The 68,587-nt window shown below is 34.4% G+C and overlaps 11 protein-coding genes across 17 annotated transcripts in view; 7 read left to right on the top strand and 4 right to left on the bottom strand.

The window, feature by feature from the left end:
• The window catches only part of LOC21396821 (E3 ubiquitin-protein ligase UPL5), a 7,093-nt gene extending 4,959 nt beyond the window's left edge, over positions 1–2,134 (top strand). For all 4 annotated transcript variants that reach the window (XM_024162065.1, XM_024162063.1, XM_024162064.1 and 1 more), the window contains one exon: positions 1,525–2,134. In XM_024162065.1, the coding sequence (XP_024017833.1) occupies positions 1,525–1,788 (264 nt within the window). In that variant the 3' untranslated portion in view covers positions 1,789–2,134. The remainder of the gene's footprint in view (positions 1–1,524) is intronic.
• An 890-nt stretch (positions 2,135–3,024) lies between these two features.
• LOC21396820 (major latex allergen Hev b 5) lies at positions 3,025–4,937 on the bottom strand. Its single transcript, XM_024162086.1, has 2 exons — positions 4,834–4,937; positions 3,025–3,981 (listed from the first exon to the last, which is right to left on the bottom strand). The coding sequence occupies exons 1-2, from the start codon at positions 4,846–4,848 to the stop codon at positions 3,502–3,504; spliced, it is 495 nt and encodes a 164-aa protein (XP_024017854.1). The 5' UTR covers positions 4,849–4,937; the 3' UTR covers positions 3,025–3,501.
• A 5,513-nt stretch (positions 4,938–10,450) lies between these two features.
• LOC21396819 (ER membrane protein complex subunit 3) lies at positions 10,451–13,898 on the bottom strand. Its single transcript, XM_010092688.2, has 8 exons — positions 13,638–13,898; positions 13,447–13,540; positions 12,754–12,876; positions 12,625–12,673; positions 12,142–12,241; positions 11,964–12,025; positions 11,764–11,822; positions 10,451–10,797 (listed from the first exon to the last, which is right to left on the bottom strand). Exons 1-8 carry the CDS (start codon positions 13,787–13,789, stop codon positions 10,693–10,695), a joined length of 744 nt encoding a protein of 247 aa, XP_010090990.1. The 5' UTR covers positions 13,790–13,898; the 3' UTR covers positions 10,451–10,692.
• Positions 13,899–28,815: 14,917 nt separating this feature from the next.
• Positions 28,816–33,902, bottom strand: LOC21396817 (chaperone protein ClpB4, mitochondrial). The gene is made up of 10 exons (XM_010092686.2): positions 33,514–33,902; positions 33,196–33,414; positions 32,889–33,126; positions 32,560–32,755; positions 32,388–32,442; positions 31,931–32,081; positions 31,082–31,390; positions 30,659–30,924; positions 29,633–30,562; positions 28,816–29,538 (listed from the first exon to the last, which is right to left on the bottom strand). The coding sequence occupies exons 1-10, from the start codon at positions 33,799–33,801 to the stop codon at positions 29,233–29,235; spliced, it is 2,958 nt and encodes a 985-aa protein (XP_010090988.1). The 5' UTR covers positions 33,802–33,902; the 3' UTR covers positions 28,816–29,232.
• A 1,348-nt stretch (positions 33,903–35,250) lies between these two features.
• On the top strand, positions 35,251–36,502 carry LOC112090538. The gene is made up of 5 exons (XM_024162077.1): positions 35,251–35,646; positions 35,752–35,863; positions 35,974–36,055; positions 36,212–36,263; positions 36,368–36,502. Exons 1-5 carry the CDS (start codon positions 35,251–35,253, stop codon positions 36,500–36,502), a joined length of 777 nt encoding a protein of 258 aa, XP_024017845.1.
• Positions 36,503–37,579: 1,077 nt separating this feature from the next.
• Positions 37,580–40,812, bottom strand: LOC21396816. Its single transcript, XM_024162072.1, has 6 exons — positions 40,183–40,812; positions 38,893–39,004; positions 38,608–38,779; positions 38,340–38,527; positions 38,040–38,196; positions 37,580–37,932 (listed from the first exon to the last, which is right to left on the bottom strand). The coding sequence occupies exons 1-5, from the start codon at positions 40,701–40,703 to the stop codon at positions 38,071–38,073; spliced, it is 1,119 nt and encodes a 372-aa protein (XP_024017840.1). The 5' UTR covers positions 40,704–40,812; the 3' UTR covers positions 37,580–37,932; positions 38,040–38,070.
• A 1,994-nt stretch (positions 40,813–42,806) lies between these two features.
• Positions 42,807–44,787, top strand: LOC21396815. The gene is made up of 3 exons (XM_024162088.1): positions 42,807–43,029; positions 44,036–44,257; positions 44,411–44,787. Exons 1-3 carry the CDS (start codon positions 42,847–42,849, stop codon positions 44,627–44,629), a joined length of 624 nt encoding a protein of 207 aa, XP_024017856.1. The 5' UTR covers positions 42,807–42,846; the 3' UTR covers positions 44,630–44,787.
• A 3,234-nt stretch (positions 44,788–48,021) lies between these two features.
• Positions 48,022–50,444, top strand: LOC21396814 (rho GDP-dissociation inhibitor 1). Of its 3 annotated transcripts, none has more exons than XM_024162083.1 (6): positions 48,022–48,177; positions 48,286–48,548; positions 48,705–48,771; positions 49,280–49,498; positions 49,575–49,699; positions 50,120–50,444. In XM_024162083.1, coding segments are annotated over exons 1-6 (753 nt in total). In that variant the 5' UTR covers positions 48,022–48,176; the 3' UTR covers positions 50,198–50,444. The 3 variants fall into 3 exon arrangements, with proteins under 3 accessions (XP_024017851.1, XP_024017850.1, XP_010090985.2); XM_024162082.1 differs by having other exon boundaries at positions 48,022–48,548; positions 50,120–50,204; positions 50,317–50,444; XM_010092683.2 differs by having other exon boundaries at positions 48,022–48,548.
• Positions 50,445–53,533: 3,089 nt separating this feature from the next.
• Positions 53,534–59,445, top strand: LOC21396813 (U4/U6.U5 tri-snRNP-associated protein 2). 2 transcript variants are annotated; one of them, XM_024162061.1, is made up of 11 exons: positions 53,534–53,658; positions 53,882–54,012; positions 55,784–56,168; positions 56,274–56,518; positions 56,944–57,025; positions 57,154–57,339; positions 57,460–57,627; positions 57,743–57,961; positions 58,527–58,698; positions 58,794–58,965; positions 59,047–59,445. In XM_024162061.1, the coding sequence occupies exons 3-11, from the start codon at positions 55,812–55,814 to the stop codon at positions 59,138–59,140; spliced, it is 1,695 nt and encodes a 564-aa protein (XP_024017829.1). In that variant the 5' UTR covers positions 53,534–53,658; positions 53,882–54,012; positions 55,784–55,811; the 3' UTR covers positions 59,141–59,445. The 2 variants fall into 2 exon arrangements, with proteins under 2 accessions (XP_024017829.1, XP_010090984.1); XM_010092682.2 differs by lacking the exon at positions 53,882–54,012.
• A 3,160-nt stretch (positions 59,446–62,605) lies between these two features.
• On the top strand, positions 62,606–65,285 carry LOC21396812 (acyl-CoA--sterol O-acyltransferase 1). Its single transcript, XM_010092681.2, has 2 exons — positions 62,606–63,961; positions 65,133–65,285. The coding sequence occupies exons 1-2, from the start codon at positions 62,874–62,876 to the stop codon at positions 65,155–65,157; spliced, it is 1,113 nt and encodes a 370-aa protein (XP_010090983.2). The 5' UTR covers positions 62,606–62,873; the 3' UTR covers positions 65,158–65,285.
• Positions 65,286–67,622: 2,337 nt separating this feature from the next.
• Positions 67,623–68,587, top strand: part of LOC21396811 (probable long-chain-alcohol O-fatty-acyltransferase 5) — a 1,202-nt gene continuing 237 nt past the window's right edge. Inside the window, exon 1 of the mRNA XM_010092680.2 lies at positions 67,623–68,587. This exon is cut by the window's right edge and continues 237 nt beyond it. Within this exon, the coding sequence (XP_010090982.1) occupies positions 67,689–68,587 (899 nt within the window). The 5' untranslated portion in view covers positions 67,623–67,688.

Here is a 68,587-nt window from a genome sequence, read left to right as displayed (position 1 = left end):
GTTGATCCTTTGTTTCATTATTATTATTATTACTATTTTTTGAGGAAATAGTTAACACTTTTTTAGTTTGTATCTCTATAACATTTTTTAATATTGATTTTAAATAATAACGAACTTTGTGATAAAAAAAAAAAAGATTAGATTGTTTTTTAATTGATTAGATAACCATTTTCAAGTTGAGCGTATTTTTGTCAAAGTACTTTGAATTTCATTAATTAACCAAATTTCATAATTCACGTTCAAGTACTAATTCTATAACCCTTCCCAATCAAATAAAAGAATCTCTTTTTTTTTCTTTTTTTTTTTTGAATTCCTATTCTATTTCATTCTTATTACCATTACCATTTCACCACTGCAACCAAACGCCCCCTTCGTGTGTAGTCTTATTGCCTGTCTTTATTCAGTGTCTATGTAGCGTCTTCATTTTCTATTGGAAAATTTTGAAAGGGAAAGCACTCGTTTTCTGTAAAGATGGTTATGAGGGTGTCCTTTTGTGCGAGTATATCCATCCTTGTAAAACACCATGATAGAGTCGTGAATCCTTTTTTTTTTTTTAATTCCTATTCCATTCTGGTCTTATTACCATTAGCATTTCACCACTGCAACCAAATGCACCCTTAGTGTGTAGTCTTAATGCCCGTCTTTATTCAGTGTCTATGTAGCTCCTTCATTTTCTATTTGCGAAATTTTGAAAGGGAAAGCACTCGTTCCCTGTAAAGATGGTTGTGAGGGTGTATTTTTGTGCGAGTATATTTATCCTTGTAAAACAGCATGATAGAGTCGTGATTCTTTGCTTAATGTTTGTTGGAGGATTGGCCATTGCTGATTGGAAAGTATGGGAATGAAATATTTTGACTCGGTTAATTATTTCTTATTCATTTATATATTGTCCAGCTTTATTGTATTAACAAAAAACTGTATACAAGTGAACACCATTTTGTGACTGTTTGGTGTTCTAATTATTCTCGAGGGTTTTTGGTTTTGTTTCTTTATGATTTGTGTTGGTTTTTGTCAATTTAAGTGGCATTTTTTCCCCAAGGATTTAGCATACATATTTGTCATTATAGAGATATAGTGTAGAAACTTTCTTTTAGGATTTTTAAAGCATCTTGTCAGTGGACGCTCTCGAATAGGAACCATGGAAATATAGTGGTCTCCAATTGGAACTTGGTTGAGGAAAAAAGAGTTGTGAAACAGGATTATGGTTATGGATAAAAGAGCTGAAACACATTATCTGTAGTATACCTTACATTGAAGGCTCCAATCTGAGTTTAATTGACGACGCTTGAATGATTTCAAAAAAAAAAAAAAAAAAAATCTGCTTTGTAGGTTTCCTATCAAACGAAATTTCTGTGTTTCTTGTATAATAGTAACACGTATGCTCACGAGTGCACACATAAATACATTGTTTGGTTCCTTGCAAAAGAGAATGATATCGAATATGGCGATTGTTCTTATTAATTTAACTAAACTCTGATACCAATATTTTTGTCATTAAACTATCCTGGAAAAAAATCTGCACAGATTGTTGAGGAAATGTCCACAGAGCAAAGAAAGATTCTTCTCTTCTTTTGGACCTCCGTGAAGTATCTTCCAGTTGAGGGTTTCCGTGGTTTGGCTTCTCGGCTTTATATCTACAGGTCCTCGGAGCCTCACGATCGCCTGCCTTCATCTCATACATGTTTTTACCGGTTGTGCTTCCCGCCGTATTCGTCTATGCGCATGCTGCAAGACCGCCTACGCATCATAACACAAGAACATTTTGGAAGTAGCTTTGGCACATGGTGACGATAGGTGCATCTGGATTATTTTCCTGCACATAAAAAAGATTGGAACTCAGCTTGTACAGATTATAGATAGTATCTTGTTTGTCCTTGTCAGTAGAGTATGTGAGAAGACACTCTAGTCCGCAAGTTGCTCTTTATTTAAGGCCGCATTGTCATTGCTCTTTTTTGTCTACTGTTTATACAGGTATAGTATAAATAAAGCAGGGAAGGAACAAAGAAACAAAATTTCTCTGCTTTCGTAGATATGCCCCTTCTTTAATTAGCTGTTGGTTTTCATGACTTGTAAGTAAAACACAGATCGTGCAATGACATGCAAGTCAATAGAACGATTTACCCGTTACTGTCTCTATATTACTCTTGATCTTTTGCTCGCCCAGATGTACGCACATATGAAAGGACTTTTGATTATTATTGATATTAGAAGCAAATGGGGGAAGAGGAATATTTCTTGGTCGGAGTCGTCACTACTTCTTCCTCTTCCCCCTTTTTTTTTTTTTTTTTTTTTTTTTTTTTGGGGATAAGTAGTCGGAGTCATGACTTGATAATGTGCATATTTTCCTCTTCTCAGCATATTGAAAACTCCTGATAGAATTCTTATTTCTCAACTTAGCCCGTCTTTCTCGAATATTGCTACCGTTCGTTCACCTCTCACTTGAGTAATCTCAATGGTAACTAAGGAATATCTTGAAACATGTCAATTTCTTTGATCCTATAAAGCTCAATTTCTAATTGCTTCTCTCTTAAGGTTTCGTCTCTATGTGCAATTTGTTAATAAGGGGATTTGTTTAGTGCTAAAGATTACGAGAGGGAGAAAGGTCAAGAGATTTCCCTCCTCAAAGAGATGGTTGAAGACTTGAAGCGCTTGAGAGTGAATGTCAAGATCATATTTTCCCAAACTTTTGCTTGTAGTTCCTAGCAAGAAAGTTGTGTACTTGTTTTTTTTACAAGAGATCATCTTTTCACTCCCAAATTTTGGAGCTGAGCAGGTTTATGCCTCCCATCTCCATTACCATCCAACAGATTTTTCATATAAAGGGAACTCCGAACCGTCTTTGCATGCGCCGGGACGATTTACTCATCGCCCCACTGATAAAATTGAAATCCACTGCTCACAACTCATAAGTCCCTGCTAAAAAGAAGTTGCTTCATGACAGAAATAATATGTTTCTATGTGGAAACCAGCAACAACATTATTTAGTAAGGCACTCATCAAAATATTATGAAGCTATAACGGCAATAAAGAAATAAAAATTTATTCAAACCAAACAAAAATCACATCTCATCACACCATATCAAACTCATTTCCAACTCTTCTGAATCCAAGAGCCATACCCACCCCCCACCGATCCACACACCTTCAAATCTTATAGTAATACATGCAATATCCCCCATCTAAAAATAGGGGTTTTCTAATTTTCCACCTCTTCGCCACTCAAAAAGATACATATATAAATATATATTCTCCACATGCATGGCGAGTATGCTGACTTGGACCCAAAGTGCTTATAATAACTGCAGCATCCAAATTCCAAACCTCATCCGATGCTTTGCTTTGCTTTAACTAAAACCATATAAACTAGTGAATGAAGTAAAAGAAAAAGGTGAAAAGAAGAAGAAAAGAAAAGGTGACAGACTTTGACATGCAACCTAGAAAAAAGATCGATAAGCCCCCCCCAACAAACTAATCCGTTTCATCATAAAACCATGATCGTATCTATTCCTCTATCTTCTCAACTGGAACATCTGTCTCAACTGGAACATCTGTGGAGGCCTCTTCTGCTGCTTCAACAGGAGCTGCGGGTTCTTTCTCTTCTTCTGCAGCAGTCGCCTCAGTTGCGGCTGTTTCTGAGGTCTCTTCTTTGCTCTCCTCAGCTGGGGCTGCAGCCTCTTCTTCTTTAACTTCTCGAGTCTCTTCGACTATTTTCTCAGCTGCAACTGGTTCTTCCTCAACCGCAGGCTCTTCCGCTTTCACCTCCTCGTCCTTGGTCTCCGCTGCTTCAGCCGGCGGGGCTTCTGCTACAGCAGCCGCGGGTTGCTCCGCGGCCTCTGCAGGCACTTCCTTGTCTTCTTCTGTACTGGTTGGGGCGGGTGCTTCCGGGGCGGCCTCTGGCTCCTCTGGTTTTGTCTCCTCAACCTTGATCGTCTCAGTAGTCTCGTTCTCTGGCACTGGTGTTGCTGCTGCTGCTGGTGAAACCTGCGCTTTTTTTTTTTTTTTTTAACACACTTTTCTTAGACAAAAAGAAGCAGATTTTGATTGACTAGATCGTTTTGAAGATAGAAAAAAAAAGTTTTGAGAAACTAATTTGATATAAGAATTAAAGAGTAATGATCATATACGGTCACAGAATCATTCATAGTTATAAAGCTGCAGTGAACAGAAAAAAAAAAAAAAAAAAAAAAAAAAAAAGATGATTTGTTTCCCTCTCTTTTCGGAAAGAAAATGTATGGCCAAGTTTGCCAATGAGAGAAATTTAGGTCTCTTGGAGCGCAGATTAGATTATAAGCATACATTTCGATCGGTTACTATTAACGTGTCTTAAAGCAGTTGATACAATACTATTCATTCACTATATTAAGTGATTGATCAAGAACGTTGGAGTTAATTCATCAGAGAAAACAGGCCATGACAAAAGGTCAAAGACGGATTGATCAACCAACACCATCATGATATGCAAATTGATGACAGTGATCTCACTTTGAAAGCAAAAACAAGTTCATAAATCAATCCAGTATGTCCATATGGGTGAACTCGGGATCGATGCTACTGTGTTAGTCATAAACAAGCAGATCGCATCTCCCACATATGAAGTACATCAGTATTGAAAAACTCATTTCTCCGTTCGGAGTTCGATAACAAGATGCAAAATATGAAAAAAAAAAAAAAAAAAAAAAATTGGGCAAAAAAAAAAAAAAAAAAAAAAAAAAAAAAAAAAAAAAAAAAAAAATTGAGAACGTCTGGATCAACCCTATATATCTTCTACCTGATGCAGCCAAAAAAAAAAAAAAAAAAAGAAAAAAAAGAAATGAATGAGTGTTTGAGTTATACCTCAGCGGTGGCCATATTTGAAGTAAAAAAAAAAAAAAAGGACAGAAAAGAATAATAAAGGTTGTTGGGAAAACAAAGAATGCTTGATTGCTAGCTAGTGTGGTGAAGAGATGATCCGAATGAGAGCTATATATAGAGGAGTGAAGTGCTAAAACTAAATAAAAAAGAATTGTTGAAGGGGAGTGGGGTATGAACACTTGAAGAATCTTTTTTGCCATTTGACACCTCACGTCACTGACAGAAAATTAAAGGACACTAGTTTGTCTAGTTGTAAATGTTTTTCCTTTGTAATTTTTTTTCATTTTTTTTTAAGAGTTAGAGCAATTATAATCATAGATAAGATTTTTATAATATTTATATATAGCTTTTATAGACAATGAATGAGAAGTGCCATGTGGTGGAGGCCATTTCTCTTACCAGCATCATATCCATTCTTTCCTTTTGAGTTGGTTTCCCATTGTTTTTTTGTAGCTGCGGAACATGTAGATGACTTACTATCATGTGCTCATGTTCCTAAAGTTTCTATTCATTGGGAGTTAAAAATGCGGATTTCATTTTCAAATTACATGTTAATTATCTAATTCCGTCGTGTTAAAATGGATTTACAGCTCTCTTTTCCTAAAAAATAAAAAATGAAAAATCATATATGATATATAACCCTTCAGTATTAATTTTCCTGCATTATGAATGGAGCTGTACTTTTGAATTTATTTGGAAAAATGCTAAAAAAAAGTAGGGAGAAAGAGGAAAATAGGTCAAGACTTGAGATGAATTAAAATTAATAGGCTAATAGTTTACATAAGTTAATAAATAGGTCAAATTACTGTTTTGTTCCATAACTTGTCTGGTTATGAACCATAACTTGACAAGTTATTGTCAATTTTTATCCATAACTTATATGGCTATGAACCATAACTTGACAAGTTTACCCATAATTTATCTGATTATGAACCATAACTTAACAAATTATGACCTATTAATTTTTATAACTAAAAATTGACCTATATACTTTCTTAAACTTTTCAAATTACTGTGCGTTTGGTAGAGGGATTTGTTCCCTGATTCGAATCATGATTCGTGGTTCGCTACAGTATTTTCTCTCACAAAAAATACACGTAAATCAAAAATGGTTCGAATCACATAATTTAAATCCTCCAACCAAACGAACCCTCAGTCTATTTTCTATTATTTTTGAAAAAAGCAATGCATGGGCCATGAGGCACGCAGGGAATCTGCAATTACTTGATTTTTTTTTGTCGTTTTCTTACTTGAAGCAATAATAAAATATGATAATAACATCTATTAAAAGAGGTAATATAAAAGTAACTTAAAAAATTTTATATAATAGCTAAAATCTAAAGACGAGTTTTGAACAAATAAAACAATTACATATGCCCCAAAAGAACAAACTAATTGTTCAAAAGTTATTAGTGACGTCCTTTTGCTGAGAAAAAAAAAACTTCAAAGAAAAAGAAGGGTACTCTTAACGGTGTGACTATTGTAGTCAAAATGCCTACTTTACCCAAAGTTTTAAGGTTGTATTTATTTCTTTTAGACTATTTTTCTTAATAAAAAAGATTATGGTCCCGTTCATTTCGCTGATTCGAATTTAGAATTCGAGTTATACTACGGTAAAAAGCTTTCACAAACAATTACATCTAACTTTTTTACTACAGTAAAAAACTCTCACATAAAATTACATCTCAACTCAAATCAGCGAACTAAACGGGATCATATATTTCGGGTTGATAACATGGACATAAACCTAACAAAAGCCAGCAACGGCTCTAGGCCGGTTCTAGAAAGGGGACCCACATCACTAACTGGGATCATTACCGTCCATTTCAGCCCCACAACGCAAGTTGGTCTCCTTCCCACGTACATTTTTATATTGCCGTGGACAACTTTTTCCCCACCCTTTGATTAAGCCCATTTCGTCTTAACTTTGGGAACCGCCCTTAATCCCCCCATGGGCCCACTTGTTGATGCTTTCTAGGTAGGATCCTCGTGGCATTGATCCCACTTGCCGCCGTCGGATGTGCCATGCTGGAGCACACTCATCGCTCAAATCATTCCTCAGAACAAATTTACCTTTTTGACGTGCCAAAAACACCCTTTACCTCGTATGCCAAAATGATGGCAAAATGAAAGGTGTAATGAGTCATTTTGGCATGCTTTAATTGTGGATCTAAGGGCGATTTTGGGGGTTTTTTTTTTATTTTTTATTTTTTTATAATTGACGATTTTGGAGGTTGGGTTTACAATTTGGTACGAATTTTGTCGTAGATCTCAACAATATTATTCCCTCACTAACCTAGGATTTTGGACGTAACCCAATCATGCCTCGAGTTGTGTGTCATCCATTCATCATTTGATGTGATTTCTCTTTTATTTTTTATAATGTGAGAATTTAAATATCCGGTGTTAAAAAAAAAACATTGTTGGTATTACTATCTTGAATAAGCGCAAAATCTATGCAAGTTAGTTTTATACATCTTTTTATTTTGATGTAATTTTGATCAATTTTAGCATTAAAAAACATGCAATAGTATACAAATACTTTATCTTAGGTCTTGTTCACTTTTTCACTGTAGCAGAAAAAATCAGATGTTACATTTTCTGAGAGTTTTTTACTGTAGAAACTTAAAACTGAAAACTCGAATCAGTAAAATGAACAATGTCCTAATTTTAAAAAAAAAAATTATTGTTATAATAATTCGCCATTGTTCTCACTGTCTTCATATTCTTACTTAATATGTGTACTAACAATTAAGAAGACAAATGTACAGTAAAATAGGAAGTACTAAGAAAATGTATAGTAAGATATGCTATGATTTAACCGGTTGGAGAAGAAATCAGTGAGACAAAACGGTACCCTTTAGCATGCTTAGTTAGGTTAATCTGAATTTGGTGCGAGTCATGATGTAATTGAAACTAGCTAGGAATTTTTTAACTCAACAGAAGTGGAGAGTAGGCACTACTAGGATGTGCATATGTAAAATAAAAATGATATTTATATTAATCTTATTACTCATAAAATAGTAGATTTTACCTATTAATTTAAGGAGACTTAAGCCTTGTTCATTTCACCGATTCGAGTTTTTAGTTTTAAATTTTTACAGTTAAAAGCTCTCAGAAAAATGTCACATCTAATTTTTTTTATTACAGTTAAAAACTCTTAAAAAATATTACATTTCAACTTAAATTAAAAATTTAAATTTATAAAGTGAACAAGAACTTATTTTTTGTGTGTAGGAGTGTTAAAATAAATAGGAGTGTTTTATGTAAAAGGGTTAACATCTTTACCGTATAGAGACATATATGTACTCTGTAAAGCGGAAAAAAAGAAAAAAAAAAAAAAAAACAAAGTTAGCTGAAAAGTTTGAGGGCGGTGGAGAGTGTCCCACCCTAGTAATTAAGGATTATTGCCATTTTGACTAAAGATTCGGTTAAATAAAAGCAAGGCATTTGTAAAGGCTGTGTACGGTTTTCAACATACTCATAGTGGCTTGTTGTATACTTGGCTACACATCAATGGTTGGCGGGGGTCGTTTGGCCTATTCCCTTGATTTGCAAAAGTTTTGGGACCCACCGAGCTTAATTATTCACGTTTGATTTACACATTCATAATTATTTTTAATTTATATATATTTTTTATAAAAAAAATATTATAAATTTAAATTATGGTACGAATCTTGATAAGTCAGATTAATGATGTAGAGAGCAGCCTATCCCAGGATTCATGGGAACTATGACAATGGTTAACCTTCCAATTTTGTGACTCTGCTAGTGACGTTGGCTGAATTAGTCTTCAGGTTAACAACATTGCTTTTAGCTCATGTCGTTTTCGCAGTTATAACCATACGTGAGAAAAAAAAAAAAAAAAAAATTTTTATTTATATATATTTTTTATAAAAAAAATATTATAAATTTAAATTATGGTACGAATCTTGATAAGTCAGATTAATGATGTAGAGAGCAGCCTATCCCAGGATTCATGGGAACTATGACAATGGTTAACCTTCCAATTTTGTGACTCTGCTAGTGACGTTGGCTGAATTAGTCTTCAGGTTAACAACATTGCTTTTAGCTCATGTCGTTTTCGCAGTTATAACCATACGTGAAAAAAAAAAAAAAAAAAAAAGAGTTTCACAATGTAACGCTGGAGTCTTGTTCGAGAATATTGAGAATTTCACAACAACATGTAGAATAAACTTGTCAAATTCTAATTAAATAATAATGCAACCACTGATCACTACCTATATTAATTTTGGATCACGTCATTTTGCATGTATAGCACATACATAAAGTACGCTAATTGTGATATGAATCTCTCTTCACATACAGTGGTGAAGTCAGTCTTTCACTTTAATGGGAGCGTATATTAAATTTTTTTAACAAATTGAGCATATAAGAGAATATATTTATTTTAGTGAAAACATATATTATTTTAATGTGAGTTTAAGTGTAAAATTTTAAAATTTTTAAAGATAATATTTTTTTTTTTAAAATTTGAGTGAGGCTGGCTGCCCCTGCTCATCTTAAGTGGCTCCACCACTGTCCACATACACACACATAGATATATATATATCGAAGTTAAGAAGTTTGATTTATTCTTGGTGGAATTGATCACTGCTTACCCTTAACTTAACCGTACTTTTAGCATGTTAGAATGTATAAAGTCCACAAAGCTTATTTATGATTACAGAGCATTGGAATTTAGAAGTTTAATGACTAATTTTGGAGACGGGTCACCAACAAGAAAATTTAATAATATTTTGAATATCACGACACCTTTCCATAACTAAAGTTCCGAAATTTCCCACTAATAAATAAAAAGTGACTCTCAAAAATCAGGTGGGTATTCTCTTCCAACATCATGGCCGACACAATTCACAAAGAAATTTCAAATAATAGGAAACATAATCGTCAAAGCCAAACACAAGATCGATTAGTATGTTTTCGTTGCTTTTACTATCTTTTGTATTTATGAATGGGGACCGATGGGAAGACGCCTTTACATCTCTTTACCGATCTTTTGCCTTCTTTAGCCAGACGTTGCTTTTTTTTCTCTTCAAATTCAGAACCAAATAGATTGAACAATGAGCAGCCATCTGTGCTTGTAAGAAAGAGCTGCTGTTTTTGAGTTATGAGGTGGGGCCTACGACAAGGAATATTGTCATTCCAAGGATCCAATATTGAGGAGTTTAGTTGAAAACTTGAATCCGTTATTAGCGTATTGAATCTTCCAAAGTCCCGACCACATTCCATGGTAATCATGTCTAGTTTGTTTTTGGCTGCCAACGAGGCACTTAATTATTTTCATACAAAAACAGTCATTGCTTTCGAATATCAGTCCCAAAGGTCAGAAGCTGTGAAGCTTCTAATACATGCATGAAATTTCAGGAGGTTTTTTTTTTTTTTTTTTTTTTTTCCACGACTTCCTCGCAAAATTTGATGCTGGTGCGTAGATTTTCATATCAGTGGGGAACACAACTATGCTATCAAATTTAAATCAGTAGTTCTTTAAGAGAAAAGAAAAAAGAAAGAAACAGGATAAGAATAATAGTCTAAACTCCAATCAAGTTATATCTCATTGCGGTCTGAAAGATGAGGGTTGTCACAAAAAATCTATATGACTTCCAAGATATCAGTTATTCAAAGAGTTGAGAAATTCAACCAATAGAAATTCTTTGGATCATTAGAACAAACTTTATGTGCTAAATGCTAGAGTATAATTGTTATTGGAGCATTTTAGAGTCCAGCTGACTTCCTAGATGACAGCAGAGATCCAAAGGGATGGAAAGGCGATTGAATCGAGCACTGGCCAATCCCATCATGCAGCCAAAAAACAATGGTTTAGTGGACGAGTTTTCTCAATACTGCTTCAGCTCGCTGTTCAAATTTTGGTAAGGCCCATTCATGCTGAATTATGTCAATGCTGTCCTTCTCAGCACTTAGATTCTGAAAAGAGAAAAAAGGCAAACACTCAGAGGAGCTGTAGTACTCTGGTTGCACATAATGGTTTAAATGATCTGATAGGATTATGTTAGTAATTAGTAATCAATATAATAGATGGTTAGTGATTTGTTATGTTTTTTAAGCTAGTTAGTAGTAGTATATAAGGAATAGAAAGAGACAAAAGGCGGGGGATGGATTAGAGTAAATTGGGAAAACCCTTGGGAGGGCTAGCAGACCTCTCGAACGTCTGCCAATCTATCTTGTAATCTCTTTCAATTACTTCATCAATATAATTTTGCTTTTTTGTTCAATTCCTCAATTCAAGTTCGGTTCTTATCATGATCGTGTTCCAGGACAAAGAGGGACATGAACATTCAAATTCACTTTCCATTTTCAAACCTATTCCTAGAAAGCACACTATGAACATAACAACCACCCGAGTTTGTCCAAAATAAACAAGATAACCCTACTAAAGCACAAGTTTATTCAAAAGAAAGAAAGACATCCTACGAGAAGTAGGTTGTTCCAATATGAGGTATATGCTGAGTAATGAAAAATTGAAAATAAAACTAAGAAAAAAGTAAATTGAAATCAATATCCTGTGCCCTTAGAGCCGGAGGATCTTATGGAAATTGCAAGGTACACGATCCAACTGAAAGAAATTCCCACAAGCACACTTCACTAGACAAGGGCATTAATATTATAATACAACCTGAACGCTAGCATAAATATAATGCAGCAAAAGCCTAGCAAAAACCTATTAGTATCACAATGCCAATCCAAGAAAAAGGACGTCCTTGATACTTGAACGTATATCAGAATTGTTTTGGTTCATGAAAACTGACAGAGTAGCCCCTAAGTAAACAATATATGAGAATGCTTCAAAGGAATCTGTAAGAAGTGAGCAATGATGCAAAGCAATAATTCTTTAACCTAAAGAGTACAATAGAAAACCACATATATTGGTACCTTTGTTGGATCAAAGCCAAATCCACCCATTTGCATCATACGTTGTGTGTCATCCACAGCTGTAATGAAAATTGACAGCGTAGGATGTTAGTCCATAAAATTCAGAGTTAATTGTTGTATCTGATTTCTGAAAAAAGAGATTCATCATGCAGATATAAGACAAAGAAACTTATCACTGATTTTGTAATTTGTACACTAACCATTTTCTTCTCCCAGAATGAGACTAAATAAACCTCTTAAACCGAATAGATTGAGGAAGTACCTGGTAGAAATGATTTTGAATGATTAGGACAGCTCAACATGGAATAAAACTCCAAAGGAGGAAAAAGTCGGAGAAAAGAATACTAAAAAAAATTATGCATAATAAAGATTAACTACCATGACCGACTACTGACATAGCTGACGTTAACAGTGCTCAAATCAATCCCATTCTGTAACATCGACCTGAACCTCTGAGTAAGTGGAAAGGGTATTTTGGCTGTGGAAAGCAATAGAACATTTAGCTAAACAGAAAGCAATAACAAGCATTTAAATACTTAACAAAAATGTGAAAAGGAACAAGTAAATGATGCTAGGGAAGATTTAAGTAAGATACCGTTGATAATAAATTATTAAATAAAATAAAGAAAGACCAGCATGGAAAGGGGAGGGGAAAGAAGGGAAAAAATTAAAAATCTCTAATGACAGGACAGCAATTGCTATTAATTATTATCATCATGTGAATGATTATAATGAATTGTCAAAGAATATAGAAAGCATGAAGTTGAATTTCTAGACAATCTAAAATTGAGATTCAAATATCTCTAAATAAAGAAGTTAATCAGTCAATGAAAAAACGCATTTTCAAGGTATAGTTCAAACCTGCCACAAATCCAGAGAAGAAAAAGTTGACCCAAGCAAAAGTAAGAGTCTGGGAAAGAATAAAAATGTATTAATATTATTAAGCATATATTGCAAGCAGAGTGAAATAAACCAAGAAATATGCAATACCTGGGGAATAATCATCGAAAGGTTTTTCTTCATCATATCCGTGGCCATGTTAGGATCAGAAAACATTTGCGCTGCTTGCGCATTCTGTGACTGACCTTTTGGAACATGTAGCAACCCATTCTCCTGCCATGTCGAAACATATTCCAGTCAATTACATTCACATTAAACATCCATATTACATAATACAAGATCCTTTCTCTTGAAAATTTCCAAGCAAACGCGAAACTACCTAATTTCAGAGTTTTAGTTTATACAAAACAGTAATACAGTAGAATCTTCTCACTGCCAAGAAAAGGCTTACATAAGCAGGGCCAAAATTTACTAATTTGTGATTTTTAATCAGCAGACAGCATATTGTCTGTTAACACGCCATTTGAAGGAGAATTTTTTCACAACCAATGCAAACAACTATTACTAATATCCGCATTACAGTTATTAATCAAAATTGATTACTTTTCCTATTTCTTCTTAAGTTAACGGGAAAAGTCTGAGCTCAAGCAAATTCAATCCAGAGAAAAAGTACAAAGACCTAATCTTTCAATGGTTGATAGCGTAATTTTCCTTCATCAAATGCATACAGTCATAGAATAATTAGATATTGAATTAGCAATCAAACCAAGAGCCACAAATCGCGAATCATAATACTGGAAAAACCAATAGATGATACCGAGAAACAACAGAAAACAGACGAACCTCATTGCTGAAGTAGAATCTACGAGAACGAAACGATTTAGGAGGTATGAAATTGGCGCCGGCACGCAAATTTCTAGCCCTAACGACGACTTGCCTGAAATTCGCCCAAAAAGAAAAATCAAATTCACAGAACAAGATCAGAATTATACATGAAACTATATACGTGTGTAGAGGTTAGGGTTTGTAGAGACCCTTCTTTGACGATTTTGGGATCGGGGACTTGGAAGGAGCGCATGAGCTTGGAGACGAAGTATCGTAGGACTCCGATGAGGACCATGACCACGGAGAGAGGGATCAATACCCAATCTCTGATGGGCGTGTCTAGCACCAGATCTTCCGCCATGGCCGGAAATTCACAAGTTTCAAGCTTTCTCAAGAGCTCACTGGTTTTGGATCTCCGTTATTGTTCTTTCTTTACTTTTTCGCTTTGACCCCTGTTTCTGTTTTGCCTAGAACTAGCGCGGTTACAATTTGGGTAATTACATTTGTGGCCTCTATTTTTGGGTTTTTATGATTTTGACGCCAACTTACTCTTCTTTTGTTTTTACACCAACTTCCTCTTCTAAGTTATTAAACAAAAATTTAAACAAAAAACATCGTACAGCATCATATTGTCGTTCACGTGAATAATTACATTGTCGTTTTCTCTAATTTCGAAAACTATAAATAGAAAGTGGATTTCCCACGGCCTCTCTAGTCATAATCTCCGCCTCTGTGCCTCCCTCAACCCTCTCAAGCCCTCAAATTCAAACCAGTTTACAAGCCAAAAAGCCCCGAGATATTTCTTATTGAATTGTTTTTGCCTGCTTTTTAGCTCACCAAACCAAAATCCTAATAATTATAATATCTGTTAATGTGTTAATCATTTTCTGTTTCTTTAATATTTACTGGTGTTTTGATAATTCCTTTTAATGAATCCACTCTTAAAAAAGTTGCAAGACTTGAGGAAATTGCGAATGATTTATGAATTTGTGTTTGTGTGCTCTGCTTTTGTATATTTGTATATTTTTCAGTTGTGAAAGGTTAAGAACAATGAAGCTTGACGTGAGCAATCTTGTACATTTAACCAAAGACGATTTTTAAGGTTCTTGCAGCTGTCGAGAGAGGAATGAACCAAAAAGGAATGACAAGGAAAAAGGTCAGTACTTTATGAAAACTTCAACAGCAGTTTTTTTATTTAGTTATGTCTATTTATACATATATATTATATAGTTTTTCTACGGTCTTTTGGAGAAACTGTCCCTCGAATATAACGTATAAAAATGTAAAACGTTATATAATGTGAGATATCAAGATATTTAATTATCTCTAATTATTACACCTTTTTAACATCCTTATTATAATAAATAACTAAATTAAAGTATAATAATAGTATAAGTTAGTCAAAATTCTTAGTGTTACGTCTTTCTAGTGTTCATGTTACGTTAAATAACTAAAATTTTACGTTTTCACTTTCATATGTTACATTGAGGAGAATGACCGTAGACAAAGCCTATATATATAGATAAATTTTTAGTTTTCCATTTGCTTGTCCTTTGGTTACTGATGAATCTCGCCTAATTCACATGGACTCCTTTCTTTCAGTTTGATTTTAGTACGTTCCAGCTGCTCTCAAGTATGCTTTCATTCTACCCTTCTTGTTGTTTCATATTGTTTTATACATTAATTTATTTGGTTTCTTCGTTTATCAAATCACAAATTTGAAAATTTATTATTTAAGTGGGGTTAGACATAATAAAATTAAAAATTTCAAAATAACCTGAAATGTGCTTCAAATTCCCCGTTTAAAATCTAAAATTTCGGGTGTGACAGGGTTGACATGAAGTCTTGAGGGATTTACTCAAACATAAGCTCGTGCACCGTGATTCTTCTCAATGTCAGCACTTGCTCTTTTCATTTAGTTCGTTGATTCGAGTTTTTAATTCGAGTTGAGATGTGACTTTATGTGAGAGCTTTTTACTGTAACAAAAAAGTTAGATGTGATTGTTCGTGAGAGCTTTTTACTGTAGAAAAAATTAAATTCTAAACTCGAATCAGCGAAATGAACGGGGCCCGTATTTGCCAAAGTCTTGCTTGTTTCTCGGTTTCACTTATTTTATTTTACTCGTTCATATCTATATTGGTCACATTTTTATCTTTATTTTCTCATCCGGTTCTCATACTTGCTATCCGTATTTTCAAGTTTAATTACTCTATTTTTCATTCTAGTACATTCCATTTTCAGGTACTTTGACCGTGATGTTGAATGCGTGTTAAGTTTTTCGGTCAGTGATTGTTTGTATTCTAGTATATGAACTTTATTACTTCTGTTAGTCATTTAGTATTGGAACTTTTTTGTTTTTTTGGCCTCCTATCTTTTATACTAACTAGAGTCGCTTCTTTTAACCTTCTTCGTCATTTAGTATTGGCAAATTCTTATTTCTCTTTCTCTCCCTCCATTTTTTTCCTTCTCAGGTTTGATTTGTCTTTTAAAGAACACTCGGTTGATCCTGATGGCGAAGAGGCTGATACAGATGAAAGTGGCAGAATTTGCTTTTCTTCAATAGTCAAAGATGCTGGTTTTCTAGACATGGAACTTGCTGCAACTATAACATGAACCTTTGGAGGGGTTGGGTTGTAGTTAAATAGTTTATTTGTTTTGATTCTCAACCCTGGTGGTTAATAAGCTAATCAGGAGGGCTTAGAAATTCTCACCAATTTGCGCGTTTCGGTCTATGGCTGCCCTTCTTCTTTTTTTTTTTTTTGGATGAAAAGTCTATAGGCTGGTCTGGCTTTGAACTAATTATGAAATAGATGGTTTTTTTATTAAGTTAGACATGAAACCATCTGGTGTTTTCTGAAGTACTAGCCTACTTGAAATATCTTTACTATAATATTCTTTCATAGCATCTCTTATACATTATTAGAGTTAATGGCCGTGTTTAGAATTGATCCCGTTTTTATTTTTCATGTTTTTCGAGAAAAAAAATGAAAATGTTTCCAAAACGGTATTTAGCGCAATAAATATAAAAAACGAAAATGAAAACGATTTTTTAGTTTAGTGTAAAATGAAAGAAATGAAAAACGACTTTTAGTCATTTTTTTTTTTTTCGTTTTCTCCTCTCTCGAGCAGAGAGAGAGAGAAAAAGAAAGACATTAATAGATTTTTTTTACACTGAAAACAATCTCTTAATAAAACTACCAAACGCATTTTTAAAAATGATTTCTGTCTGAGATTGAAAACGTTTTCATTTTGATTTTCATACAAAAAATAAAATCATTTTGGAACGAGTTCTAAACGCGCGCCCAATAGGTCTTCACCCAAGTGATGATCTGGTTGAGCAGAATTACAACAATGCGACTTCCTTGTGTTTGGTTCTCTATCTTCTCTTGAGGTTATGAGGCCGCAGTGCACTTCAGTCACATATTTTTACATCCGTGTTTTAGTTATTCATAACCTGAATGGGCAGATATTGTGTTCTATAAATAATTGTAAGAAAGAAAAAGGAATTAGCACGTGTGTTCTTCAATGTAATACTTAAATTTGCAGTTCATCGGAGAAGGTATAGAGAAGAATGCTAGCGGTAGTGATGAAGAGACTGAAGATGACTTATGCATATCTGGTCCAAATGAAGAAGACATCAAAGGTGTTGATTCTCTGCACTTGATAGATCAGGTAGAAATGTTATTCTTAGTCAAGAGGCTTATTTTATTCAAGAATATATCTGCATAAGAAAATGTTTCTAATTTGTATTAAATCGTTTTGCATGACAATATCTGATTGTCTTGGTTTGGAATTTAATTATTAAAAAATATATAACCCTGTTGTGTTTAGAGACAAATTTTTGCAACTAGGGAAACTCTACTGAGATATGTTGTTTGTCCTAACTCATGGCCGAGGTGATATATGTATGGTGGTATAGAATAAACCGATATATATATATACACCTGAAATGTTCGTGTTTTTGGGTAAACGTTTTTAAAAAAAAAAAAAAAAAATTACAGTGAAAATGAACTTTTGCCATGATTTAAGAGGCAGAAATTATATAGAGAACAAGCAAGCTATGTTACTTTTTTTTCCCCTTCTTTGTTTAACAGTTGAACTACAGAATTTCGCTTCAAGATACTCGTATTATATTCCCTTTAATGCCTTAGATATTGAATGTTACCATCTCTTACTTAATTTTTTTTTAATTTTTCTTTTAATATTTTATCAACAAGCTATTCTTTTCTGCTTGTTCTTTGCGGGAAAGTGTAGTCATGATCTTGTAGATGCTCCATTTGTAGTATAATTTATAGCCAAGTGGCACTGTAGAAACAACTTGATTTAGACTTTTCCTTTTGTTTGTGGCGAAATTGGTTTAAGTTGTGAAGCATTCTTTGGAAACTATTACTTGAACCCAAACATGATTTGAGCCGCCCATAGATGATTAGGGTGTTGAGGAGACACCACATGTAAAACTAGTTCAACTTGATCTAAAAGATTAATTTATTGGGTCTAAGGTCCTTCCATATATATAAATCACTTCACATCATCATCCATTTTCTATGTGGGACAGCATACCTATGTACTTTTCTCAACAATCTCCCCCTCATGTGTGTGTTCACTGAGCTCCCTCTCGGACCAAAGTTTTTAGTAACCGGTATACCCAAGCATCACACTCCAAACGGGAGCCAACTCAAGCATGGGAAAGAGAACCGAAACCATGCGAGTCCACCAAATGCTCCACCATTCGCATTTGCACCAGCACCAACTGCGGGAACAACAACTCTCCATAGGAGGCAACGTGAGAATTGCAACCAAGTGTGATCACTTGACTCATGCGAACCATCGGTTATGATTCCACTTATTGAGGAGACACCATATGTAAAATTTACCCAACACACTTCAAGAGTCCAACTTGACCCAAAAGGTTAACCAATTGGGTCTAAGGTCATTCCATGTATATAAATCACTTTACATCCTCATTCACGTTCCATGTGGGATAACACATATATGTACTTTTGTACATAAAGTTTTATAAAATTTGTGTTTTGCCCCTTCTATCCAAAAATTCTACATCTCTTTATTTGCCCCACCTCATAAGTTCACTCATGCCCTTGCCTCCCAACTAATTTTTCTAGATCGCCCCCTAATTCTGAAGGATCCAAATAAGCATTGATGGGGCATATGTGATATATCCAGCATCATTGAAAAAAGCGACACAAATAAATCTACATGAGAAACTGGAATGTAATATCATCGGCTTCATTTTTATTCTATAAAGGCAGTCACAGCATTTGATATCATATAAATGATATCCAAAGCCCTTAAAATGATCATTTTCTTTTTCAAGAGGATCAGTCTGTTAATTTACTAATCTATTCCAAAAGCTTAAGTTATTAGGAGATAGATAAATAGTACAATTATGGGGGTTTGAACTCAATACTTTCCGCTCTGATACTATATTAGTTCACCATTTTATCTTAAAAACTTAAGCTATTAAAATGTGGGTTAATAATAATTTTTATACTTTAACACAGCTACCGATGAAAATGATGAGAGGCAGGTTAAGAGCTTAAACAAGCAGAGGAAGTACGCGGTATCCGCAGCACGTCGAGGACAGAAGAGCATTGCCTCCAGAAATTCCTACAAAGACAAGGGACGTAGGTCGGACAATTCCAAAATCCAGAAACAATTGTGCGGCTTGTAGAAGAATCACACACTAGTTAGAGAGACGGAGATCATAATTCTATAATACGCCTCTAAATATAGGGCTTAGAGTTATGAGTTATCTTATTTCATGTTCTTTTATTATTTTAGTTGGGATTTATTTATGTTCATCTTATTATTAAGTTTTTATTCGGTTATAAATAGACGTGGTGATTTTTTTTTTCACCTTGGACCTTGATGACACTATCAATGGATGAACAGATTTTCAGTTGGGTTCCTCCTTTTTCCCTTCCAAAAACAAAAAGGAACCAAGGCCAACATGATAACTTACAACAATGAAACACAAAGGAGAGTTTTCATTATTAATGATACGCTTTTATCAGTCATTTTAAGAATCTACGTGCATTGTTTAGTACGCGCAATATATATATATATATATATATATATATATAAAATAAAAACGCTTGCTATGAAATTATGAATGCTTACCTTTTTTTTTTTTTCCCTGACTGCTTTGCTTCGTCAAAAGCAAACATAATAAGTTACAAAATGAACCAAGAAGAAAATTTTCATTGAAGAACGATACAAAGAAAAAAAAAATCTTGTAAGAATCAATGAGCATTTCCAGTGCAGAATACGACAGCATTATTTATCTAAAATTCACTTGGTATATTCAAAGCGAACCAAAAGCACGTATGAGCTAATTTAGCCGCTTTACTTTACCAAAAATCATCATGATAATTTACAGAGAAAAAAAAATATTTGTTAATTATAACATCCTTTTCTTTTTTTTTTTCTTTTTTTTTTTCAGGAATCTAATACGCCTCTGCAGAAAACGACAGCAATATTATAAAAAATTTTACGAAACAAACCAATAGCACCTATGAGCTATTTTAGTTTGGACATGATTGGGAAAAAAACATTATAAAAAAAAAGAAGGAAAAAAAGTGGGCATGATTTTTTGTAATATGCAAGAGACATGAATGACTATAATTTAGCAAAAAGTGTACCGTAAGTATTAATGTAAAGCAACCCTTTTGAATTATATTTAACAACGTAAAAGTACAGCTAACATAAACCGCTTTAATTTGTAATTTAAATACCTATTTAGTTCGTTAATTCGAGTTAAAATATATTTTTATGTGAAAATTTTTTATTATAGTAAAAAAAATTAAGAATAATTATTTTTTAAAATTTTTTACTATAATAAAATTTAAATTTTAAATTCAAATCGATAAAATAAACGGAATTTAAAGTATCATAAAAGGTTCAAATTTCTCTGTGTGTGTATATATATCATTGTTATACACTCACTTTTCAAAGTAAGACAGGTTTTGGAGAGCAGCCACAGCAAATAATGGCTATAATTATGAGTTGGGTTATGGTTATGATAAAGGTGTTGATGCTTTTTTTGGCACTTTTATCGGCGCAAGCAATAAGTCTGTTTCTCCTAATTCTCCCTCTCCTTCACTTCCTTTAACTTCATTTGGTAGTAAAGGACGAGTAATTTAGGGGTGTAATTCGGCCGAGTAGATTTGTATTGGCCCGAAAAATTGAGCTAAATTGTACACTACAGGTTAAAAAAATTTTAGGTCGCAACACTCTTTTAAATTTATAAACTCATAACTTTTTGAGTGATCTCAGATAGGTTCAGATTATTCGGGTTAGTCAATTTAGGTTGGACGTTGGGCCTCTGTCCAGAGATTGCTGAAGCAATTTTCTCAATTTTAGGCAAACATGTTACAATTCTACGGACCAAGATCAGAGTCTTAATCAAATTGAAAACAAAATTAGACTCGAAAAACAACAAAAACAAAGAAAAGGTTATTCTCATATTCTTACTAATGCCAGTTGTTCGACCTGATCTTCATTCTGGTTATGGTGAGGCACGAACAAGAATAGTTATGCAATGGAGAGCAGCCTAAGAAGCACCCAGATCCAATTCGGAAACTGCGTCCAAACCGGGCGCCGAAAATTGGCCCCCCGCCACCACATCTTTTTCGACGACTCTCTTCCCAGACGACGAGGCTAGCAGAGAGAGAGAGATCGAGAAGTGAGAGAGACTGAGAGAGAGTGAGAAGAAGAAAATGCGATGAAGGAAAGAAAAGAAGTGAGACTCAGAGACTTGAGAGTTGAGAGAGGTAGAGAGGCAGGGCGGCGCAGAGAGTTTTTCGAGTCTAATTTTGGAGCTGAGATAGGTGAGGTGTAGGGTTTTTTTTAACACTTAGTGTGTTTTTCGGCCGGGTAGAGTTACACGGAGTAAATGGAGTCTGGCCCGCGACCCTACCCGCCCATTGCGGGTTGGGCCAATTTTAAACTGAAAAAAAACCCCCTATATTTTCGGATAGGATAGGGTCGGGTAGGCCGAGTTAGTTGGATTCGTGGTGATTCCTTACACTCCTAGAGTAACCATGATTTCTAGCCGTTTCACTGTCACTAAGAGCAATTTTGGCCGCAAAACGAGTAACTTGCCTTACATTAGTCCTCCCCTAAGAAAAAGAGAGAATCGTAAAAGGGACAAAAACTAAAGAGCTTGATAAAAAGCATTCATATACACTAAAGAGTTTGAGAAAATCTTTTATCTAATGTTCGCTGCTTGATGAATATACAGATTTATATGTATATGTGTGGGCATTTTGGAGGCTTTTTTTTTTTTTTTCCAGCTATTTGAACATCTACAAGTTATATGATGGAGTGAAGTGTAGAATTATTATATATTATTAGGTTATAGTGTATTTTTATATACATTATAGGCCTCAGGTTACTTATCTCAATGTTGATTACGCTTACGTTACCATAGACCTGGTAACAAATAACATTTAATTTGTTATTATAACATTAATGATAATTTGTTATGTAAGATGATAATACAAGTTTTGGTAACTGAAACATGTACAGAATGACAATAATAACTTCATTAATAAGATTTGTTTGTGTGCTCAACGTGATTTACAAAAATTTATTTGTACTCGACATGATCCGGTGAAAATAAAAGAAAAAATTTATAACACGAGAACCGTTAATAAAAGTGCATGAATATTAATTTTCTACGTAATACTAATAACAACATAAGATTATGATATTACAGCCAAACTCAATATAACGACTTTAATTGTTTTATGGTAACTATTCCATAACAGTAAGTGAGAGGGACCCTATATATATAATATTCAAAACCGAGCTTATAGTTATGATCATGCACGGGCAAAATATTTTTATAAGAAACTTTAAAGGCAAATAATTGCACTATTATTTTCCAGGTGTTATATGGAGATCACTACGTACGGAGAGATAATTATAAATAATGTATGCTTTTGTGTATTGTCCGTATGGGGAAGAAATAAAATGGTTGCATAAAAATTAAACTCCCCTTGATAATTCAACACTAATTATAATATTCTTTACGTTTTCCTTAGTGTCTTTTCAACTTTAAAAGCCAAGAGGTTGCATTGAGAATTTTAGGATATGTCCCATTGGAAGAGTTTAGTGCTCTGTCGTGCAGTGATGGAGTCAACCTTTCACTTCAGTGAGGGCGTATATTAAATTTTTTTAAACAAATTATCTTAGTGAGGACATATAAGAAAATATATTTATTTTAGTGGAGACATATATTATTTCAGTGGGAACTTAAGTGTTAAATTTTAAAATTTTTAAAGGTAATATTTTTTTTCAAAAAAATTTAAGTGGGGATTGACTGCCCCCACTCATTTTCAAGTGGCTCCGCCACTGATGTTGAGTACTTGAATCACCTCTTTTGTATTATTTTCTCTCTGTTAGTATATTGTAACTTAATATTGAGGATATCTTCACCTATTTTGAGTTAGAAATGATAGAACTATTGGTGTCATTTTCCTCCATTAAATAATAAGTGTGCAGGTAAGATTCCGATTTCTTGATCGTGGTAACAGTTTCACCTTCGCGACAGAATTACTCGTATTATTCTTAATGAGGTGATATTTTAGAAGGCTTGTGTACTGTTAGTAATTACTCTTATTACTACGCCTTCTAAACCACCAAATTAATGACCAATTATATGTGTAGGTGTGGTTTTAATGGTTATTCTAATATTTATTTATTAACAGGTATTTTTTTCGACTCTGACTCTCCCACTCCAGTTGTTGCTTTTCTTTCTGTTACTTCGAAAGTAGCTGCTTCAGCTTCAGCCACTCGAATTTTCGATATTCCTTTTTATTTCTCATCAAACGAATGGCATCTTCTTCTGGAAATCCTAGCTATTCTTAGCATGATATTGGGGAATCTCATTGCTATTACTCAAACAAGCATGAAACGTATGCTTGCATTAATGTTGTGCCCTTTAATTTCGGCCCAACCAAAAGTTGTGTTATGCCCTTTTTCCATATATACTTTGCCAAACCTGAATTTTTCTAATTGTGAACTTTATATGGAATTTTTTAAAGCATTTTGATTATACCACAAATTTAAGCTTTTGAATATGTTTTTTTTTTTTCAAACATAAATTGCTAAATATGTCAGTAATCAATGGTATTATTATATAAGTTTAGAATTTTGTAGATTGTAGACCTACATTGAATAGTTGACCAAAAAAATTAATGATAATTAATGAAATTAGATTTTATATCACGTGACGTCAAATTTTTATATTTGGAGGTGACCATCGATAGAAACGTAATACTTAAAAACTCGTCTATATATGTATATATGTGTGTGTTGATGAATGGTAAATGGTAAATCTTATTACAGATTTTTTATTTGGTTATTTTTGAAATAATTTACTCCACGCTTTGTTGGAGTATTGATCCTCGCATGCTATATTAATCATATTATTAGCAGAGTTTGTTTCTTCTATTGTTTACAATACTTCTAGGTATGAATGAGCAAGTGCTCTACAAAGTACATGCATGTTTCCATGGTATAAGCCCTTGATGATTGTTGAAAATACTCAACAGGATTAGGAGTTAATGCTCGTAGAAAAATGATCCAACGAATATTACATGAGAGAAGTTCCTAACCCACTTCATTTGACTGCTGATATGGGGTTTAGAAATGGAAAGGTTACGTAAAATCTTTTAATGTTGGTTTTGTTTTTGTTTTTCACGTTTCTTGAGAAAGAAGAAATGAAAACGGGAGAGAAACGACGTTTGATACAATTAAAGACAAAAAACGGAAATAAAAACGATTTTTTGATTTAGTGTAAAATGAGAGAGAAATGAAAAATGACTTTTAGTCGTTTTTCATTTTTTGTTTCCGTTTTCTCTTCTCTCGAGCACAGAAAAAGAGAGAGAGACATTAATGAATTTTTTTTATACTGAAAATAATCTCTTGATAAAACTACTAAATGTATTTTCAAAAATGATTTCTGTCTGAGATTGAAAACATTTTCATTTCTATTTTCATATAAAAAATAAAATCATTTTAGAACGAGTTTCAAACGTACATATTTTTCTCTCTCTAGAAAGCTTACAATATTGTTTGGTGGTATTTATTTTAATTTTTTTAATTAATTCTTTTAATTTTTAAATTGGTGCAAATTGCTTTAGATTATAAACCCCAAACCAAACGAAGCCTTGTGGCTTCAAAGCGAATAACATGTATTAGCTAATTTAGCCAGTTTATTTGCCAAAAACCTAGTCCATTTCTTTCTTTTTTTCAGGAATATATGTGACTAATGTCCACCTCTAGTGCAGAAAACGACAATTATTTATAAAATGATTTTACAAAAACAGGCCAATAGCAGCGATGAGCTAGTTTAATTTGCACCCAAAAAAAAAAAAAGTGTGGGCACGATCTTTTGTAATATTCAAGAGACGAATAACTGTATAATTCGGAGAAAGGGCAACTTACATAAACTACTTTAATTCGATAGAAGGTTATACAACAATTATATATATATATATATATATCTGCAATTGCTGTATATTCATTTTTCAAAGTAAGCAGAAAGTGGCCAGTACTAGCTATAATGGGTTGGGTCATGGTATTATAAAGGGGTTGATATTTTTTCTTGCACTATATATTAGCGGTGCAATCAATAAATCTTGTTTCCCTTTCTCTCTCTCCTTCACTTCCTTCATCTTCATTTGATGGAAAAAAACGAAGAACCATTATTTCTAGACGTGTCAATAAGAATAATGGCAATTTTGGCCGTAAAACTTGTAATAACTGGCCTTAGTAGTCCTCCCCCAAGAAAGAGAAGGAATCGTAAAAAGGACAAACCATCAATCCATCATCATAGTACTCCTCCAAATATACTTCGAGCATATCCCTCCCAATTTTAAATATATAATCTTTTGAACGATTCGTGAATGTTTGGTTCATGAATTCAGAATCATGATTCAAAATTATTCTCAATTTATGTTTATTTTTTATGAAAGAAAATACTGTAACAAACTACGAACTATAATTTAAATTACGACATGAATACACTAATCAAACACACCGTACCGTGTTTCAACTCCCGTTAAACAAAAAAAGTGTTTCAACTAATAAAAATAGTCAAGTTATTATTACAGGGACTGCTTTGGAGTTTTTGCATTTTGCTTGTTTTCTTTTTTCTTTCTGTTTTTCTCATGGATCCTTATTGGATTATGTTATAATATTATAAAACTAGTTTATTAATATAATCATCATATAATTAATTACAATATTATAACTATATTTATCATGTTCTTGTAGTTATCTATAACAATACATATTACATTATATCATCATATGATATTATATTATTGTAAATATATTATGAATATAAGTATATCATATATCACGTAATTATGACATATGATATTATATGTTAATATATAATTAATTACAATTATAATTTACTACTATATTATATTATTAAATATACCAATATTAATATATAGCATTATAATATATAATTACAATGTAATATATAACATTTTATAATATACATTATATTGTAATTTTTGATGTAATTATAAATTATAATTATAATCTGGTATAAATTATAATTACTTCTCTCGCAGTCTCTAGTTAAAAAAAGGAACCGCCTTAACTATTCGACAGTACGGGTTAAGATTTTATGTTATTTGGATGACTTCTTGAGAATTCGACTTGTTTAGTTTTTTTTTTTTTTTTTCAACGGAATGTTTAGATTTTTTTTTTTTTTTTTATGAAACAAGCCACAAGACTTGCAATTTTATTATAAAAGAAAAAAAAAAAAAAGAAACGTACGTACATAAGAAAAGAAACACAGCAAAAAAACAACAAAATCAATCCCTAAACTTATATATAGTAAAACCAAAAACATCTAAATCAACCACCGTAAAAACAAAATTTAAAGCATTATGTCACCAAATATAATAACCAGAAAACTATATCAAAATTAGCTAAATAATCAGCAACGGAATGTTTTGATTTGGTTAGATGCATGTATACTTTTTTTTTTGGCTCGTAAAAAACGAATAATTAATTGAATGACTTGTACATGCACCATTTGAGAAAAGCTTTTATTTATTGTGCGCTCCTTAATTGACATACCGATGGAATTTATATGTACACGTGTGGGTGTATCTATATATATATATATATACATACATATTCTACAAAGAGTTTATTAAGAATCGGCCATTACGAAATTGAATCGCATTTGCTCTTTCTTTTTAGATTAATTACAACTTTTGTTAAATGTGTGAATCAAATTAAACGTTAAGGTTACGTAACATCTTTTATTTTTAATGTTTATTTATATTAAACTATTTCAGTATAAGAGCCAGAAGCATGATAAAACTCTACCAAAATAAAGCCCCTTGGCACACAAATTTATCCCCTTGCATGCATTATAAATTAGGACGAAATTTACAAATTCTCCTCGACCTTTTCATTCTATAACAATATGGTACTCCCTAAATTTTAATTTGCACCATTTGCTATTTCTTTCAAAATTTTAGCAACGTTTCTCTTCCGTTGATATTTTTGACATAACTGCTACAATTATTGCTAAACCCTTCCCAGATAATGAATATAAAGATTGTAACCTTGCACAAGCATAGATGATATTTTTAAATTTTAAGTTAAAAGAAAAGAACTCTGCTCGAAGTTTGATTTTATAAAAGTTTGCGTTTGGAGGAGTACTGTGATGGTTTAAGGCTTATTTTTTTGAGTGAAAAACTAAAAAAAAAATACAACTCGAGTTATAACTTTATTCGAGTTTATGTTCTTTTAAGTTTAAACTCGAGTTTAAACTCGAGTTCAAACTCGAGTTTAGGACTAAAACTCGAGTTCAAGTTTCCCCTTCAATTCGAGTTCAGAAACTCGAACTCAAATTAATGAACAATATTTTTTCTATTCTTAAAAATGCTATAACTTTTTCGTTTTAATTCTGATTGAAATGATTTTTTTTTCTATGCGTTGACAACGAAAAGACGAATAAAACCCGATCCATATACCCTATTAAACTAAGTTTTTATTAAAATACTATCTAAATACAAATTCAAGTTTTGACTCACTCAAAAAGATTCTTATCTCAAACCATAACTCAAATGTACACAACCAAACACAAACTCAAGTTACAAGTTCAACTCAAGTTATAACTCAAATTCAATTCAAGAATTATACTCAAGTTAAACTCTAAAAGAACAAGCCCTTAGTTTTTGACGAACTTCTATTCATCTCCATAGGGTAAAATCCCACTATTTACATAAGGTGGATCCCATTAGGTGGATAGGTGGGATTCAATCTAGTGTGACCCACTTTTTTGTAAGTGGTGGAGATCTATCCTCACAAAAATATTGAATATCATTTTTCTAGTTTTCCTTTTACGATCCTTCTCTTTCTCAAGTGAGGACTGTATAACATGGGTGTTGTAGTTTTTAATCTTATTTCGTAAGGTCACAATCATTATATATGCTCCTATTTGTTAATTTTTATAAAGTTTTTGTTGTTGTATTGTTGATCACCACGGTGAACATTATCATAAAGTTGTAGTATTTATGATTATAACCATATTTACATATAGTGCAATATAAGGAGTTTATCTGGTGAATCTCGATATTTGTAGAAGATCATAGCCTTTAGCTCGAAATGAGAAGTGATTTAAGTGACAAAAATGGGCAGGTTACAATTTTAGGGATTGCTTTGGAGTTTTGCTTAGGGTTTTTTTTCTTTTTTTTTTTCCTCATGGCCTTGGATCCTTGTAATATTTGTTAGTTGCTTGCTTAAACTTTTCTTCTTATTATTCTAAAGAAATCTGGACACATGGTTGGGTTCTTACTTCTCGTGTATCACTGAGTCATTCGTAGTGGTGGTTATTTCTTTTATTTAGTTAGTTGAATATAATTCCTCTTTCAAAAAAAAAAAAAAAAAAACCCCGGTTTATTTACCAAAAGCCAACAAAATAACTTTAAGAAAAGAATTGCAACCTTATGATAACAACACAAGATTAAAATTTGAAAAAGTTAACAACATTTATGTGCAATAGACACAAGTGATCATTAGTTATCATAAATATAACAGATTTATGATAAAGGTGACATATCATGAGAATCACTTTGAAGGACAAAAATGTTGCAACAAAATATCATAAAATTATGCATCTTGAAAAACTATCGTGTGAATAAAAAATAATAAGAAAAAACTAATTGCCCTAGTTTTTTTTTTTTTTTTTCCCAGGGGAACAAGAGGGTGACTCCCTAATCCTAACTTTTACCATAAGAGTGATGGAGGCGTTCTCTTCATTACGCCTGAAAACATCAAGTTTTTTTTTTTTTTTTTTTTTTTTTTCCTCGATTCGTCGCTGTTTCAAGGTTCAATTTGCAAATGGCCCTAGTGTATACATAATTTATATGCACACCCCACATACAAATCGTTTGCTGCTAGTTTTATTTTATGTACAAGTATCTATATACAAATCCTTTGCTACTATTAAGATGGTTTGTGTGTGTGTGTGTGAGAAGAAAGAGGAATAGAAATAGATAGGTTCAAGCATAATTCTGCAACTTTTTTAAGTCTTTCTTTTCTTCCTCCAGTTCGGAATTTGGTGCTTTCCTTTTGCTCAGCCTACATTTTCTGTCATCCTCTTCGTTTAGTTAATGAATGCCTTTTCATCCCAAAGCAAAAATGAAAAAAAAAAAAAGTAGTTCTCCAGATGCAGTCACAGCCCAACTTTACACAAAACCAAAAGTACTTCTGTAATATAAAACAAAATTGCTCTCAGATCAGTCATTGGCAACCAAGACATCCATAGAAGAGCCGTTCTCCAATTTCTTGATGTGCAATCTATTATGCGGAGGAAGGTCTTTGGACGACACATCAGCATCAACGATAATCGAATCTTCCTCCTTGAAATCACCTCTCAAGATTCCCATTGCAATTTCATTCTCAACGAGCTGCTGTATAACTCGTTTAACTGGTCTTGCTCCGAAATTCGGGTCGAATCCCAGTGTTCCCAAAAGTTCAACAGCTTCTTTTGTGTAATGAAGCTCAATTTTCCTCTGACTCAGCCTCTCCTTCAACCGGTTCATCTGGGTCACAAAACAAAAGATGTTACCATGTTTCTTACTAGATATATACAAAAAACAAGACGCGCTATTCGTAAGATGAAGTCGAAAGAATCACCTGTATCTCCACAATTTTGCTGATTTCTTTGGAGTCCAAAGGCTGGAAGACAATGTATTCGTCGACTCGGTTCATGAATTCAGGGCGAAAAGTTTGTCTAGCCAACTCAACAACTTGCCTTTTCATCACTTCATAAACTGCTTCTTTACTGTCCTGGGTGTTGCGAAGGGTTTCGAGTATCAAGTGAGAACCGATGTTGGATGTCATTATTACAACACAATTTGTGAAGCTCACGGTCCGTCCCTGAGAATCAGTTATTCTTCCATCATCCAACAGTTGCAACAAAATGTTGAAGACATCATGGTGCGCTTTTTCTATTTCGTCAAAAAGTACAACAGCATAAGGTCTTCGGCGAACCACTTCTGTCAGCTGCCCACCTTCTTCATAACCAACATAACCCGGAGGCGCCCCAACCAAGCGCGAAACTGCGTGCTTCTCCATGTACTCGCTCATATCAATTCTGACAAGAGCATTTTCTGTGTTGAAAAGGTAACTAGCTAAGGCCTTTGCAAGCTCTGTTTTTCCAACACCAGTAGGACCCATGAACATGAAACTGGCTATTGGTCTGTTAGGGTCAGACAATCCCGCCCTTGAACGTCGAATTGCATCAGCAACTGATTTCACTGCCATATCTTGACCAACCACCCTCTTGTGGAGAACCTCTTCAAGCATGACTAGCTTCTCTCTCTCAGATTGTCGGAGATTCGACAGCGGTATACCAGTCCATTTGCTTACAATTTCGGCTATATCAAGATCAGTAACTTCTTCCCGAAGCAAGGACTTACCAGACTTTCGGAATTCAGCAAGGTTCTTTTCAGCCTCTTCTAACTGGCGTTGAAGAGAAATTAAAGTTCCATATTTGAGCTCTGCAGCACGATTTAGGTCATATTCGCGCTCAGCAGCTTCCATCTCCAGGTTAACTCTATCAATCTGCAAAATGAAAATAAGCACTCCTAAATTAGGAGATGATATCTTAGGGCAATTCAAAGACAAACTTTTACAACCAAGCTAAATAGTACACAGTACCTCCTCTTTAATTGATCTTATTCGATTCATGAGAACCTTCTCACGCTCCCATTGTTCATTTAACTCTTTCTGTTTTTGTTTAAGCAATTCTAGATCATGTTCCAGCTTGCTTAACCTTTCTTTGGATGCTTTATCAGTGTCATTCTTCAGGGATAGCTTCTCCATCTCCAACTTTAACACGCTTCTGTCTATCTCATCCAACTCGGTAGGCTTAGAAGTAATTTCCATTTTCAGCTTAGCAGCAGCCTCATCAACAAGATCAATGGCTGAAAGAAAACATTGATGTTACGACATTGAAAACAGCATCGAGACATAGCCAGGTACAGCTGAGTGTAAAATAGAAAATGGTATCACAATCAAATACCCAATACGTGGAAAGAACTTTCAACCTTTCTATCATTGAATAACTAAGTTCTTATATACCTTTGTCAGGCAAAAATCGTTCAGTGATATATCGGTCTGCAAGCACTGCTGCTGAAACAAGTGCACTATCTGATATTTTAACACCATGATGCAGCTCATAGCGCTCGCGCAACCCACGAAGAATGGATATTGTGTCTTCAACTGATGGTTGGTCACAAAATACCTGTTGAAATCTACGCTCAAGAGCAGGATCCTTCTCAATGTATTTCCTATACTCATTCAAAGTTGTTGCTCCTATACATCGAAGTTCCCCTCGTCCAAGCATTGGTTTTAACAGGTTCCCAGCATCCATTGCACCACCAGTTGCCCCTAGAAAGTAATTATCAACAACATTATCATATGCACATGTTGCTTGTACTAAATTTAATCCAATGCTGGTCCGAGAACACCAATAGAAATGTCATATGAAATTCAAACCATAAAACCTTATTGTGTCATCAATAATTCACCCAAGAGTATGCCTTCCTAAATACGTTTCTTCCCTCTTCAACAATACTATCAAATGATCAGATCGCAAGCTCTTACTCGATAATACAGATAAATGATTAGATCACAAGCTCTTACTAACACATGAAATCTACGACTGTTTATCTCTAAACCCAAAGTGGAATAATATAAATTTATACATTGCACTAGATAATTCAAAATGGAAATAAGCACAACGTATGACAAATTAATTGTTCAACATATCCGTGTATGATATACTGATTTCACCACTAGGACAACGTGATCGTACGAAGCACTGAGCATGAAGAGGGGGAAAAAAGGGAAAAAAATAAATAAATAAAAGAAAGAGGCTAGACTCCCCACAACAGGATTAAAACTTCTTTACAGAGAAAGAACACACACCTGCACCAACAACTGTATGAATCTCATCAATAAATAGTATGAATTGTCCGTTGGAAGAGGTGACTTCCTTAAGAACAGCTTTCAACCTTTCCTCAAAATCTCCTCGAAACTTGGCACCAGCAACTAATGAACCCATGTCTAGAGAGATCAACTGCATGATATAATATAAAATACAGTTTCTTAAATACAAATGTGAACATATCTTAATATTTGAGCTACATTAAAGACGGATACACTAAATGGAAAATCATCCCTAAACCAAACCAAGTCTTAAGCAAAACCTCGTTATTCTGAAACAACTGGAAGAATGACAAACTATACTAACCATACACACTAATCCGGGACCGTCAAATAACCAACAGAACAGGGAAAAAATAAAGAAAAGAAACAAAACAGAAAAAACCCAAACTTTTAATCCTAAAATAATGGAATAACTGCGTTATATAAGTGTTAAGACCTTTCGATTCAGCAATGGTTCAGGAACATCTCCACGCACAATCCGTTGAGCTAATCTGAAAAAAATAAACAAAGGATGTTCCTATATGAATTGAAGACATATATGTATGTGTGTGTGTGTGTGTGTAATTACCGCATTTATACGTATATTATAGATAGAATAGACAGTATACCCTTCAGCAATTGCAGTTTTTCCCACACCAGGCTCCCCAATAATAACAGGATTATTTTTCGTTCTCCTAGACAAAATTTGGATGCACCTCCGTATTTCATCATCTCGACCAATAACAGGATCAAGTTTTCCACGCCGAGCAAGCTCAGTCAAATCAACCCCATATTTTTCCAATGCCTGATATTTTCCTTCAGGGTCTAAATATACGGAAAAAAAATAAAAAATTGGTAACAAATAAAACTAAAAGTTCTAACGAATTTCCTAGCAATTTTCGTGAAAACAAGACCTCAAAACTCTCTTACACAAAAGCGTACGAGAGGCAGTTCATACTTTGATCAGTGACCCGTTGACTCCCGCGAACCTCACGAATTGCATCCTTCAAATCCTTCTCGCTAAGCTGAAGGTTCTTGAACAACTGTTGACCGAATCTCTTATCCGACTGAAGCGCCAACAAAAGATGCTCAACCGACACAAAATCGTCTCCCATTTCTTTCTTATTCTTCCTCGCATTGTCCAAAACGGAACTCAAATGTGTCCCCATTATAGGGCCACTAGTGTCTCCTATTACCTGCAAAAACCAGACAATTAATCATCCGTCCCACAAAATCCACAAGAAATTGTCGATCAAAGCACATACCTTTGGTTGTTTCGATATGAAATCATCAGTTGCCTGGAGAACCGAGGTGTTATCAACCCCGGCCTTTGCGAAAGTCCTTCTCGCCAATCCATCCTTTTGCTCCAGAAGAGCTTTCATCAGGTGCTCGGATTCAACCACCTGTTGTCTGCTCGCTCGCGCGGCGTCGACGGCACCGACGATGCCTTCCCACGCCATCTCAGTGAACTCATTTTGACTTATCTGAAACAAATACACGAACAAGCGAAAATTTCATAAATTCATGCATTTCATTTTATACGCAAACTTAAAATCAATGATTCACGTATTTTCTTTCGAAACCTGAGAAGAGCTGGTCGCGGAATAGTACAGCGGAGAGGAAGAGTGAAACTTGCGAGCGAAGACGTTCGACGAAGGCTTCGCCGAAACGACATCGTTTTGGTCGGCGATTATGTCGGAAATCTGAGCTCGAGAAATGGAGGTGACGGACCTGGCCGAGGCGGAACCAGAACCAGCGGCGACTGCTCGGGCGCGAGAGGCTACGGGAGGGGCACAGGTTGTGGAGGTTTTGGAGGCGTTAATGGCGGCTAGAGCGGACTTGGCGAGCCTCGAAGCTTTCCTTGTCGCCATTTGAGCAACTAGCAAAACAGCAATTAGGGATTTTCCTGCGTTTTTTGGTGGTTTCAGAGAGATAGAGATATATGGAGAAGGTGGTATGGAAGCTTGGGGAAGGGGCCAATGGAAGGGTGTAGAATAGTTATGCAGTGTCTAGTGTCTGCTAATACTTAGAAAAAATAAACTAAAATGAAAAGGAAAAAAATAAACTAAAAATGAAATAACAGGAAATCAGAAATGTGATGGAAATTTCTAGAAACACTAGGAACTGTGTGTGCATTAGTGTTGAAATCCTTTGTTCTTGTTTGAAATAACTTTCTGTTATGTTTTTATGTAAGTGAAATTTAATGTGCAAAAATATATATATATTAAGAATAAAAAGTACTGTATGCTTTACTCCAAAAGAAAATGTGTTAAATACTGTTACGGTTATATACCCTATCAAAAAAGCATATATTATATCTCTTTTTCATGTTATAGTTTAAAAAAAGGTAATATCTTCAATAGACCGTCATGTCGGTAAAATTTATTTTTTAACCATTAGATCTAATCAAAATTAAATAAAATTAAAAAAGTATACATAATAGACAGTTTTTAATACAAACCTAACAGTTGAAAGCGATTAAAAAAAATAAAACTACTAATAGTTTCTTTTTCTTATCCTACGAGAGAAACTCTCTTTAAAAAAAAAATCACTGAAATTTAGAGTAAGTTGATAAATAAACGGACTTAGGAAAAGAAAGGAAATAGAGCATATGTTATTACGCCACTTGAATTTTAACACATACTAATTATAAGCAAATATAAAGTTAGGGGATTAATTTTAAGGATATATGCAGAAGTTATTATGAAAATTAAGGAAATATAAAATTAAGAAGAAAAACTTTAGAGAGAGAAATTAGAGAGAGAGAGTTTTATTAATCTTATAAAAGTATATAAAATAAAAAGTCTTACAGTTCTATTTAGGAAACTTTTTGACACTATTTATAGTTATTATTTACAAAGTACTTACTATTTATAGTTACTATTTGTATAATAAGACAATAATTTTAACTGAGTTGCTAGTAACTTTAGGGTGAACAGCTACTATTCATAACAAAAATAATCTTTTTTTAAAAAGTAACTAAAAATATCATTTTTCAATCATTTAAGAATTAATAATTTACGTGATTAAAAGTTGAGCATGTCTAATGAAAAATTTTAATGATTAAAGAGAAAACAAAACAAAGCAAAAGTCTAATCAAGATTAATGTATCACGTGTGGATCCTCTCTTGCTCTAGCGCTACTCTACTGAAGAAGAATCCTTATTCCTTTGCTTGTGTCTTGACAATGAAGTTTGCTTCATTCCTTTCTTCTGCTTTCCTACTCTCTCTTCACCTGAGCAAAGCAAAGCAAAAACCACTTTAATTGTATCACTTGCTTATAAGTTCTTAAGCCTCAAACAAATCTTCTACAACTTTGAAATGGCTTTGGTTTCTTTCCCCACCATTGGACGATCCTCACTTTCTCTTTCATACACATATCAAGCTATCATCACTTCACATAATCCTTCTCACAGAAATTACAATTATAAAGCCTATGCTCTTAGCTATTATAATAATCACCCACCATTTTCTTACCAACCTTTTGCTTTAACATACACAAGCTTTTCTCCAAGGCAGACGGGATCATTGCTGGTGCCATTCAGTGCTAAGAACTCGGAGCCAGGAGAAGAAGACTCCCGAGCTCTGGAAACAGTCCTCAGACTTTACAACGCGATCAAGAACAAAAATGTTCCCGAATTGTCGGACATAATAGGAGATGAATGTCAATGTGCGTGTAACTTTTTCTCAAATTTCCAAACCTTCAAAGGGAAGAAGGTAAGCCTATTTTCTCAAATCTTGTTTCTAAGTTTTGAAAGGAAGGAAAAAAAAAAAATTCAAAATGGTTATAATTTTACCGATGATTTTGTTGATCCATTGCAGCAAGTGTTGGATTTTTTCTCATATCTGATCAGACGCTTGGGGAATAGCATAGAGTTTGTTGTGACACCAACAATGCATGATGGGATGAATGTTGGCATAAAATGGAGATTGCGTATGCACTCGTTAAGAATGAAATCAAAATTCTGTGTTTCAAGGACAGATTGACATTTTGGATTCTAACGCTTTTACGCAATCTCGTCGGTGTTTTTTTTTTTTTCGCAGAGTGCAGCAAAACACATGCGCCTCTAGGAAAGGGCTTCAGCTTCTATATGTGCCATGTTTATCATGGGAAGGTGGTAATAAGGTGCTCAAGTTTTATGGCCTTGAGAGTTCAAACATTGTTCTATGTAACCACAGCATAATTCATTAGAACTTTGAGAGTAAATTGTTGTCCTAAGTTGATCCAAACATGCATTCTAGACTGTAACACAATTTATTTTATTCTCTCTTTTTTATCCAGAAATGTAGAGATGTTCTTGGAACCGCTCCTTCATATCGAACCCTTTAGACTGGTATGTTGTCTGCAGACTATGGCTTTACGTTTTTCTCCCCTTTTAATTTTGTAATATCCGAGAAATTAGTTGTTTATATTGTTTGCTTCTTCTTTTTCTTTCAGAAAATTATAGGATATGTGATGATTGTAATGAACAAGATGAGTTCCAACCGAATGTTCAGAGATAACAAGAGATCTATTATGCTTACACTCTTTGTCATGGTTGCCCTTCTATTCTTGTTCAACTTCTCTTTATAAAGCTTTGCAGATGCAATTTGTGTACCGCATACTATTCAGAGAGCCTCTTTTCTCCTGCTGAAGAGTGTGAATAAATTTTGGAATTTTTTGGGCGTCTTTGCTAAAACTGTAGTACAGATTTTGCCTTTACAAATGACAACATGGAAAATATTTGATCACATTCTAGCAAGACAGTTGAGCCTTTCAACTGGATGGATGCGTTGTAGAAATCTTAATAAACTCCATTTTTCTAAAAACAGTTAAAATTGTACTTCTTTATTCTACCCACCCAGGGGATTCCTTCAATATTCGAGAAAAATTATTTCACTAAATAACAGAATCATAAGAAGAGAACTATAGTAATGACTTATCTAATTTTATTGTAAGAATCTTCGAAATCAATGATTGAACCATGCAAATGAGAAATACCTTTTCTTAAACAAAGAAAGAGATTATTTAATTCATTGGCATATCGCTCATAATATATATAGACCTCGTTTATTTCACCGATTCGAGTTTTCAGTTCTAAGAGCTCGTTTAGTTCGCTCATTCGAGTTTTTAATTCGAGTTGAAATGTGATGTTATGTGAGAGCTTTTTACTGTAGCAAAAAAGTTAGATGTGACTGTTTCTGAGAGCTAATACTGTAGCAAAACTCGAATTCTAAACTCGAATGAGCGAAATGAACGGGACCTAAATTTCTACAGTAAAAAGCTCTAAGAAAATGTCACATCTAATTTTTTCTGCTACAGTGAAAAGTTCTCACAAAATGTCACATCTTAACTCGAATCTGCGAAGTGAACAAGGCCATAATATAACTCAGGCACCCATTTCAAATTTCATATCCTATTTTCACAGAGTAGAGTTATGAAAATCCACGAGAAGCGTCCATTACTTACATCTTATTACAAATAAGAGTCTATATTTAGACAAAAATCTGTAATGTCGTTCACTGTATAGATAGTTGCACTAGTAGGAAATGCTATCATCAAACAAGCAAGCCATTGGCTAGAGATGATTTGCCACCCAAATATAAAATGAATAAAGATGTAGCTAAAAAGCATTAGTTGTTGCCGTTCGAAAAGATACATTAAGGTCGCAGTCAAAAGCAACAGCTGCTGTCAACTAACAAGATACACAGAATGGTCCTTCCAGTCTGTACAGAGTATTTATCATTCTGTCACAGTTTTTTCTGAGGTCAGGCATATCATCAGAAAGCGAGTAGTAACCTCATGAAAAGAACCAGATAACCTAAACCCATGGTAATGGCAATAAACACCTTGCCATTAACCTTTGATTCTAAACATAATAAGCAAGTGATGTAAACCAACATATCAGAGCTATTTCATGTCAAACAAGTCTATAAATTAACGAACGAAAAAAAAAAAAAAAAAGGGTTCTTTCCTATGTTCTCTACCATAAGAAGAGACCAGGTGGCAAAGGTCTCTTGTACCTACAAAAGAAAGAAAAAAAGAGAGTAAACTGATTTGAAAAGCGGGTTAACTCCATCAAAATCTGAAAACTAAAAACTAAATCAAGAAAGAGAAACGGAGTTTATACCAACTAGTCAACTGCCAATTGCTATTAGACATCAAGAGCGTTGGAATAGATGATGGCGTGCTACCATCTCCGAAATCCCCAGTGCAGAAATGCTTTCACATCCAAGAAGCTCACGAAGATTTGCATCACATAATATCACCATGGAATTTAGAGGATCCTAAAAAGCACAACCAAATCACTGAAAAGTTATAATTTCCAAAACACATTTACACTGTATAACAGGAAATAAAACAGAAAATCCCAAGTTCAAGCCCAATAACTCTAAGCAAGGGGGCAGGATTAAGCGGCTCGGCTACCTACCTCCAAATGGTTAACCTTTATGTATTCCCAAACACGTCTTAGCGCCTCAGAACGGATCATCTCCTTTTCTCCTGTTCCCAAAAACTTTGCAAGTTCTTCAGAGATTACAACAGAAGACGAACTGTTGTCGTTACTTACGGGTGTGGGTTCGACATCTACCTTCACTCTTTTAGCTTGACTTGACCCCTCTGCATACAATAAATTTTAATTCCTTAATCAAAGATATTCTATCACAAAAGCGAATTTCAATTTACTCCACGTTACATACTGGTAGGTTCGAGGGCAATAATATGTTTCGCTAGCAGCTTATTCATCTTGAACATGTCAGTGCAGTCTGTCTCAAATACCAACCGCAAGGCGTCATCACAAATTATCTTCCTCTTGTTACTGGGATCTTGGAGGTTGTTTTTCCTTATGTATGCCCAGAGCTGTTTCACAATCTGAAACAAGAAAAACATAATTGAAGGTCTACAAAACACTGAAGAACTAGCAGCACACCAGAAGAAGTAAGAAAGAAAAGAAGTAGCCTAAAAAGAAGATCTGGGAATATAACCTCGGTCCTTGGCAATGCCGGCTCGCCAACAATGGCCTGAAGCTCAGGTGAGACACCGCAGACTTTGTTCAACCCGCCCGGCCCACCTCTTCTTTTGGCTCCAACAGGAGTACTGAAAAAACGAAATGTAACGCACACAAACAAAATACGTGATCCATAAACATGAAAGTGAAAAACACCACATACAATCGAATATCTCTTACAAAAAACTTCAATAAGATGCTCATATCTGAATGATTAATGCAGGCAATTTGAAAATAGCCCCAACAATGTAAAGAAATACCAAGGTGATAAAACCCAACATAACTGAATATCATATCTGATATTAGTTTGAGTACTGGAATCTACCGTGAAATGGAAATAACCAAGGAAAGCACAACAATACCACTAAATACACCTTGGGAAAAGGGAAAAAGCTCAACTAGATACACCATGGGACTCACTACTAGCTATTGTCTAAACTCTAATGCTTATTAACTAGCCGAAACCCAAAATCCATAAAAATTTTCAGTAAAAATTTAACAAAAACTATAGCCAAGCTTTTTTTTTTTTTTTTTTTTTAAACCAAGTTTTTTTTTTTTTTTTTTTTTTTTTTTTGCATAAATTTATGCTCACGCCATCAGTAACAATAGTATGACTAGCTTGAAGAAATAAAATAAATAATAAATAAAAAGTACCATTAGCAAGAATAATCCTAAATTATTCCTTCAGAGTACATCAGCTTCAAAACAATAGTCTAACCAGTTTGGCAAAAAGAAAATGACGAGAACCCTTTTTTTTTCTTTAAATTCAAACAGTAGCTTTCAAACGTTGAAAATTCCATTTTATTTTAAAGAAGCGGATACAGGGAAGAAAAACATGTTTTCTTTCCAGCAAAGGGGTCATTCTCTTGGGCTCAAATTTTTGAAAGTCAAATAAATTTGACTTGAACAGAACAGCAGAAAAAAACGCTAAAACATAAACAATTTGAACAACAAAACAGCAATATGATCCCCAATAAGCAAACTCCCAAACTAGTTCGGAAGTACCAGCCAAAATAAAAATTTAAAATTTAACCCTAAAGTACTATAACAGAAAAATTAAATATGATATTTTTTAAAAAAATTTTAATTTTAAAAATCTAGAAATTCGAATAGGTAAAATAAAGATGTAAAAAACAATAACTTTAGTACGAAAAGCATTTGAGAATAAAACAGGAAAAACGAAAAACAGTAAAAACAACGTCAATAGATACACATAACTATAATAAATTATAAAAGCATGAAGCTGGAGAAAAGAAAAAAAGCAAACCTTTCTTTAGGGATATCGGAGGTGGCGGAAGAGGCATTGTGGGAGAAAATCTCAGACTTGGTCGGCCCGTGAGGCGGCTGCGACTGTGGTTGCGACTGCGACTGCGGTTGCGACTGCGACTGCGGTTGCACCTGCACATGCACCTGAGCAGCGGGGAAGGGCTGCGGCGGAGGCGGCGCGGAGGACGGCGGCTGGTGGTGGTGGTGGTGGTGGTGGTGGTGGTAAGGGTTGAGGGCAAAATGGGAAGGGAATTGTTGGGGGTGGAGAGCGGTGGGGTATTGGGGGTGGGAATGGAGGGCAAAATGGTCTTTTGGGGGATGGTATTGTTGGGGCTGTGGCTGAGGCTGGGAACGGAGGAGGAGGTTGATCTGGTCGCGGATGAACCCGGCCTTGTGGGTGAGGTCTAACCCTAGCTTCTCTCCCAGCTGCTGAACGACGCCGTTTAGGGTGGTTACGGCGTTAGGGTCCGACTGACGAAGCAACGACTCTACCCCTTTCGCTATTTCCTGGTCCGACACCATGGCTTCACCTTCATATATTAACCGAAAAAACGGACTCAAACGCCCCTCTCTCTCTCTCTCTGTCTCTCTCTCTCTCTCTCTCTTCTCTCTCTCTAACTTCCTGCTCTCTCTTCTCTCTCTCTAACTTCCTGCTCTCTCTGTCTCTCTCTGTCTCTCTCTTCCCCTCTCTGTCTCTCTCTACCTCTCTGTCTATATAATTCCGAAATTACGAGAATATCCCTTGTAGTTTTCCGAAACCAATGGGACAATACTACCCCTGGTTTTATCCGCTCTTTTCGAAACAGGCAAAGGTAGAAACGTAAATTGGATACAGTATCCCCTCTTCCTTCCTCGCTACAGACCTACCCTCCAGCCGTCTTGTCAGTGAAACTACAGAATTACCCTTGAAAATTTTCGACCTTTGTCTCTATAATGGGCGAAGATGAGGGGGTTAAATGTGTAATTACAAATGATTGCTGAGGGGAATCTTTTAAATTGAAAAGGATAAAAAAAGATAAAGATAACCGCTCAACGATAAAAGATAAAGATAAAGCGGTGAGCAGAAATAAAACTGTCTTGTCCCTTACCTATAGAGCTACGGGATGATGGTGGGAATAATTAACTGAACTACCGTTCTTGTTCTAGAAAGGAATTGAATTCTCCTTAATACCCTTAAAACTTGGACGAAAAGGATCTTAACCGAGGGAGCCGGTGAGGGCAATTTAGTCACTTAATATTATGGTTTCTTCTTTGACTAGGGACCGTTCGATATAAGATTTGGCGGATTTGGTCAACAACTGCAGAAAGTTGTTAACGGTACAGCTGTGCAAAGGTCTATTGATCGAACGGCTGAGAAATTATTATACGTTTTTCTCTCACCTACCACTTTATGCTACAATCGTTGTTCTTGTTGTTGTTGTTGGTTTTTTTTTTTTTTTTTTTCAAATAGATAACACGATTGGATTTTTTTTATATTTGTAAATGTAAAGAAACACCATTGGATTAATCTAGCCAGCCAGAAACTCCTTACAAAGGTTAAAAGTATGATGTAAACTCGATTTCTTTTGAATGTGTGACACCTTTTCCATTTCATTTTTATATTTCGTGCATGTATGTATTCTTTTGTTTATTATGTTGTAAGTGCGTAAGTTCCATTCAGGTCTTTTCGGTGCAGGGTGTAAAAAGGTTCAAATTTTAAGGGTGCGTTTGGAATTAATATTTATATTATGGTTCAGATCATGATTTATTATTCGTTACAGTATTTTTTTCTCATAAAAAATATACGTAAATTGAGAATGATTCTAAATTATAGTTTTGAATCCATAAACCAAATGCCTCTAAAGCATCTTATAAATAACATGTAGGCCTCGTTCATTTCGCGAATTCGAGTTGAGATGTGACATTTTATGAGAGCTTTTTACTGTAGTAGAAAAAGTTAGGTGTGACATTTTCTGATAACTTTTTACTATAGAAACCTAAAACTGAAAACTCAAATCGGTGAAATGAACGAGGCCGTAGTTTACTAATAGCGATATGTCGTTTTTTGGGGCTTAACGACAGAGATGTTAAATGAAAAACCACACATTTCATTTTCACTTCAACGACAGGAAAACTATTACAAGGTTAACGACATGTTGTCTTATGTTCAATGACATCAAAAGTTTCATAGCGTAAACGACATGTCCTTTTAAACCTAACACATACAAACTTCGTGTAGTTTTAGTTTTAAACGACATAGTTTTGAACATTATGGAAATCTAATTCCTGAATCATAACGACATGCGGTTAAAACCTTGAAAAACAATATGATGTTTTTTTCTTGAACGACAATAAACTATAAACTATAAACTACATGTGGTCTTTAGTCTGTGGGAAAACAACAACAACAACAACAACAAAATAGAATTTGTAGATTTTTTTTATTATTTTTTTTATGACCGTGTGGTTTCATTATAAACGAGAGTAAGCTTTTATTCGAGAAAAATGATATGTGGTTACACCAGTAAAGGACAAACTTTGTCTATTTAAAAACGACACTAAACTTTTGAATTAAAACGATACGTCGTTTTCTAAAAAAAACACGAACTCATACTCGTGTATCCAAACAAGATGGAGGGCTTTTCTTCGTCTTCTTCTTCTGACAAAGGGGGATGCGACGAAGACAATGGCGCTAGTTCTGAACCTACGCCGGCCAACTACAAACTCCTCTCACTCGTCCGAGTTAACTCGTCACCCACTCATCGAGTCGAGTCGCGTTCAAAATACAAACCAAATTTGGACTGCTCTGCATCGAAAGCTCAAGTGCCAGGCCAGGTTTTCTTGTCTTTTCTCAGACAATCGCCGAGAGGTACTCAAATTTCTTATCCATTAAAAATTCTTTATTTCTGTCCCCCTATTTTCGAATCTTCTTTTTGGTTGCTTTGGAATTTTGAATATGTGCAAGATTTTGATGCGCAATAGATATATTTTTTTTTTCCTGCCGTCATCCATTGACTTGAAAATAAAAATCAAGTTCAATTTTTTCAAAAAGAACCCAAGTTTCACGTTTTACACCTAAAATATATGGGTTAAAATAGCTCCTTTTTGGGAAAAATTGGCAGTTAGTTTTATTTGGGATTAAGGTTAATGGACAATGACTCGATGAGTGTTTAAAGTTGCTAAAGCTTGTCCCAAAAACTAGAGTTTTGCTAGAAGTTTTCATTTTTCCCGTTTAAGTTTTCATTTTAAGAATTTGAACAATATAACCGTCACTAATGCAACCTTATCTTATATGGGATATTATTCTTTGGATGATGTTCTAATATGACACAGAATTAGCAAACCAAAATTTCTACTTTCCGACAGTTTTTGCTTAGTCCAGTTTTATGAATGTACAGATTGAATTCCATTCTTTTTTTTTGTTTGAGAAACACATGGAAAATATTTAGCAGAGATTGATATAGGAATAAAATTAAGTGGATGCTATTATTCATTTTTATTTTTGACTCCAGAGTGTTATAATTCCATTGAGGTACTATGCACAAGTTATCCTGAAAATTTGTTGAAGTGGGGCTACTCATAGTAGTTAATGTTAAATCTGCATTTCAACATGCTAAGGATATTTCTATTAAGTAAGGCTTGTAAAGGGGTATCTAGGAGACCTAAAAAGGCTTCTCTTGATCTTCTCTTTCTCATGTAGTAGAATACACCAAAACATTTCCTGAGGGTAAGGTTACCTAACATGCATTATAGTCACAGGTGCCTCAATGTTGATTTGGAAGAAAACTTGAGATTTTGGGGCTAGTGAGGTAAATTAGTCAGCATTTAATGGCATAGAAGACTTCAATTTAGCGAAACTTGCTCTGTGGTTGCAGGAACAAGCTAGGAAAGCTTTAGAAGGCGCACTTGGTGGAAAGAAAAATGAATTCGAGAAGTGGAACAAAGAAATTAAGAGAAGAGAGGAAGCAGGCGGAGGTGGTGGTGCTGGTGGAGGAGGTTGGTTCGGGTCTGGTAGATGGTTTGGATGGTCGAATGATGATAATTTTTGGCAAGAAGCACAACAAACGAGTCTTGCCGTGTTAGGGATTGTTATCATGGTAAGCAATTGAGTCTTCTGTAATTTTCCACCCCCCAAAAGAAAAGAAAAAGAAAAAAAAATCATACTTTTGTAATCAAATAAATCATGAATGATTAACTGTAAAACATAGGAGTATGATCTGTGTCTCATATTGTTATGCTCTATTTTCCAGTATCTTATAGTTGCAAAAGGAGAAGTGATGCTTGCTGTCATATTCAATCCCTTGCTGTATGCTTTGAGAGGCACAAGAAATGGTTTCACTTTTGTAACATCTAAAATCTTGGGGAAGACATCACCACATAGTTTAATTAACTCCGAAATTAAGTCAAATGAAGCCTACAGTCGTGTCTCTGCTAAAGAGAGTGTATCAAGGAAATGGGGAAGCGAGTGACTATTTTGTTTCTTGTTTTACATTCTTCCGTTGTATTATGAAGGTTGAAGCTGAAAAATCTTGATTGTTGCTTTTTGCCTCCCAATCTTTGTTGGTTGTGTTTAAGTTGATAGTGAACCCAACTTCGCATATGCCTCGATTGATCTTCATACTTCATGTCATAGACTTCTATTTATTTTGTATTCAATTTTGTTTTTCTTTTGCAATTACAGTAACCCTTTTAAGCCTGTACTTTTTGGCCTATTGGGGAGGCCTTTGTAAAAATAACTCAATAGAAAAGTTTTATTAGTAAAATAACTTTTCAAAAATTTTTATTTGCAAAATGACTACGGAACGACCACCACTTTTTACAAAGAACGACCGGGTGGTCGTTCTTAATAAAAAATGAAGTAGGTCATTTTACCAATTTCACTTTGTTGGATAGTCATTCTAGCATATTTCTCCAGGTTACCTTGTTTGCAGTGATGTCTTATTGTTGAGTGTTGAGAATTTTCAGAAAATTTATTGTTTCCATGTGGTGGTCCTCAAATGAGTCCCATAAACATTGAGTAGACTATGGCATATGATGCTGCAATGGCAGTGTCAGTACCACTAGTTCAACTTCAATCGTCTATGATTTAACGTTTGATTCATGAATTCAGAATTATGATTCAGAACTATTCTCGATTTACGTATTTATTGTGAGAGAAAATATTGTAGTGAATTATGAATCATGATTTAAATCATGGCACGAATATATTAACTAAACGCAAGGCGAAAAGTGTACTTGAATTTAGCGGAGGGTCATGCATGTGTCCGCCCATCGCTGTATTGCCGTTTCTAGCCATCTCTACCAATCAGCTACCAGTAGTAAGACAAAAAGTGAAAACAGGAAAAGAAGTGAAGTTGGCCCTAAATTCATTTGCGTTTGATAACTAGATTCCATTTATTTGTTGGTATTTCTTCACTTTATAGAAGGGACTGGAGAGACTTCTGCCACCAAGACCCCAGTGAGACATTTATCCGTCAATTGATAACCATATAAACCTTGGACTCACGTGGGGTCTCCTAGCCCCATATTTACCTCACAAAAACCTTCTTCAAAACAAACTAGTTTTTCTCATGGGTTTTCTCTTCTTCCTCTTATTTGTGTTCCCAAACTTCATATTTTACATTTATTTCGATTTTGTCCATGATCTTTGATAACTTTAACTTTAACTACTACAAATTTTAAACTAGTCTCTTTTTTTTTGGGGGGGGGGGGGGGCTCGGAGTAAATTAGTCTTACTTAATCCTCTTAGAATTTCTGTTAAAACAAAGGTAACCTAAACAAAGATGCTAAACATAGATTTGACTGTAATTCTACTATAAGCAGCCATTAATCACTAGTTAACAAAATATACATTTCATATTTTGACCCAAAAAAAAATGAAATGGTTCATCTTTTGTGTTGACATTATACTATCTTTGTTTTTCTCCACGAGAAAGGTTTAACGAGACTAATAATGAGACGTTTGGTTCTTAATTTCAGAACCATGATTCGTGATTTTGATTTTTTAAATTCAAATTTTTTGTGAGAAAAAAACACTGTAGAGAACTAAGAATCATGATTCAGAACTAGAAACGAACCTTTAAAACAAACATCCTATTAAAGTTTTTCCGGAAGGTAAAATAGGAATTGATGTAAAATTCAGAGTCTCAAATAGGCATAATCAACTCTCTTTGTCCCTCCTCAACTTGGTGCTATGTGAATCAATAATGGGATAACATACTTAAAACTCCGCCATAACTCTCAAATCATTAAAATGGCGTGACCTACCAAATAAAATAATAGTTCATGCAATGGCAATCTATTTAGTTCTATTGAATATATTTGTTCATGCACCAAAACAAAATAAATATACCCACATTATGGTTCAGCTGCCTCATGTTCTTAATCATTCTGTGGACCCCATTATCTAACTTAATTTGCATCTCAATAATTGAACCATTCAGGATTACTTCATTCAAATTATTAACCGCTAAATTCAGGAATAAAATCATGCAAAATTGAGGGCAACAAGCTTTTATGTTTATGATGTCTAGCCTTCATCAGAATAGCAATTGCCAATAGGGGTTTAAGAAGTTTTGAATTTGCACTCTAACGATGCAAAGATTTAAAGGTACGAGAGAAGATAACAAAAAGAAAGACTTACATTTTATCTGCTGGCAAATTGCCTATTCAGTATTCACAATGAAAAACTCTTGGATCTTGGAAATGGAAAGGAGGTATGATACTAGGAGCAAGAACAAATAATATTAAAAGCATTGGCAATATTAATCCCTAGATTATGAATATTATGCCGTTCTGATCTCCTATTTTTTAAAATTTTGATTTTTTATTTACTTTTAGCTCTTAACATTAAAATTAACAATTTTTTTAATTAGCATAGATCATAAAAAAATCACATAAAAACTGAAATTTTACAAGTATAAATATTTTCTTTGTTGCTAAAAAATCATTGCAAACTTTAACATGTTATAAGAATCATAATTACCACAACGGTAATAGGATAAGGGAAAATGAGATAAATAATCTTTTTTTTAACCTTGATTTTTACATCTTATTTTTTATTGAGAAAAATTGTAAAAAATGGCCCTTAAACACATCATTCTTTAGTTCTACTCTTTTGTTGTGATAGACTACTCATTTGATAATAATCTGTCAAATTATAAATAATAATTTGTCAAATTTTAGATAATAATATGTTGAATTATGCTCGCTACCAGCGGGCGACTGGAGACCCGCCGTTGGCAACATCGGTCAAATTATCGATAATAATCTGTCAAATTATTTACTCCAATTAGACAAAAATTAATAGGTTAATATTGAGACCTAAAAATTTTTAATGATATCATTTTAAGAGATATTTATCAAAATTATCTTAACTGATTAATACAATTTTAATTAAATATTATATTAATAAAAAGAATTAATTCAAAGAAAAAATTAAAAATCTACATCATATCCTTTCGAGATAATTTCAGTAATTCTCTCAAAGGGAATAATTATATGTTTAATTATGAAATCCCGATTAGAAATATAAGAAAGAGTCAAAGGGCATCGTAGGTCCACCCAACACTAGGCTGTCTCATCTGATGCGTCTGTTTTGTGTGTTATGGAATTTTACAACTAAAATCGAAAAGCTCTCCTCGAATCTTGGTCTTCGTGGAAGCTAGTGCTGCAAGACTGACCTTCACGATCTCCCCACCCTTCTCCCTCTCTCTCTCTCTCTCTCTCTCTCTCTCTCTCATCAGAATTTCGGATCACCACATGACTGTTTCTTTTACTCTTTAACTTTATTCTTTCCAAAACAATCCCTCTCTCTCTTTCTCTCTTTCCTCTTCTTTTTGTTGTTCTGTGTGTCTTTTCTTGCTACAAGGGTTATCCTTTCTTGGGTTTCTTTGACCCGAGTCTCTTTTTCTTGATGTACCAATAATTCTCTTTTTTAATATCATACTATTGTTATCCTTATTGGGTTTCTTCTCTTTTGTTGTTTTTCGTAAGAGAGAGAGATTCTCCAAACAAAGTGGGTATTTGGCTTTCCCTTTCTGTTATTTTTCAGTTTGTACTTAATTCTCTATACAAAAAAAAAAAAAAGAAACAGAACACTGTTTGATGTCTTTGGCCATTGCAGTGTTTTCAAGTTCCAAAAGCAACAAAATGGGTTTTGATGATAACGACAATGAAGCTGTGGAGAAAACCAGTGTGAATGAAGAAACAAAGAGAATATCAGAAAAGGGTCAGGATGAAGAAACTAGTGTGGAGGAATCAACCGGGATGACCAGAACAATGAGTGAGAGTTCCATATATGCAACTGAGGATGATGAAGATGATGAGGCTAAGAAAATTGAGTTGGGCCCACAGTTCACTCTCAAGGAACAACTCGAAAAGGATAAGGTTTTTTTTTTTTTATTTTAAATTTTTTGTCTTTATTGTATCTTCTTCATTGTTTCAATGTTTCTTGTTCTCTTCTTTCTTTATCACGGAAATGTTTATCTGTTTTTTCTTTCTTTTTTCTTTTTGGTTCGTGTGCTGATAAATTTGAGGTTTCAGGATGATGAGAGTTTGAGGAGATGGAAGGAACAGCTTCTTGGAAGTGTGGACATGAATTCTGTTGGAGGTAATCAATTATAATTTGAGGAACAATAAAAGATTAAATTTTGGGTATTAGTAATTAGGACCTTAATCTGCTTCCTTGCTACATAGTATTGTTCTTATTCATGCATTATTCATTGCTAAAGTCGAAATCTTTCTCAGAACAGTATGACACTGTAGCTTCTCTTTGAATTCTTGGAAGGTAGATTTTGAATTTTGCTGTAATTTTCCTGAATAGAAACAGGTTTCATTAGAATATATGAAAAATATTTTACATTATCCGTTTCAATAAGTTAGGAAAGTAAGTTTTTCTGAGGGTAAATAGTACAGCCACAGACATAGGAAGTACAGGGAGTTCTTAAAATTTTGGAATTTCGAAATGGTGTATAAATTTGGCTCAAGGGTTGCTACCTTTCGTTTTCGATAAACCTTGTTCAAGTAATGCAAATATATAGATTCTTTCTATTTCTTTCAGCTAGTGAAATAGCAATTTCATCTGTTTCTAATGCAACAGTTTTGGGTTATGTATGCAGAAACTCTCGAGCCAGAAGTTAAGATCCTGAGCCTTGCAATTAAATCCCCCAGTAGACCGGACATTTTCCTTACAATTCCTGAGAATGGAACTCCTAAAGGCTCATGGTTTACTTTGAAGGAAGGTAGCCGTTACAGCCTGTTGTTCACTTTACAAGTCTGCAACAACATTGTTTCAGGTCTCAAATACACTAACACGGTCTGGAAAACTGGTGTCAAAGGTAACAAAATCTCTCTCATTGCTAGGCCTTACAATCGTTGGATTTCATATTTTCTTTTCATGAATGACTGTTGCAGTTGATAACACAAAGGAAATGCTTGGAACTTTTAGTCCTCAGTCCGAGCCTTACACATACGAGATGCCTGAAGACACAACCCCATCTGGCATCTTTGCTAGAGGATCATATTCAGCTAGAAGCAAGGTGGGTCAATTACTGTCTTATGTTTCATTTTGATGTACTCAAGTTAGAAATGTATGTTTGTGCTCATGGATTTATTCATATTGCTCTCAACAAATTCATGAAAAGAATGATGGCTTTTCAACGTTGTAGTTTTCTGTTTTATTCATGTTCACATCCACAATGTTGAGAAGGAAAGTTCAATGGCTCATTCACTTGCATGATTTATGTGGAAACTGCACACTAAACCAATTTGTTGACAAACCCATGTGCACTACAAACGCATATTTGGAATTCAAATTTGCTGGGGCCACCGGCCACCCATGTGTGGACCATCTTTTTGAAACTTTCTACAGTTGGAACAGAGTTTTCAAGTTTTGAATTTACTCCCTTCTTTTTAACAGAATGTTCTTTTCCTTTTCCTTTTTCTCCTTGTGTTTCCAGTTTATCGACGACGACAAGAAATGCTACTTGGAGATCAATTACACGTTCGATATTCGGAAAGACTGGCAATCACCCTAAACTTTGTGTGAGACTACTCTTGTAGTCCATTGTTCTTTCTTGCTAGCTTAGATTTGTCCATTGTTTTCCGAGCGGAAATCTGAATCAGTTTTATTGCGTCTCATTTTCCTCCATCTTAGTTATCTACATTGTGCCTGGGACTGGTCAGCTGAGCGATGATGAGTGTATGGTTAACAGGAAAAGACAACTAGAATGCAAAAGGATATTCACTTGGTAGCTACTTGTTAATAAAGATTGGATTTTTGCTTGTTACTTTGACCACACTCTTGCTTTCTCTCTTGTTGCTTTCAATATGACAGCTAATCTGATGCCAAGCTCTATAAATATGGGCTTGTGTTTTTTAAAGTTAAAAAGGAGTCTGGTAAAGTATCTGTTAAATTGTTATACTAGCATCTTTTTAGCTTATTCTAAAGGTCGTTGAAGCATGTTTTACTTATATTTAATTCTTGTTTTGGAAATTTTTATTCAAGCTAAAATTGATCTTAATCAGCAGTCAAAACGAAGTGGAGTTTGCTATTGAAATATTGACGAGCGAAAGTGAAATAGTGAATTACTTGTTCCAGAACAAAGTCGTCTCCACGCACTAAAGCCTTGAAAATGATGGTTCCTGAATCTTACCCTTCTGCAATTTGATTGATTAAGAATTCATTTTCCATCTCATTGTTCATTGAAATGCCCAAAAAGCCAATAGTTATTTGGTGTTCTTTCAAAAAAATATGTATATATATTAACGGGAGTTGAAGGTGGTTATCCATGTAATTTTGGTAGAGAATATATCTCGTTCGGTTCACTAATTCGAGTTAAGATGTGATGTTATGTGAGAGCTTTTTACTGTAGTAAAAAGTTAGATATGACTGTTTCTGAGAGCTTTTTACTGTAGCAAAACTCGAATTCTAAACTCGAATCAGCGAAATGAACGGAGTTGCAAATGGGATTCTTCATGAAATAGATTGTTTGATAGCTGTGAGTAATTCAAACTTAAAATGTTGTCAACACGTAGGCCCGTTTGGTTGGAGGATTCGTTCTCTGATTTGAATCATGATTTATAGTTCGCTACAGTATTTTCTCTCACAAAAAATACACGTAAATAAAAAATGGTTCTAATATCATGATTCTAATCTATGAACCAAACGGGCTTGGTTAGAGAATTCAAATCATGATTTGAATCATGACTCATGATTCGCTACAGTATTTTCTCTCACAAAAAATACACGTAAATAAAAAATGATTCTAATCTATGAACCAAACCTCTCTAGACATTATTTAATTTAAGATAATAAAAAGGAAACAAAAAGTAATTGGAGTTCAGCGTGACATGTGAGATTTTAGTTCAAGCAATATATACTTCAAACGTCTTAATTCAGCATAAAAAAAAAGTCTTAAATCATAATTTGAGAAAACTCATTATTATAGAGCGAATAGACTTTTGATGCATAAAATGTAAATATCTAGGCTTAGTTTAACAGTAAATTCATCCTTGCTTTTATTAATCAAGTCTATAATGAAATCTCTCAAAAAAATGATTTTTTTTTAACAGTAAAAAATTGAAATTATAGTTATTCTCAAAATAAAAAAAGACTGTAGATAGTTTTATTATTAATTTATTACTATTATTGGCTCAAAATAAGTATATGCTAAAAAAAATGATAAATTTTATTTTTACCCCCTCAACTTTGCTCTTTATCACTTTGTCTCTGCACTTTGAAAATTAGTTTGCGCACCCCTAAATTTTAAAACGTTATTAACTTTATCCCTTCTGTTTATTTGACTAACAGATTTGATGACATGACAATTATTGGAGGGCTAGTTTAATGAATTATTTGCATAAATACCCCTTGAAATATGTATCATATTTCAAAATGCCTCATGATCTATGAAAACACATAAAAATGCCTCTATTCTTTGAAAAACATAATAAAGTAACAATTTTGCTGATGTGGAATTTTTTTCACTTAAGGAGGGAGAAGGTTTTTTGAGGTTTGAAGAGAAAGAAGGTTTTTTTATCCTTTATATATATATATATACATATATATATATATATATAGTTCAATGCCATTCTTATTGGATCTTATTGGATAAGTTAACACAATATCTTACTTATCACTCTTCCTTGTTATAAAGTGCCTCCAAAAGATTTTCGTATGGCCACACAAGAGACTGATATTCTATCTTTGTTCTTTTGCAGGAGAAGGTGTAAAATTGCAGAAACTCTCGTGGAAAAGAATTTTGACTTGGCTTTCCAAGTCATTTATGAATTCAACCTTCCTGGTAGCCAAACACACGATTTCATGTGCTGTACAGAGTCATATGTGCCAATTTATCGATGTTTCTGTTCTTATTTCTTAAATCCTGGTATGTCTCATTTATTGCAGCCGTCGATATATATATATATTACTTGTCTTTTGGACTTTTTAAATTTTTAGTGGCATGCTTCATCAACTAATTTAAAAACAAAAATTGAAAACCCCAAAAGACAATTCAAAAATATAAAAAAAAAAATTCTTTTAAGGAAAAAAATATGTTTTGATATGTACTTTCAGAATTGAAGAGGAATAAAGCTTTTTTTTTAAAAAAAATTTATTCTTTTCTTTTAGGTTTTAATTTTTGAAAAAAAATCATTTATTTAATTTTTGAATTTTTGTAACTGAAGCATATTTATATTTATTTATTATTTTTTAATATTTAATGACTTTTATTGATTCAATTAGAATTTAATGTCTAGTTAATTTTTAATGACATGTCACATCAATAAAATGTTATTTTATTATGTTTTCTATATATCAGAGACATTTTGATGTATTCTATAGATTAAGAGACATTTTAAAATATAATATATATTTTAAAGGGTATTAATGTAAATAATTTATTAAACTACTTTTTAAATAATTATCACGTAATCAAATCCATTAGTTAAATAAACAAAAAAAGGTAAAGTGATTAGCATGTTTTGTAGGCGCGCAAATAAATTTTTAAAATTCAAGAGCAACGTGATAAATAAATTAAAATTCAGGATGCAAAAATAAAATTTATCTTAAAAAAAAGTATTGTACAGATAGTTAAGAAGAACACTTGAAAAAAAAGAATTTTTTTAATAATTTTATAAAAATAAACTATCAATAATTTTTTATTTTTTAACTCTTAAATTTAAATTTATCTATTCTACGTATATTTTCAATTTAAGTCATTTTGATCAATTAATAATTAAGATTACTGGTAGTGTGAAATACCACGAAAAAAATACCCTTTAAAAGAGAAAATCTAGTATTTACGTGGCACGATTTCGATATATCAACGGTTGAGATGATTCTAGAAGAACCTGAAATAAATCTGCCGTGCTTTCTTTTGGGAGAACTTCTCCCTCCGAAGTCCCCAAGCTCAACTCTCAACTTAAGCTTGTAAGCTCACCACCAGTCACCGCCTCTCCTACCACCATTTACGACTCTCTCAGTTCTCCGATTCAGGTACAGCTTCTTCTCAGCTTCTTTCCTTCTTCGATTTTCCTTTTAGGGGGCGTTTGGTATGGGATAATCATGAGAGTAGGAATAGGAAAGTAAAGTTTATGAATTTCACGTTATCACATTTTGAGATAATACTAAACTCATCAAGTAATATTTACGGGAAACAACCTCTCTCTCGTCCATTTCTCTCACCCACCCATCTCACCCATCTCTCTCTCTCGTCCAGACCCAACCTCTCTCTCGTCTAGACCCAGTCTCTCTCTCGTCCAGACCCAGCACCGCTTCCGTCGAGGACGCCGCCGCCGCCCTCCGATCCACCACGCCGTTGCCGGACTTTCCTCTGCCGCCACCACCAGAGTATGATTCCTTTTTTTCTCCTTTTTCTGTGAAAAATTTTTGATCTGAACTTTCCGATTTGAACGTCGTCGGCATCGGCGCATCTGGGTTTGAACCAGAACTTGAAAATTTTTTCTGTTAAACTGCATCTGGGTTTGAACCAGAGCGGCCACGATTTTTTCATCCTTTTTTGGCCACGATTTCTGGCGATGGGTTTCTGGAGCTATGGTCGATTTCTGGCCACGATTTCTGGCGAACGGCCACCAGTACTACTTTTAATGCTACATGGATATTCTAGATGTTACATATACGTAAACATATATATATGTTAAGGATATTAATCTAGCTGTTGACACAGGGTCAATTTCTCACGCCTAATGTATTTTTATGATAAGTCGATGTGTTTTCTAAGATTTTGGAGTGTGCATGTTCTTTTTATTAATTTTTTTTTTCTGTTAATTATCAACTTGTTTTATTGGTAAATGGGATTCTATTGAAGAACAAGCTAGTAGCTACAAAGCAAACGGTTTAAAAACTAAATGAAAATTAATCAACAGAACATGAGAAGTATGCTTATGGTTCAAAGCTAGTACTATTGTAATATGAGAAGTATGCTTATGGTTCAAAGCTAGCAACCTTATGTTTGGTTCTGTATGTTCTGTGGATTTGGTTCTGTAGAAGTATGCTTATTTCTTTTTTTCCCATCAATGAACAGATATGGATCTTCTTCCATGACATTTTTGTTCATGCTTATGATATTTGTAATTATTAGTAAGAGACGTTTGCGTAGAAATAGATGGGGTGAGAGTTCTTATCGCCGACATCATATACGCCAACTAAATTACCATCGATGGATACATGAGAGTGACTTAGCATGTCTTGAAAGCACTCGTATGAATAGGAGAACATTTACTATCCTATGTAACTACCTTAGAACCATTGGCAATTTGAGGGGAACAAAAAATATGGATGTTGAAGAATTAGTAGCTATATTCCTACATATATTAGCTCATGATCAAAAAAATAGGATTTTATGTTCTCATATTCCTACATAGATTTACAACTTTTAATTTCAAGTTTAGAACCTTATTCGAGTATATGTTCTCATATTTAGAACTTTTGTAAGAACTTTTGAGTATATAGGATTTTATGGACTACTTGTTCTCTATTATTTGATAATTTTATGAACTACTTGTTGTGTTGTATTTTATACTTTTTAAAATATTAGTGCTAATTGTAATTCATTTAAAAATAATATATTTTTTTAATTCACAACATTCCCATGCACAACCAAACACAGTAATGTAATATTCCTGAGAATTTGCGAAAGATTCCTGTATGGAACCAAACACAGTAATGTATTATTCCTAGGAATCATATTACCCTCCATCACTTTTCCGGGAATATGATTCATACTGATTCCTGCATACCAAACGCCCCCTTAGGGTTTGTTTTATTAATATTCTCGCCTTGGCTTTCAATCTGTTCTTGAATGGTTTAATTTCTCTCTTTTTCCCGCGTTTTCTTTCATATCGAAATTCGCATTGATGTAATTTTCTCGCTTCAATCGTTCAATCAAGTGTTTATGTTTACTTTCTTATCTTAGTTCCAGTGTCATTGGATTCAATTTTCGAGTCTCCTTATGTTAAGTGGTGAATTATGTCTCTGATGCTTCTAGGGTTTTCTGAAGTTGATTTTCCCTCTCGCACATGAATTCGATAGGATTATTGATTGATTGGATAAAAACCTAGTTGGGGAAACTTCATATTTACTTGTTGGTTTCACTTTTTAGTGGTGAAAGTTGAAGTTTTGTCAAGGACATGACATCCAAGAGAGAACGTGAGGAAGACACTGGTAAAGTTGGTCAGGATGGAGACTTAAATTCTGAGCGGAAACGACAGAAGATGATTTCCCCTCCACCTGCCTCTGATAACTCCCTTCTTCCTGGTTTTAACTATGGTGATGATGATGAAGAGGACGAGAGTGAGAGGCAACTGCGTTCGGATGGCCATGGTGATGGTATGTTAAGGACTGGACAAAATGGTGTTCAAATAGAAGCCGAAGAGGATGAGGACGAGGATGATTACCTGCGTGATGAAGGATTTTCCTTGGGAAAGCGAAGCCGTGAAATTGAGATTAGAAGGGATTGTCCTTACTTAGATACCGTTAATCGCCAGGTTAATCACTTGGAACTGTACAAGATAACCATTAAACACTGCACAGTGCGCACACTGATTTACATTGTGAGTTTATGATTGCTCAGTCTTTTGGGGCTTTTGCAGGTTTTGGATTTTGACTTTGAGAAGTTCTGCTCTGTTTCTCTATCGAATTTGAATGTGTACGCGTGTTTGGTTTGTGGGAAGTATTACCAAGGAAGGGGAAGGAAGTCTCATGCATATACTCATAGTCTTGAAGCTGGACATCATGTTTATATAAACCTCCGAACAGAGAAGGTTTATTGCCTTCCTGATGGATACGAGATTAGTGATCCATCATTAGATGATATTCGACATGTTCTAAATCCAAGGTTTGTTTTTGGTCTATTGTTTTCACTTATATCTCCTCTTTTCTTATGTGTCACTTGCCTGTTTTTCTTACTCATCACTCTTTATCCATATAACTGTTTTACGCGTTTGAGCGTGCATTGAGCCTTTGATTATGTCTAGACGAAAATCCAAATGTTGTGAATAATATATCAACAATCGCGCGTTTGAGTGTCGTCTCTTTCATCATTATTATTAATATCTCGGGAATTACTATAACCATTGGTTTTTCGAGTTCATAATTAAAAATCAAACACGTTTGCACTTTCTTCAACAAATTTGAGAATATGTTCCCAAAGCTTCTTCATTTTCTCTCTCCGCTTGTTCCAAATCATCAATTAATTTAAAACCATTGCGGAATTTTTTAGACGTGAAAGAAGTTGTTTCAACTCAACTGTCATAATTTCAGGTTTACTGAAGAAGTTCAACTGCTCGACAAAAATAAGCTGTGGTCCAGGACACTTGACGGCTCAGACTATCTTCCCGGAATGGTGCTTATTTTTGTTCTTTGTTTAAACTTCTGCTTGTGTGTGGCCATAAATTAGAGGTGCAGGAAAGTATTAGTTTTGGGCATTTTTCTTGGTTTTGCTCGTGCTCTCTTGATTTTGCAAATTTACAGGTGGGGCTTAACAATATTAAGGAAACTGATTTTGTGAATGTCACTATTCAATCTCTGATGAGAGTTACTCCCCTAAGAAACTTTTTCCTGATTCCCAAGAATTATCAACACTGCAAATCTCCACTTGTTCATAGATTCGGGGAGCTCACACGAAAAATTTGGCATGCACGCAACTTTAAAGGACAGGTTTGTCCCTAGCTTGATTTACACCAAAGTATTTGTTTCAATATTGAAATTGATATACTTATATATATAATTATATATATATATAATTATATATTATTTGCAACTCTTAATTTTCTGTAGGTGAGCCCACACGAGTTTCTGCAGGCTGTGATGAAAGCCAGTAAAAAGCGTTTTAGAATAGGAGCACAGTCTGATCCAGTTGAATTTATGTCATGGCTCCTTAATACACTGCATTCTGATCTTAGGACTTCAAAGAAAAATAGCAGCATTATTTATGAGTGTTTTCAGGTTTAACCTCTTTTCCCACTTTTGCCTCGTTTGCCTTGCTTCTGCTTACTAGATGCTGCACTTGTGGCTTCCTACTATGGTTGACTCGTGATTTATCATGAACCTATGCTTACAGGGAGAACTGGAGGTTGTGAAAGAAATTCCTAACAAGACTATTGCTGAAAAGAAGGAAAATGGTGATGACACAAATGGTGCTTTAAAACCTACAGATGGTGGTGCTGAGAACAATGGCATTATTACAGAGTCTTCCAATATGCCATTCTTAATGCTGGGACTGGATTTGCCACCACCTCCTCTTTTCCAAGATGTTATGGAGAAAAATATAATACCACAGGTAATGACGTGTTTTTGGTTCGTTCATTTCTTTGGTGAAAGCTGGTTTTTCGTTGTTTAATTATCATGTATATGATTAAGTTCTGCATAAAGATGAAATGATGATGTATCAATTTTCACTTTTTGGTGCCTTAAAAGTTGGTGTTGAGCTTCAAGTTTTAAATATAAGTTTTAATTGTTAACTGTGGCTGAATTGGAGCATTTTTGTTTGAAGTTTAACTAAAAGAAGGAGAACGTGTATAACTTCTTACAAACTTACAACCTGAATCATCATAGATTATACATAGTTTAACATTGAATTCAAACAAGCTCAAGTGTGTCTGAAATATATCCTTGTTGATCTTGAGTTTCCCTATTCCCTTAAACACAGTAGTTAACTTACGTTTACATCTTATAATTTTGCCAACTTAGATATTTAAACTGTAATTGGGAATGTTACTGACGAAGCAGGTTAGCTCATGTGGTTGGAGCGTCGCTACCTAGGACCAAGGTCCCGGGTGCGGATGGTAACCAGGTTCTTAGTACTATTTTGATGGATAAAATAATAAATCGGGTTTGTTTTATAGGTCCCTCTGTTTAACATTCTGAAGAAATTTGATGGGGAGACTGTGACTGAAGTTGTCCGTCCTCATATAGCAAGGATGAGATATCGGGTCACTCGATTACCACAGTATGTCATTCTTCACATGCGGCGGTTTACGAAAAACAACTTCTTTGTTGAGAAGAATCCTACCTTAGGTGAGACTTTTTTGCTGGGAATACACTTTGTACGTACTGTGACGGGATGTTACCCTCCTGTATACCTTCTGCTAACTGATTTATCTGTGCCGCAGTAAACTTTCCTGTTAAAAACCTTGAACTGAAGGACTACATCCCCTTGCCAACGCCTAAAGTAAATGAAAAACTACGCTCAAAGTATGATCTGATCGCCAATGTTGTTCATGATGGTAAACCTGGTGAGGGTTCCTACAGGGTATTTGTGCAGAGAAAATCGGAAGAATTATGGTAAACTATCATTCTCATAGATTTCGTTTATTTTAAGCCATAACCTGTCTGTGAACTTACTTATTCCATCAATATTTGCAGGTACGAGATGCAGGATTTGCATGTCTCAGAAACTCTTCCTCAAATGGTTGCTCTCTCAGAGGCTTATATGCAGATATATGAACAGCAGCAGTAACATTAGAGAGTTTTTGAGTCTCAGTATACTTTGTGACACCCCCAGTACTTACATAATTGCGAAGAGGAGAAAGTTATATAGATGAAGAAAATGTCGACCTCTTAAGGTAGCTTATTCTTCTTTGTATCACTGGCTTACAGCTCGGAGGTTCTGTGGATATTAAAAGGTTTTTTCGTTGAAAGGCAACAAAATATGTTGGCTTTGACCGGTAAGCCATTGATCTTTCTTTGCAACTTCAGCCATTGTAATCTTTGAAAGGATTTTCTAAATCGGCTAATATCAGAATTATTCGCTATTTTTCACTTTGTGTTATGAGTCCTTGATGAGCGATGAGAAGACGTGAGTTGTCCAACTACATCTTATATACGTGTTATTAGGGCCTGGAAATAAAAGAGGATTTAACCGAGTTTGTTATGCTCATGTCGTGAATAATCCTTTGTTTTTCCTCATGAAAGAGAGATGACCACATCTGGAGAATTTGGCTAAAATAACAGAGTAAAAAAGTAAAATTAGAAAAATGACTTTTTAATTTTAATTTTATTTATTTTATTTGAATAAATTCTTAATTATATAATTAATATGTATTATTAACAGATGTGGTCTCATTTCTGAGGTCAAATATCAAATTCGAGCTCTCCTCATTCTCCTCCCTTCTACGAGCCCTCACGAACGACCTAAAATCCTCATCCCTCTCTCTCTCCCCCTTCAGAACCTCCAAGATCTTCTCTTTCCTTATGCTGGAGTTTTTAAATTTTGTTCTCTAAAAAGTTCTTCTAATAATTTCTTCTTCTTCAAAGCACTTAATCAAATAAAATATGATAAAAATTCCTTCAATCTTGCCGATCTAGAGCTTTGATAGTTGGGGAAAATGAATGTGAAGAAATCAAAAAAAGTTGCCATGACTGAGCACTTCGTGAGGGAGGAGAAACGGAGCTAGCTTCAGGAGGGTTTTGGATTCCTTTTTTTTTTTTCGTTTTTCTTTCTTCTCAGAAAGTCATTTTGCAAATAAAAATTTTTAAATTGTTATTTTATGAATAAAGCTTTTCTATTATATTATTTTTACAAAAGCCTCCCACATCTGTTATCTTTATATTTTATACCGATTTGTTGACAAGTTGTAATAATTGTAATAGTAAAGCTCAAAATAGGACCCATTGTGTAATACCAAATTGCTAATAAAAGGTCAAACAATGGGATATATGGTTTGGGCTCTGAGTTTAGGAGGACGTGTATTTGATTCTGTATTGTGTAAAAAAAAAAAAAAAAAAAAAAAGTAAGCTTGGCAAATACCCTTAAAATGTATGGATTAAGGTTCTGTTTATTTCACGGATTTGAGTTTAAAATTTGAGTTTTGTTACAGTAAAAAGTTCTAAAAAACAGTCACATTTAACTTTTTTACTACAGTAAAAAGTTCTTATATAAAGTTATATCTTAACTCGAATCAGCGAACTAAACGAGTTTTAAGATTTTTATCTTTTATTCTTGATTCATAATTTTTTTAGTTAAATAATTACACTAACAAAAAAATATTTATCAAGAATAATAAATAAAGATTTAGATTCACACACTCTCAATAATAAATTCTCCGTTAAAAAAAAAAGAAACCTACTCTTTTGTAATGTTGCACCGGCAAGGATGACATATATTTTAAAAAGCTTCCCTTGTTGAAACGACGTCAAATTGTCAATGGCAATAGCCACTAAATTCAAACCTGAGTGTTGAAGATGGCATGCCTCCGATGTTTGTGACTTTTGCAATGTGCAGTGTTTATTCTTGTTGCATTATTTTGTGACGTCGAATAATAATAATAATAAATAATAATAATAATAGATGATTTTCTAAAAAAAAATAATAATGATGATGATGGTGAGTGAAGAATTGAGCAGGAAATGACCTAAAAGAAAAACATGACATGGGATATAAATGTCTCAAAATCTTTATTGTGTTTGTTTTGGCATTTGAAATTATGCGATTACAACAAATAGAAATCTTGCAGTAGTTTTGTCCAACTGGTATTTTTAAAATGAAGACCAAGGGATGTCAAACATGCAAATGAAGGGAACCTTTGAATATTTCAGTTGTTCAAACTTTTACTTACAATAAATAAGAAGTTAATAGATTTTTTTTAGACTTTTTCTGATACGTCAACATATCGGTATGTCAAGTTTTTTATCTGTTAAATTTATATAAAATCACGTAAAAAAGGGGACCGGCATCGTGTAAATACTAAATACAACCAGAAAATACATAAGGTCACTTTGGAATAGCGTCTCGTTCATTTCACCGATTCGAGTTTTCAGTTATAGGTTTCTACAGTGAAAAACTCTCAGAAAATGTCACATTTAATTTTTTTTATTACAGTGAAAAGTTTTTAAAAAATATCACATCTCAACTCGAATTAAAAATTTAAATCTGTGAAATGAACGATTGTTTTTTTAGTCCACTTTCAGTTCACTTTCCATACAATCCTTCAAACTTGGGTGGCTCTCTTCGTCTCCATCGTAAATAAGAATTCTTAATTATTATTCTTTCTCGACAAAACCAAACAACTGACAGGTCCAAAAACAACTTTCTCCTGACCAATCAAAACTTAAAAAAAGAAAAAGAAAAAAAAGAGGTGTAATAATCTTAACCTTCCATTCTTATGTGCTCTATCGTGTCCATCAGATTAGAGGTATTCTAGAACGCATGGGTTAGAAAATAAGATTCTAATATCTGTGGTTGCAAATAACTTATTTGGTGGGCCGATTTATTAATAGCTTACTTTTTAACTGTTATACTTCATTAAAATTATATTAAATTAAAAAATATATAAAATAAACATATTTTAATATAAATTTAACGGTTAAAAAATAAAAAATTATTGTTAATTTATTTTTTAAGGGACTAATTAGGTGGTAATTTTATAATTTATAGTTTGTTTAATTCGTAGATTTAAATTTTTAATTCGAGTTGAGATGTGATTTTATATGAGAGTTTTTTTATTGTAGTAAAAAAATTAAATGTGACTATTTTTAATAATTTTTTATTATAATAAAACTCAAATTTTAAATTTAAATCGATAAAATAAATGAGACCTTAATTTACACCACGGCTCGCGTAAAAAGAAAAGTAAAAGTCTATACAAACAATAAATAACCAACTAAATAAGCTACCCTAGAAAATTTGAAAAAGAAAGAAAATCACAAAACAACATGCTTTTTGCGTATACCTTATTCTATAAACAATTCTGCGGCGTGTCATTTTCCGGTTTGGCACACGAGTAAATATTATTCTTTTTTTTTTTTTTTTTGCTGATGTCAGAATCCGTTCATTTTGCTGATTTGAGTTTATAATTTAAGTTGAGATGTGATTTTGTGTGAGAATATTTTATTGTAGTAAAAAAGTTAGATGTGACTGTTTCTGAGAACTTTTTACTGTAACAAAACTCAAATTTTAAATTCGAATTGACGAAATAAACGGGGCCTTAATTCTCCATTAATTCCACACCATCGCAGCCTTATTCTCCACGGACTGGAAAGTGGTAAAATTCAATCTGCCACTTTTTCCGGTCACACTTTAAACAAAACAACGTTGACATTTTTTATATCTTGGGCACAAGGAAACAAAACGTGCCCCGTTTTTCACGTCTTGTGATCACTCGTTAAACAAGAAAAAAAGCTCAAAGAAAAGAAACAAGAAACGTAACAAAAGATCTTCATCAGTTCATCTTCTTGGGATCAAGATTACAATAATGGAGCGAGAGATGATAACTTTCGTGAAGGTTTGGCTCACGGCTTACGCGTCTCTCTTCTACTGCTACGTCATGGGGAAGCTTGTCCCAAAAGGCATTCCGAGACTCTTGGGAATAGCCCCAATCGTGATCCTTTTTCTGTTCCTTCCTTTGAATCTCTCTTCCATGCATCTCGGAGGAGCGACGTCGTTTTTCCTTGCTTGGCTGGCCAATTTCAAGCTCTTGCTCTTCGCCTTCGCCAAAGGCCCTCTCTCCTCCGATCCCTCCATTTCTCCCCGACGCTTCGTCGCCGTCGCCTGTTTACCCATCAAGATACAGCCCCATCAAAAACCTCAAAATCCACAAAAACCCAGAAAAAGAGGACAAAAATCCCTTCTCAACTACTCCATAAAAGGTTTGATTCTCGCTCTCCTCGTACAAGCCCACCGTTACTACACCCATTTCATGCCCAAGAACCTGGTTCTGATCCTCTACAGCTTCCACATCTATCTCTGCCTGGAGATCATGCTCGCCATCGCGGCGGCTCTTGCTCGCGCCGTCCTTGGGATTGAGCTCGAGCCGCAGTTCGACGAGCCGTATCTGTCTACGTCACTCCAGGACTTCTGGGGCCGTAGATGGAACATCATGGTCACCAGTATTCTGCGCCCGACAGTATACGAACCCGTCGTCAACATCGCGACACGTGTCATCGGCCGGAAGTGGGCCTCGCTCCCCGCCGTGATGGGGACGTTCGCCGTGTCGGCGATCATGCACGAGCTGATCTTTTTCTACTTGGGGCGTCTAAAGTCCACGTGGGAGATCACGTGGTTCTTTGTCCTTCACGGGGCTTGTTTAACGGCTGAGATTGGTTTGAAGAAAGCAGTTGCAGGGAAGTTCCGGTTGCCGAGGATCGTTTCCGGGCCGTTGACCGTTGGATTTGTTATGGTGACCGGCTTTTGGCTGTTCTTCCCTCCGCTTCTCCGGTTTCAGGCGGACGTCCGGGCGTTTGAGGAGTACGCGGCGGTGGGCGCGTTCTTGAAGAATGTTGGGAGTGCTCTTACTTTGAAGACCATGAATGCGACGAGATTGATCATGCACATCTCTCAGTTGTGAGTTTCTTTTTTTTTTTCTTTTTTTTTTTTGACATTTACAATACACAGTTTTCATTCATTGTATCTCAAAATTAGGTGTTCGGTGAGTTAAACGGCTGAGATTCATTGCATGTTTTTGATGAGTACTGATCACTGAAATATCAGTCTTAACTCTTTTGATTGAGAATATTGTATACGAATTCTCCAAATTGAACTAACTTTCGCAATTATGGGGACCACGCGCTTAATCAGCCGAGGAAATGTTCTGGTAGATTTGTTGATATTGAAGATCATAAAATAACAATCATGTGTGGCAGTTACACAATTTTATGTCAATACATTTTTACATGATTCCATTAATTTTTTTTCTTACCTTTGATTATTCTGTATAATATTGGTTATGTTCTGGATTTTCCTAATAGCTTATTTTCAATCCTCTCTTGCGAGGGATATCAATATTATTGTCTTATTCATTTTATTTATTTGAGTTTAAAATTTAAATTTTATTACATCTCACAAAAATAATTATATTTAATTTTTTTATTACAATAAAAAATTATCAAATAAAATTACATTTCAACTTAAATTAAAAATTCAAATTAACTCATTAAATAAAGTCTAAAGTACTTAAATACTGTTCAAAATGGGGTGAGAAAAGCTTCATCATTAATGAATTGCTTCTCCACTCCCATATCGACACGTTTTTGCATCCAGAAATATGAAAGGTAAAGGACAAGGGAAGTAATTATGGACCTATTCAGTTCGTTAATTTAAGTTAAAATATGATGTTATGTGAGAATTTTTTATTGTAATAAAAGAATTACATATAATTACTTTTAAGAATTTTTTACTGTAATAAAACTTAAATTTTAAATTTAAATTAGTGAAAAGAACGGGATTGTGTATCATGACTTTTTTGCAAAGCAGATGTCCTTCTCTGTCAAACACTGCATGGCTACAGAATTATAAAGATAAATGTTGTCGTTTTTCTCATGCAAATATAGCTCTATATGATGTGTGCGTGTGTATGTGTATATATATCTGTCTTACGTGTAAAATTAAGAAAAAATAATGTTTGATGGAAAGTGGCTTGGATTCTTTGTTAAAGTTCGAGATACTGTATACAACAGAAACTCCTTCCAAGAGGAAATATATGATCTATTTGTAAATTGACTGGGGATTTCTTCAGGGATGAGAACAAAAACGGAACATGATCAAGAGTGTCGTTTTGTGCGCGGTCACCAAGGAAGTAAGCTCAGTTGGGTTGGCCTGTGGCCAAAGATTACAATCTACAGCCGTTAGGGTCCGTTCGGTTTGCTAATTCGAGTTTTTAATTTGAGTTGAGATGTAATGTTGTTTGAGAGCTTTTTACTATAGTAAAAAAATTAGATGTAACTGTTTCTGAAAGCTTTTTATTGTAACAAAACTCGAATTCTAAACTCGAATCAGCGAAAAGAACGGGACATTGATTTGTTAGTTTATCAATTCATTCTAAAAGTTTAAGCTGTTAAGAGGTAAATCAATAATAGTTTAATACTTTAACACTCTCCCTCACGTGTGGGCTGGACATTGGGTAATCGTGTAGGTAAATTAATTGAAAAGCCCAACACGTGAATATTTAAACTAGAGATATATTAAAAACCCAACACATGTGACAATTTAAATGGGGATAAATAGTGTAATTACGGGAGTTTAAACTCATGACATCTCACTCTGATACCATGTTAGTTTACCAATTCATCTAAAAAACTTAAACTGTTAAGAGGTCGACTAACAATAGTTTAATATTTTAATATGAAGCGCTATCTTTATCTCATGAGAATCAATATGCGTTTCTAGTCCATAGATCTATACAAAAGAAGCAAATCAACAAGTTCACAGGGACAAGCTTTGTGATGGAATAAAAAGATTAGGCGGCAAGTATTTTTCTGTCTTTATTAGCATAATTGATAGGAGATTGTCGTTGCCCATCATTTGTACAATTACAACTACAAAGACCACATATTCCCTTTCGGGTGAAAACGGGATTCGACCCTACTCAACTAGATGGCATCTTGGCATAGCGCTTATATTTATTACTTCTTAATTAGTCCTTACATACATATCTTTTTCATTATTTTATTTTGCTTTCCATCAACTCAACATTAATTATCATTTATATGCCAATCAACTAGGACGTTTATTTTCAATATTCGTTCTTGATTTTGAATCATGATTCATGGTTCTCTACAGTATTTTTTCTCACAAAAAATACGCGTAAAATGAGAATGGTTTTGAATCATGATTCTGTATACATAAACCAAACGTCATCTGTGTTTTATACAACTAGTCTATCCAATTTACTATGCTCCGGTTTGGTTGGTTGGTTCGAATTTTAGTGATTTGAACTTTTTGATTTAAACAGAAAAAATCAAACGGTGTGGTTTAAATTTTAGTTCAAATTAGTGTTTAGATGTGCTGTTAAAATTTTAATCTGAACACGGAATACAATTCGAATTTATGTTTGGTAGGTGTAAAAAGTAGAAAGAATGGACACTTTTTTACTGTTTAAAACTGGTGTGAACGGTTGAACTTAAAGAGAGAGTTATACTTTAAGTTGGACAGTTTAACTCAGTTTAAACAGAAAATATAATTCAGATTATGTGCTTGTCAAATACGAGTTCAAACTGTTCTCACTATTTAAACTGAGTTAAGTTGAGCTAAATCAGTCAAACAAACATGAGCTATATAATTATAATGTAAAGATTCATTTCTTCTTGAAAAGAGAGAGAGAGAGAGAGAGAGAGATTTTATTGTGGTGCCTAGCTACCATCTATATGTGTAAAGAGCCCACTTGGGAAAACAAATTTGGGGCTGCAGCCCACTTTAAGACGGGGAAACCTTCTTTTGTTGTTTCCCACATGGGTCATGTGAACACTACCACCTGGCCCATCAGAAAGAAACAACCAAAACATCCAAGTTCCCTTCAATAAGAAACTGATAACTTTACTAATGGTAGTGCACTAAAGAATGCATATGCACATGCATGTAGATATATACATCAGCTTAAATGTTTTTGGAAAGAGCCAAACCTTTAGAATGTTGGTTGAAATATCAGCTACAATGTTTTTGAAAAGCGAAAATCCTCGATTACAATTCCATGAGACAATAGGTCTCGTTCACTTCGCAGATTTGAGTTTTCAATTGAAGTTGAGATGTGATATTTTTTGAGAATTTTTAATTATAATAAAAAAAAATTTTAGATGTAACATTTTTTGAGAATTTTTAACTGGCCCGTTTAGTTCGCTGATTCGAGTTTTTAATTCAAGTTGAGATGTGATTTTATGTGAGAGCTTTTTACTGTAACAAAAAACTTAGATGTGATTGTTTGTGAGAGCTTTTTACTGTAGCAAAACTCGAATTCTAAACTCGAATCAACGAAATAAACGGGACCTAAAAACTTAAAATTGAAAACTCGAATCCGAATATGCCATAAGTTATAACTACGTCAGAGAGATATCGAGCAAGTTTTAGCACCCTTAATATAAAGCCACTTTAGCACCCAAAACACATATGTTGGGCCTCTCCACATGTGATGTCATGATTATAGCATTTAAAAAATCACGACGCAAATGGGTGATCAACCGTATCACGTTTAATGTGAAAAAAGAAACAAAAAAATTATAACTACATGAATGGTGGCGTTTTATACGAAGTCACAAACCACGATCATTCATCACTGTAAGAGCAGAGAAAAGAGTGAAAAATGGAAGGAGAAATACGCAACTTCATCATGGTATGGATGTCTGTGGTGGCATCACTGTGCTACTGTCACACCATCGGTAAGATTATCAAACACGGTCCAACAAGACTCTTGGCTATCCTTCCAGTGATGTTCCTCTTCCTAGTTCTTCCTTTCAGTCTCACAAGCGTTTTCCTAGTAGGCCCCACATCTTTCTTCGTCTCTTGGCTCGCCACATTCAAGCTCCTCCTCTTCTCCTTCGGTAAAGGCCCTCTTTCGTCCTACCCACCTCTCTCTCTGCCACGTTTCATCCCCATAGCTTGCTTCCCCATCAAAATCACCCAACACCACCCATCACCAGATCATCACCCAAAACGACACAAATCGCCTCTCAATTATGCCATAAAGCTTCTCATATATTCTACGAACTTACTAGCTTACAAAAAGAGGGAATTTCTTCACCCAAAAGTTTTCATGTTCTTGTTCTCCATATACACTTACATAATCTTTGAAGCCATCTTAGCCTTGATCGGCTCGTTGGCTCGAGCCGCGCTTGGAGTCGAGCTTGAGCCACAGTTCAACGAGCCCTACCTCTCCACATCGCTTCAAGACTTCTGGGGAAGAAGGTGGAATCTCATGGCGAGTAACATCCTACGGCCGACAGTTTACGATCCCGTGAGATCGTTTTCCATCCGCTGGATTGGTAAAATGTGGGCCCCTCTGCCAGCTATAGTGGCAGCGTTTTTCGTGTCTGGCATGATGCACGAGCTGATCTTCTTTTACTTGGGAAGGTCCAAGCCCACGTGGGACCTCACGTGCTTTTTCTTGATTCACGGCGTCTGTTTGGCCGTCGAAGTCGCCGTTAAGAAGGCGGTTAAGGGAAAGGGGCGGCTCCCGCCGTTAGTCTCGGGGGTGCTGGCGAT

This window comes from Morus notabilis, unplaced genomic scaffold (genome assembly GCF_000414095.1).
Source record: "Morus notabilis unplaced genomic scaffold, ASM41409v2 Scaffold802, whole genome shotgun sequence".
Classification (NCBI taxonomy): Eukaryota; Viridiplantae; Streptophyta; class Magnoliopsida; order Rosales; family Moraceae; genus Morus; species Morus notabilis.
This window is presented reverse-complemented; position numbering and strand designations above follow the sequence as displayed.

What these genes read in the sequence shown, in the direction of transcription:
- LOC21396813 (XM_010092682.2), top strand. Translation starts at nt 55,812, where the DNA reads ATGACATCCAAGAGAGAACGTGAGGAAGACACTGGTAAAGTTGGTCAG. An exon ending in CGACATGTTCTAAATCCAAG is followed by an intron (nt 56,519 to 56,943) that starts GTTTGTTTTTGG and finishes TCATAATTTCAG; the next exon opens with GTTTACTGAAGAAGTTCAAC. An exon ending in TGAGAAGAATCCTACCTTAG is followed by an intron (nt 58,699 to 58,793) that starts GTGAGACTTTTT and finishes TCTGTGCCGCAG; the next exon opens with TAAACTTTCCTGTTAAAAAC.
- LOC21396817 (XM_010092686.2), bottom strand. Translation starts at nt 33,801, where the DNA reads ATGGCGACAAGGAAAGCTTCGAGGCTCGCCAAGTCCGCTCTAGCCGCC. An exon ending in TCAACGGGTCACTGATCAAA is followed by an intron (nt 32,756 to 32,888) that starts GTATGAACTGCC and finishes CCGTATATTTAG; the next exon opens with ACCCTGAAGGAAAATATCAG. An exon ending in AAAACTGCAATTGCTGAAGG is followed by an intron (nt 32,443 to 32,559) that starts GTATACTGTCTA and finishes TATTTTTTTCAG; the next exon opens with ATTAGCTCAACGGATTGTGC.
- LOC21396814 (XM_024162082.1), top strand. Translation starts at nt 48,267, where the DNA reads ATGTCTTTGGCCATTGCAGTGTTTTCAAGTTCCAAAAGCAACAAAATG. An exon ending in AACAACTCGAAAAGGATAAG is followed by an intron (nt 48,549 to 48,704) that starts GTTTTTTTTTTT and finishes TTGAGGTTTCAG; the next exon opens with GATGATGAGAGTTTGAGGAG. An exon ending in CATATTCAGCTAGAAGCAAG is followed by an intron (nt 49,700 to 50,119) that starts GTGGGTCAATTA and finishes TTGTGTTTCCAG; the next exon opens with TTTATCGACGACGACAAGAA.
- LOC21396815 (XM_024162088.1), top strand. Translation starts at nt 42,847, where the DNA reads ATGGCGCTAGTTCTGAACCTACGCCGGCCAACTACAAACTCCTCTCAC. An exon ending in TCTCAGACAATCGCCGAGAG is followed by an intron (nt 43,030 to 44,035) that starts GTACTCAAATTT and finishes CTGTGGTTGCAG; the next exon opens with GAACAAGCTAGGAAAGCTTT. An exon ending in TGTTAGGGATTGTTATCATG is followed by an intron (nt 44,258 to 44,410) that starts GTAAGCAATTGA and finishes TCTATTTTCCAG; the next exon opens with TATCTTATAGTTGCAAAAGG.
- LOC112090538 (XM_024162077.1), top strand. Translation starts at nt 35,251, where the DNA reads ATGGCTTTGGTTTCTTTCCCCACCATTGGACGATCCTCACTTTCTCTT. An exon ending in AAACCTTCAAAGGGAAGAAG is followed by an intron (nt 35,647 to 35,751) that starts GTAAGCCTATTT and finishes GATCCATTGCAG; the next exon opens with CAAGTGTTGGATTTTTTCTC. An exon ending in CATGGGAAGGTGGTAATAAG is followed by an intron (nt 36,056 to 36,211) that starts GTGCTCAAGTTT and finishes TTTTTTATCCAG; the next exon opens with AAATGTAGAGATGTTCTTGG.
- LOC21396816 (XM_024162072.1), bottom strand. Translation starts at nt 40,703, where the DNA reads ATGGTGTCGGACCAGGAAATAGCGAAAGGGGTAGAGTCGTTGCTTCGT. An exon ending in TATTGCCCTCGAACCTACCA is followed by an intron (nt 38,528 to 38,607) that starts GTATGTAACGTG and finishes TATTGTATGCAG; the next exon opens with AGGGGTCAAGTCAAGCTAAA. An exon ending in TAAAGGTTAACCATTTGGAG is followed by an intron (nt 38,197 to 38,339) that starts GTAGGTAGCCGA and finishes TGTGCTTTTTAG; the next exon opens with GATCCTCTAAATTCCATGGT.
- LOC21396819 (XM_010092688.2), bottom strand. Translation starts at nt 13,789, where the DNA reads ATGGCGGAAGATCTGGTGCTAGACACGCCCATCAGAGATTGGGTATTG. An exon ending in TTTCGATGATTATTCCCCAG is followed by an intron (nt 12,674 to 12,753) that starts GTATTGCATATT and finishes ATTCTTTCCCAG; the next exon opens with ACTCTTACTTTTGCTTGGGT. An exon ending in CTTCTCTGGATTTGTGGCAG is followed by an intron (nt 12,242 to 12,624) that starts GTTTGAACTATA and finishes TGCTTTCCACAG; the next exon opens with CCAAAATACCCTTTCCACTT.
- LOC21396812 (XM_010092681.2), top strand. Translation starts at nt 62,874, where the DNA reads ATGGAGCGAGAGATGATAACTTTCGTGAAGGTTTGGCTCACGGCTTAC. An exon ending in ATCATGCACATCTCTCAGTT is followed by an intron (nt 63,962 to 65,132) that starts GTGAGTTTCTTT and finishes GGATTTCTTCAG; the next exon opens with GGATGAGAACAAAAACGGAA.